This window comes from Enhydra lutris, unplaced genomic scaffold (assembly GCF_002288905.1).
Source record: "Enhydra lutris kenyoni isolate GAN:26980312 unplaced genomic scaffold, ASM228890v2 scaffoldscaffold53, whole genome shotgun sequence".
Lineage (NCBI taxonomy): Eukaryota > Metazoa > Chordata > Mammalia > Carnivora > Mustelidae > Enhydra > Enhydra lutris.
In genome coordinates this window covers 5,693,847-5,765,935 of record NW_019154137.1, presented here as the reverse complement: position 1 = coordinate 5,765,935, position 72,089 = coordinate 5,693,847, and positions in this window count along the sequence as shown.

Below are 72,089 nucleotides of genomic sequence, written 5' to 3'. Positions count from 1 at the left end.
ATTTTTCAAGGCTTCTGTTACTGAGGTTTAAGTCTGGAAATATCTGGCTTCCCCAAACCCTAATATTCCAATCTGGTATGTTTTCGAAGTATACTTCTGAAGCAAGGTCAGTAACTTGCCAGATTATCTGGGTCAAGTCGAAGTGTTAATGAAATACATATGGTACCACCCTCCCCTGCCTCAAATTGCCACCATTCATTTCTTTGCTGAAGCCTTGGATATATAACATAAGCTGTAAAGTTCAGGTCAGTGGGAGAGGAATTATGGTATGAGCTATTACTTATCAACACTTACTATGTGCTAAGTATGTGCTAAGAGATTTAATACATTAGTTCATCTAATCTGCATAACCCCCGTGAGGTGGGTACTACTGTTATTTCAATTTTACAGCCAGTAAAACTAAGACACACACACAGAGATTAAGTGACTTGCCCAAGGTCACACAGCTTTAAGTTGTGGAGGTGAAATGAGATCCAGGAAGCTTCTATGCCATCCTACCTCCACATCACACTGTGTGTGTGTGTGTGTGTGTATTCTGACATCCCAACTACTTGGTGTGCTCTCAAAGGGCAGGGAGCAGATAGCTGCCTCAATGCCATACAAACTCAAGGGCCATTCAACCAGCATTGTAGGCTTGAACAAAGACCTGGGAAAGAGTTTTATTTTGTTTTTATGAAACTCTCTCTGTACTTTCACTAAAGCAGATTGATTTTTTCAGGGATTGGTGGAAGTACTATTTGTCCTAGAAAACAGTTACTTACTGAATGGTAATCACATGTCCTGGAAGGGTTAACTTTATAGTCTGAGAGGGAATGGGTAAATGTGCAGAGTGCCATACTTGTCTTCTTCCATCAGGACCATGGTGGATGGTTTAGAGCGAGGACCACTCACTCTGGGCACTCTGGGTTCAAAATCCCCCATCCACACCTAGTGTTAGGGTGATTTGACTTCCTTGGGTCTCACAGCCTTCTTCAGTACAGTCGGGATGATGAGATTAACCCATACCCCACGAGGCTATTGAGAGGGTGGAATGAGGTAATTAAAGTGCAGAGAATAACACGTGACATGTAATAAATGATTGTTATTGTTATTAGCTCCAGACCTAACAGCGTATTTTTTTTCCTTCTGAGCTTCCTTGGTTCTGGGGGGCTCCAAGAGAGTCCATTTTGGTAAGCTGGATGAAGCAGGAAAGGTTTGTGCATTTCCAGAATCTGTCAGCATTTGGGTTTGTTTAGCCCTGGCAGAAAATGGCTTCCTGCTTTGAAAACAAAGAAAAAATGTATTTTAAAGTGAAGAAAAACCTTTTTAAAAATACTCAGAAGACTTATTAGACAACAGCTTTTACAGAGCAATGTCATGGTGATTGAGGGGAAAACATTGTCAAGTGTCTGAATCAGATTGCCTTTAATGGAGAAGCGGAGCTGAGCATGGCAGAGCCAGCTGGGATGGTGGGGGGAGAGGGGGAGGGCAAGGGGATGCAAAGGTTTTGCCAAAGAGCCATGGAGATTGGATTGTGCCGGTGCAGAAACCACTTGCCAGTGAAAGCTGCAGTCACTCTCACCCACCGCCGCTCTGCGGTAATGAATGCATTTTTTATTAGTTTTGCTGATTACCTGCTCTCTATGCACACAGCACAAGATAGAATAGCCAAGTCTGGGGCTCTTGGTGAAGACTTTAGAGGCAAGGGGGGCGGCAGGAGGGCTTTATCTTTTTTTTTTTTTTTAATTTTTCTCTCCTCACCTGCTCCTCAGTGTACACTGAGATAACACTGGCTTTTCCTGGCAGCAGCTAAGAGGCCAGAACCTTGGGGTTTTTTTTTTCCACACATTGGTGCTGTTGCAGGGTAATAAAACTGGTGCCAGAGGGGTAAGGAGCTACACAGAAGCCCCTATCTGCTCTCTTCTGATTTCCTCGTAGTGTGTAACTCATCCTCTCAACCGCAGGAGCCGAATGTCTTTGCATATATTGAAATAGAAATTATGTCTTTGATTTCCTAGATACAAGTATTTACTCAGAGATGAGAATTAGGTGGGGAAATAGGTTTTAGGCTCAGAAGGCAATGTCTCTGAAGATTTAGTGTGATTTGGAAGGGAACACAAACTTTGGGAGGGAAAAATACAAGTTATCAATTTTGGAACAATTTCCTCTCTAGAGCTGTAAGATAAGAACTGAAATCCTATGTTTATAATCAAATGATTCTTTTTTCTTCACATCAGATATTCAGATATAGTGGATTATTTTCACGTATTTTCTCTGTGTACAGGCTATTAATTTTTTTTTTTTTGGTCATTGTCATTGCTGTTCTGGATTTGGCATTGCACGAGGACCAAAGTGTTTCTTACAATTTGAGGGCTAAGTAAATGTCCAGATGCACCTATGAATATTAGCCCAGTCCAGGACTGAGTGATCCTGTCTAGAGCAAGCACTATTTGCTTTATGGGTGAAAATGGGGAGTATGGCAACTGTTTGTGTACCGGAATCAGGTCCAGCCCTATGTTTAGGAGGAGTGAGTTCTTCCTTTGACTGTGATTTGAGGAGCTTCTAGGGTTTCCATGTCACCTTCTTTGTATCCTCCCCACTAGCCTTGTTCTACTTTTTGAAATTCCTGTGTTCACCCTGTCCTTTGGGATGCCCGCTGTTAAAATGGCAGTACTTCCCACATTTGGTGCATGGCTTCCCAACATTTATGCATCATAGCAAATAGGCAGCAACTCCAAACTAGAGTCAGGAAGTTGGGGGACTCGGGCCACTCCCAGGCCTTGAGACCTGAAGGCACTTAGTAACTCAGCAAGGCTCTATCTATCCTCATGACACTGTTACCAGTCCCTAATAAGGGTCACTGCATTGTTTATTGCCCAAGCTGGGACACTTTTGAGAGTGGAAGAGGATACTTAATAATTAAACCAGGACATCACACAAACTGTATAACCTAGAAAATGTGTTCACCGTAGTCAATAACACCTTAACCTGGGTTAGTTTTCCAGACTAGCCCTGCTGATACCAGACCTTTGAAATGTATGCTTTTCTAGTTTCCTCCATTAGCCTATTTCTTTATCTGCCTTTCTGTTTACACAGCTGCTATCACTGCTATTATGTTTTCTTTTTCAGCCTCCGTTTTACAGACAAAGAGATAGATAAGAGGATAAATATTGATTTCCCTCCTTATGTTTCCATCAGAAGTAAGTGATTGGATAGCATAAAGAACACTGGGGGCTCTGGGGTGAGTCTATGCTCTTTGAGTCTTTACTAGCTTTCTCTTTTGGTATTTTCCTAGTCTCCTTTATCTCTTCTCTTCCTCTAACTTTCCAGTGCCTATGGTCCCTCCCATGTTCAGAACTTTCTTTCTTTTCTCACATTCATTAGAGCTTAACTATTCTCTACAGTATTCCATTCTCTCGGGACTTTGCTGTCTGTTAAAAAATGAATGGCAAACAATTCACTTCTTAGCCTCTCTGGACAGTACATTCACATTTTAATAGGAGACTTCTGGAGACATAACTGTATTAGTCCAGTGAAGCAGCAATAATGGTGGGAATTCAGAAACCCTGGCAAACTAGGGGCGTTGTTTTGGTTAGAAGATATAGTCTCAATGTAACCTTAAATATACCACACAGGGCATCTTGGTCAGGACTTTCAAAGTTGGATTAACTCTAATGTCTCTGGACAAGACTCCTGCAGTCATCTGAATGACATGCTCTATGGGATTGTGCCATCATTTTAGATTTACTTTTATTTGTGAAAATGCAACAACAATACTTTTCATAACAGTAGAAGCTGATGAAAGAGTAAAGAAGCAAAATAATCCAGGTTATGTGCCTGATCTGCTCCAGACAGAAATATGAGCTCACTTTGGTGTGGTAGAGATTTGGAAATGATTACCTTTTGTTTTATCTTCTTGGGATGATGAGATATAGATTGTCTAGAGGATGGACAAGAATTCTTAGAGCCCTCCATTTTAGTATCTTCCCCATCTGCATTCCTTTGAAACTAAAGTTTAAAACATCAGGTATCAGAATTCTTTGGGAAATCATTTTCAAAGGACAATTATAATTTATTTCTTAGTGTTTATACATATCCTCTGCCCACCAATTGCCATCTAAACCAGCCAGTTGGTTCTCCCTGTGGATGTGACATTTGGTCATTCATTTACAAATATTTCTTGAGCACCTACTATGTATTGGATACCATGGTAGACACTGGTGAACAGGATAGACATAGATTCTGCTCTCATGTTAGTTAAACAAAAAGCAAACAAGTAACAATCCATTTGGATTTGCTTTTAATCCATTTGGATTTCCTTCTGATGGAAACATAAGGAGGGAGATCAACATTTAGCCTCTTATCAATGTCTTTGTAAAATGGAGCCTGAAAAAAACATAATAGCAGTGATAGCAACTGTATAAACAGAAAGGCAGATGAAGAAATGGGCTAATGGAGGAAACCAGAAAAACACACATTTCAGTAGAAACAAAGAAAGAAAAAAGGAAAGAAAGAAAGAAAGCCAATAGGATGCTGCAATATGAATAGAAGATGAGGACCAACTTCCAACAGCCAGTAATGGAAAACCAAACTAAAATTAGGTCAAGTTGGGGCACCTAGGTGGCTTAGTAGGTTAAGCATTTGACTTTTGATATCAGCTCAGGTCATGATCTCAGGACTGTGAGATTGAGCCCCACACCTGGCTCCCTGCTTAAGATTCTCTCTCTCTTTCCCTCTGTGCCTCTGTTCTTCCTGCTATAAAATACATTTTAAAAAATTAGGTGAGGCAATATGAAATTTATTATCTCACTGAATAAGAAGTCTGGAAGCAAGGCATCCAGGGTCAATTCAGATACGTAATGTAATTATTATGAGGGACCCAGGCACATTCCATTTTTCTAGTCTACCATCCTTAGCATATGGGTAATGCTTAGCTTATGATTTCAAGATGTTTTACACACTTGCAAGCATCACATGTAGACACTAGACAGCTAGTTAAAGAAAATTGTTATTCTTTCTCTCTCTTTCTTCAGCAAGGACCTTTCGAAAGCAGACTTCACTTTGTGTTGCTTTGGTGAGATCCATGTCACTTACTCATCTTTAAACCAATCACTGACAGGAGGGCAAGATATGATCATGATTGTCTAACACCAATTGTTACCTACTATTTGTGACTGGGAAAGGACCAGGCTCCTCTGACCATGGGACAGCCATAACTTTGAACAAAATCATTACTGTGCTAGCCAAGAAGAAGGTAGGGAGGGGTTGTTGCTGTGGGGGCAGTCCATATTTTCTGCCTCAGGTAGAGTCGTGAGGAAAGACCCATTTACTGGAATGATATATTAACTGAGACATTAAGGATGAGATAGAGTCAAATGAAGTGGGGGAGATAGGGCTTGTGGTCAGGAGGGAAGAGCCTGTGCAAAGTACTGGAGACTGAAAGAGTTTGGCATCTTTGAGGACCTCAGAGAAGACAGGTGTGACTAAAATGTGGCAAGTGAGGGGAGAGGTCCATAAAGTGAGGATTGGGAGGAAGGCAGGGGCTGGTAGGGCATGGTATAGATTTAAGATTTATTCTAAGTGCAGTAGGAAGCCACTGAAGGGTTTTTTAGTGGGTGTGGGACATGACCTCTATTTTAGGCCACTGTTGTTGCTATATAGAGAAGGAGTTGAAGGGTGTGCAGGAGTAGAATTTTCAGACCAATTAGGAGATTTTTGCTATGGTCTAGGCAACAAATGGTGGGAACTTGAATAGGGGAGGTAACAACATAGGTGGAGAGAATAGGCTTTGGCAGAAGTGAAAGTGTTGATCTGAGGGTCTGCTTAACAACTTAAGTTTCAGGTGTTTGTAAGATATCCAAGTGGAATGGTAACAAAGGTAATTGTGTAGGAGACTGTAGCTCAGAGGAAAGGTCGGACTAGAGATGAGTATTTGGAAGTCAGCATTTGAAGCCAGAGGGCTAGATAAACTCACTTAGGGAAAAGGAGTAGAAAAGACAGAAATAGAGAAAAGACAAGGGTTTAGGACCAAGTCCTGAAGTCCATGAACATTGAAACATTGGGGAGATGAAGAGGGGTCTGCAAAGCAAACTGTGAAATTGAGGCCATTGAGGTAGGGGGAAACCCAAGAGAGACTACATGCCTTACCTAGGGTCCCACAGTTCACATGTAGAGGTCTTTGAAGGGACAAAGTAGATGAGGATAGGAAGAAAAGTTTTTTCTTAATATAAAAATTATATTCATTGCTGAAAATTTAGAAGACATAAAAATATGAAAATGAAAATCACCCCATTTGTTATTATTTTCATGTAGAACTATCTAGTCCCCTCTTTCACCTCCCCTCCATTCTCTCTCTCTCTGTCCATAACACACATGCACATGCATGCACACACACACAGTATAAGTAAGGATGGGCTGGGCTATGTTGCGATAACAGCCACTCCCAAATCTCAATGGCTTCATACAATAAAAGCTTTTTACATATCCAACATATGTGGGCAGGGAGCCTCTGCACATCATGGTCACTTAGAGACCCAGGCTGATAGAAGACTCTGTACAACACATGCTTCCATAATTGTCAAGATGGGAAAAGAACATGTGGCACATTGGTCACTGGCCCTTAAATGTTCCACTCATATTTCACATTCCAGTTGTGTTACGTGACCATATGTAACATCAAAGGAATTGGGAAGCACAATCATACTACATGTCTTTAAGGAGAATGTGAAAATGTTTATGAATAATCCTAAGGATTACTATAAACGTGTGTATATATAATGTCATACTTCACATACTATTTTGCAACCAGATTTTTAAAATAATTTTTTAATTTTTTATAAACATATAATGTATTATTAGCCTCAGGGGTACAGATCTGTGAATTGCCAGGTTTACACACTTCACAGCACTCACCATAGCACATACCCTCCCCAATGTCCATAACCCCACCACCCTCTCCCAACCCCCCTCCCCCCAGCAACCCTCAGTTTGTTTTGTGAGATTAAGAGTCTCTTATGTGCAACCAGCTTTTTTTTTTTTTTTAATATTTTATTTATTTATTTGACAGAGAGAGATCACAAGTAGACAGAGAGGCAGGCAGAGAGACAGAGAGAGGGGAGCAGGCTCCCTGCTGAGCAGAGAGCCCGAAGCGGGACTCGATCCCAGGACCCTGAGATCATGACCTGAGCCGAAGGCAGAGGCTTAACCCACTAAGCCACCCAGGCGCCCTGCAACCAGCTTTTTAACTCTGTATGTTTGAAAAATATATCTTTAAACATTTTCCATGCCATTAAATCTTCTATAATTTGCTTTGTAATAGCCATATATATAGATATACAATAATTTATTTAATCAGTCCCTTAATATTGGCTATTTCAACCGTTTCTAATATTTCACTATGGCAAATTATGCTGTAGTGAAGTCCAATTAACATATATCTTTGTTCTCATTTATGATTCTTTCTATAGAATAAACTCCTATATGATGTTGCAGAGTCAAAAGATATTCAAAGTGTTAAGGTTTTTACTACTTATTGCTGAATTTTCCTCCAGAGAAGTTTTATCAATTTATGCTCTTACTAACAATATGCAAGAGTCTACATTTCCCTGAATGTCACTAATTCTGTTATCCTTTTCTTTTTTTAACATTTGCTTGTTTTCTTAATAAAAAAATCACATTGTTTTCACTTATGTTTTTCATGGATTAATGGTGAGAATGAGCCTTTTTATATGCTTTCTGGCCATTCTTATTTTGTGAATTGCCGATTCGTGTCCTCTGCACTTGTTTTTGGAGTGACCCTTACACCAATATCTATACTTCACTTTTATACAGCCCCCCACTCCTGAGCATACTTTTCTCTCTTTCCCTCGTGAGCTTAAGACGCTTAATAGTAACTAAGGCAACAAAACGTGCTAGGTGGTTGAACTCCAAAATAGTAGCGGTAATCATACTGAAACACTCAACAGTAACTTTTTATTAACTATTTCTGGTGTAAACAAAATTGTCCTGTACATTCTGAGTGTCTCTCAGGGATACAGAGACATTCTTCATGAGTGCTTTTCTAGATGTATAGGGTCCCTATCCTGAGGGCAGGTTTGTCATGTTTTACGTGAATGGTACCACCAAACTTGTATAATGTTCTCGCCTTGCCAAGGGCCTGAAGGTTCGAGAACTGAGGTCTTATTCATAACTATTAGATCCACCTGATCCTGTCATTTTCTACTTCATCTCCTCTCCCTCACTTCAATTCGAACCATCAAGTGAATATTTTTCATCATAAAGGACATTATAGGTTAGCATGGGTAAGTGGGTGTTTGCTCTTAAGAAAAAAATAGCACAATAATTGATTCAAGTAAAATCCGACACAAACCCTCAAAATCTAAAATAGATGAATGTGAAGATGCTCTGATTGGAACAGTTGTGTGTTCTCTACTTGGCCTTGCCCTCATACTCCCTGGACAACTCAGGATTCCCACAGAGCACAGTTGGAAAATGATTGGGCTAATGGATGGGCACTGGGCCTGAAATGAGGAATGGAACTAACTGTCTGTGGGGCCTTAGATGTGTTTTAACATTTCTGAGTCTCACTTTCTGAATCTATGAAATGGAGAGAATATTAAGTTGGCACTTACATATTGAGCGCTTACTTTGTATAGAATCACCGTACTGAATACTAGGGAGGGTTCAAATAGAGTTAGTCCTCCCTTAAGAGGCTTACAATTCGCTTAATACCTACTTGATTGATACTCTAAGATGCCTATGAGATCCAATAAAATAGCAGGTACAAATAAGGATAACAATGTGAAAATGCTTGGAAAAGTGAAAAATCACACAAATGTAAAATGGTATAATACATATTGAACTATCATTAATATTTTATTGAGTGCATCAGAAAGTGGGAACTTACTTAAAGGTAAATGAGGCTGCTTTATAGAGATTGATTAAGTCAATTGAGAAGTGGTAATTGCCATCTTGCCCACATCTCCAGAGCTCCCCAGTATTTCAGAGTCATGAGAAATGCTTCCCTTCTGGAACTACAATCCAGAGACCTGGCTTGAAACGCATGCATGGGGAAAGGGAAGTCACTGAGGAAACTTTCCAGGATTCAGAGGCTGGACTGGGCTTGGAGGTACAGCCTTCTTGGTAGGATCCATGCAACAGTCAACACCAGAGTGTACATTGTTATGTTAGTGTGTTAGAAAGTTAGATGCAACACATGGCAGTAGGTCTTCAGGCCTTAGTAGGCAGGTAGGCAGACAGGTCCATTTGGGAGATCCATCTATTGGTAGCAGAATCCTTACCAATGGATGGAGATCCAGGAGAGGGAACTGAGCCTAGCAGGAGTATTGGAGCCCTAATCAGAGGAACTTGGAAATAGGAACCAGGTCAGAAACGCAGGCTAATTAGAGGTGACCTTTGTGTTCTTAGTATCTTCCAGGCTATAAATTTACATGAACTAAGTAGTATGCAATAAGAATCTTTTGGGGGTAGCCTGGGTGGCTCAGTCAGTTGAACACCTGCCTTCGTCTGCCAGAACAGGGTCCTGGGATCCAGCCAGGCATTGGACTCCCTGCTCATATTTCTCTCGCAAATTCAACAGCACTGTATGTTAATCAATTTTTTAAGAAGTTGCCATGATTTCCATTTCTGACCATGAGAGAGTACCTGATATCAGGCTCACCTTCTTGCCATGAACAACTATAAAAACTTGACAAAATAGGGGTGCCGGCGTGGCTCAGTCCGTTAAGCATCTGACTCTTGATTTCTGCTCAGGTCATTATCTCTAGGAGGTGAGATTGAGCCCCACATTGGGCATGGAACCTACTTAAGATTCTCTCCCTCCCTCTCTCACTGCCCTTCTTTCCTTCTCTAAAACAAAACAAAACCTTCGCAAAATATGTAAAACAACTACAGGTATTTGACAGTGATCAAAATGGGACTGTAGTCCTTGAGAGAGACAGCAAGTATATGATTCAAGCCCAACATTTACCCAGGTTGAATGATCTCTTCAGGTATATTTCCCAGGATGGCAGAACCCAAGTAGAGAATGGTAGGCAGAAGAGGGAGAGGTCACAGTTTTGGGACTACTCAAGTGGTTGGAATTTGTGAACAGGTTGCCAGAGAGATTAGAGACATGGAGAAGTAACCCCAGAAGGCTAAATGTTGTCATAGAAATTCCTAGCCTGTGCCAAGAAGTGGCCTAAGTGCTTTTAGCTTTAATTTAATTCATTTTTTAAAAGATTTATTTATTTTAGAGAGAGAGAGTGCAAGGCAGAGGGGCAGAGGGAGAAAGAGTTTTAAGCAAACTCTGTGATGAGCGTGGGGCCCGATGGGGGGCTCTATCTCACAACCTTGAGATCACAACCTGAGCCAAAACCAAGAGCCATATAATAATTTAATTATATTTAATTCTCAAAGTAATTCACAAAATCTATAATTTATTATTATCCCCATTTAACAGATCTAGCTTTATTATTATTCCTTTTCATAGACAAAGGAAAAATGGAAGTACAGAGAGGTTAAATAATTTTCTCAAAGTCACACAGCTCACAGTGGTGAGCTTGTCTTCAGTACTTTTTGGATGTATACTCAAAGTGGATTTTCTGGATCATATGATAATTTTATTTTTAATTTTTTTGTGTAATAGCCACACTGTTGTCCACAATGGCTGTCCCACACCCACCACGGTACATAAGAGCTCCAATTTCTCCACATCCTCACCAAAACCTGTTCTCTTTTTTCTTTTCTTTCTATTTTTTGATAGTAGCTATGCTAATGAATATGAGTTAGTATCTCACTGTGGTTATGATTTGTATTTCCCTAATAATTAGTGATGTTGATCATCTTTTTATGTGCTTATTGGACATTCTGGTATCTTCTTGGGGGAAATATTTACTTAAGTCCTTTGCCTATTTTATTTTATTTTTTTAAAGATTTTATTTATTTGACAGATAGAGATCACAAGTAGGCAGATAGGCAGGCAGAGAGAGGGAGAGGAGGAAGCAGGCTCCCCATTGAGCAGAGATCCTGATGTGGGGCTGGATCCCAGGACCCTGGGATCATGACTGGAGCCGAAGGCAGAGGCTTTAACCCACTGAGCCACCCAGGCACCCCTGCCTATTTTATTTTATTTTATTATTTTATTTTACTTTTTCAGTGTTCCAAGACTCATTGTTTATCCACCACATCCAGTGCTCCAATTTGAATTGGGTTTTCTTTTTATCGTTGAGTTTTAAGAGTTCTCCATATATTCTGAATATTAATTTCCCATTAGATATATAGTTTACAAAGATTTTCTTCCATTTTGTAGGTTGCTTTTTAACTTTGTTGATAGTTCCTTTGATGCACAAAAGTTTTCATTTTTATGAAATCCAATTTGTCTACTTTTGCTTCTGTTGCCTGTGCCTTTGGTGTCATATCCAAGAAGTCATTGCCAAATCCAATGTCATGAAGTTTTGCTCTATGTTTTCTTCTAAGAGTTTCATAGTTTTAGTTTTTACTTTTAAGTCTTTGACCCATTTGAGGTAATTTTTTTATATGCTGTTAGGTAAGGGTCCAACTTCATTCTGCATGTGGATCTCCAGTTTTCCCAGTACCATTTGTTGAAAAGGCAGTCCTTTCCCCATTGAATGATCTTTGAACTCTTACCAAAAAATCACTTGACCATTATGTGAAGGTTTATGTCTAGCTTCTCTATTCTATTTCACTGATTTATAAATCTGTCTTTATGCCAATACCACTGTTTAAATTACCGTAGCTTTGTAGTAAGTTTTGAAATCAGGAAGTGTGAATCCTCCAACTTTGTTCTTCAAGATTGCTTTGGTTATAGATATACGACATTCATATCAATTTATTTTATTTTTTGTTTTTATTTGAGTATAGTTGACACACAATGTTACACTAGTCATATATCTACAACCTTCAAAGGAGACTGTGTCCCCTTTTTCCATTTTGGATAAGAAGATTATTGTAACCCCTAGAGGCTGCTGATTCATGAGAGGTTAGGGAGTTGTTGACTTTGGGGACAGTGTTGATCTAAGCAACTTTGGGTCAGCTAAATGACTGGAGTCTTGGGGTGGGGATTGGAGAAGATCCGTTAGAGTCAGGGAGCAAAGCAGGACAACGGAAATTCCACCATTTGGTGCATATGTTATGAGAGATATATGTAAATCAATTTTGGAATGACTTTATCTCATAGATTATTTTTGGTATTTCGTTCCTGTTTTTAACATAGTTTTAAAATTACTTTTAAATTTTAAAATATCTTTTTTTTAAAAAAAGAGATCTGTTCACTGGAGAATATTACAATATATAGATAAGCAAAATTAAAACATGCAAAGTACTTCTGCGAAAGAGCAGATCAGTGATTATCTGGGGCTGGAGGTTGGGAGAGGTAGAATTGATTAAAAGGGACAAGACAAAACTTTTTGGGAGAGATGCAAATGTTTTGTCTTGATTGTGGTGGTGATTACCAATGTGTATACACTGTTAAAATTTGAATTATATACTTAAAATGGTTGTATTTTATTGTGTGTAAATTAAATCTCTATAAAGCCAGTTAATATTTTTCAAACTACTTCTGTCATCACCCATATAGAACTATTCTTAATACTCTGATATACATTTTTTCAAGTGATTTTCTGTGTGTCTCTCTATACACATATTTATTTACACAAAAAATGGTACCACTTTTGATCAACCATTAAAAAAAGATTGCTTTGGTTATTCCAGGTACCTTGAGATTCCATATAAATTTTAGGATGAATTTTTCTATTTCTGCAAAAAATGTCGTTGGAATTTTGACAGAGATTGTATGTAATCTGTAGATTTCTTTGGGTAGTATCGGAATCTTAATAATATTAAGTCTTCTGATACATGAACATGAAACATCCTTCCATTGATGTATGTCTTCTTTACTTTCCTTCAGTAATGTTCTATAATTTTCATTATATTAGTCTTTCACTTTCTTGGTTAAATTAATTTCTAAAGTATTTTATTTTCTGGTGCTATTGTAAATGGAATTGTTTTCTTTATTTCCTTTTCAGAATGTTCATTGTTACTATGTAGAAATGCAACTGATGGGAACCTGGGTGGCTCAGTTGGTTAAGCAACTGCATTCGGCTCAGGTCATGATCCTGGAGTCCCAGGATCAAGTCCCACATCGGGCCCTCTGCTCATCAGGGAGCTGGCTTCTCCCTCTGCCCCTCACCCCTTTCATGCTCTCTCTCTCTCAAATAAATTAAAAAAAAAAAAAAAAGAAATGCAACTGATTTTTGTGTGTTGACTTTGTGTTCTGCTACTTTGCTGAATTCATTTATTGTTCAAATAGTTTTTTTAATTCAATTTTTTATTTAAATTCTAGTTTAAAAATTTTTTTCTCTGTGGAACCTTTAGGGTTTTTTATATATAGAATCATGTCATTTCCAAAGAGAGAAAAATAAGTCTTTAAAAAAATATTTTAGAGATGGGCACCTGGGTGGCTCAGTTGGTTAAATATCTGACTTTGGTTCAGGTCATGATCTCAAGGTCCTGGGATCGAGTCCTACATCAGGCTCCCTGCTCAGCGGGGAGTCTGATTCTCCCTCTCCCTCTGCTTCTCCCCCCAATTTGTTCTCTCTCTCTTTCTTAAATAAATAAATAAAACCTTTAAAAAATTATTTTAAAGAGAGAGAGAGAAAGCAGTGGGGAGGGGCAAGGGACAGAGAAAATCTGAGGCAGATTTCACATTCAGTGTGGAATGTGAAGACCCTGACCCAATCCCAAGACCCTGAGATCGTAACCTGAGCTGAAATCAAGAGTTGGCCTGAGTCACCCAGGTGCCCTGCAGAGATAATTTTACTTCTTTCTTTAAGTTTCTTTTTAAAAATTTTTAAAATTTTCTTTCTTTCCAATCTGAATGCTTTTAATTTCTTTTTCTAATAAGAAATAATAGCCTAATTAGCCTAATAACCCAATAACTTCTAATAACCTAACTGCTGTGGCTAAGACATCCAGTATCATGTTCAATGGAAATGGTGAAAAGTGGGCCTCTTTGCCTGTTTCCTGATCTTGGAGGAGAAGCTTTCAGCCTTTCACCACAGAGTATGATGTTCATCACCAGTTTGTTATAGAAGGTTTTTATTACGTTGAGACAGTTTCCTTCTGTTCCTGGCTTACCCATAACTTTTTTTAATTAATTATTTTTATTAACATATAATGTATTATTTGCCCCAGGGGTACAGGTCTGTGAATTGTCAGGCTTACACATTTCACAGCACTCACCATAGCACATACCCTCCCCAATGTCCATAAGCCCACAGCTTTTAATACAAAGTGAAAAGTATATTTTGGGGATAAATTTTAGATAAGTCATGATTTCTACTTTAATTTCTTCTTTTATCCAAGCACTCCTCAATTTCCAGATGGCTAAGATATTATTATATTTTTGCTGTTGTTTTTAATTTTCTGTACCACTGTTAGGTAATATGGCTTTTTAAAACTTTATGAATTCCTTGAGGTTCCTTTGTGTCAAGTAAATGATTTTTATAAATGTTCCATACCAGAGAGGAAAATGTATATTCTTTCTTCGAAGGGGACAGAAATTTTTGACTGAATGACTCTCATCCTCCATATCTTTACTTTCTCTGAAAGACATCTATTAACATTCCTCACTCTATGTAGTTATATTATATTGCTTTCTCTTTTTAATTCTGGAAACTTTGCTCTTATATTGTTTGGTGCATAAGTACTTGTGACTTATATATCTTCATAGTATCTTAGTATCTTTTACCATTACACCTGTTTTAAGTCCTTGGTCAAATGTTACCTTCTCAGATAGGCTTCTCCCACCCTACCTAAGGCCTTCTCCACTATTCCATCTTGCTTTTTTTTTTTCTCTCAACATTTATCAGATACTAATATGCCAAGTAATTCAGCTTTTTGTTAATATCTATCCTTTGCTACTATAATGCAAGGTCCACAAAAACAGTTCTTTTATTCTCTTTGGTCATTGTTTTTCTCTTGTATCTAAAAACAATGCTTGACACATAGTAGCTACTTAATGAAGAAATCAATTACCAATGTTTCTCTTTGTGCCATCATTTAATACTTTTCACTTTGATTTTTATTTCCTGATACCAATATCACAATTCTTGCTTTCTTTTTGTTAATATTTATCTGATACATTTTTGCTTATTCCTTTGTTTTCATCAGTTATTTCTTAATTTAATTTGGACTTTCTTTTCTCTTTTCTTTCTTTCTTTTTTCTTTTTAAAGGGAGTTCAATCCATTCACATTTGTTGGGATAGTTGATATATTTACATTTTTTCCTCTTTTCTTATTTTATGCTTATTACTTATTTTACCTATTATTTGCTCATTTACTCTTTATTATATCTAGATTTCTCAGAGTGAGAAAATTTCTCTTTTATCCTCTGTTAATTCATAAACTCTATTTTTCTAGAGATATATTTCTACATTTTTGTGGTATTTAAAGCTGTATTCATCTATCAAAGTATCAAAATTAAATAAATTATGCTTTCCAATCCCCAAAATGTTTTACTACTATGTTCAAACAAATTTCTTACAAAGCTTTAAATGCCTCACTTCTTTCTCCACCAAATCCTGAACTTTTTGTTTTTTAAAGATTTTATTTATTTGACAGAGAGAGATCACAAGTAGAGAGAGAGAGAGAGAGAGAGGAGGAAGCAGGCTCCCTGCCTAGCAGAGAGCCCTATGTGGGACTCGATCCCAGGACCCTGAGATCATGACCTGAGCTGAAGGCAGAGGCTTAACCCACTGAGCCACCCAGGCAGCCCAGTCCTGAACTTTTTTAAAATAACAATTTATTTTCAGTTTATGATTATATATTTTACTTTATAGAATGGGAATTAAAGTTCAACATACATTTCTTAATGCTTATGTTACAGTTTGTGCTTATGTTATTATTCATTTAGATCTTAACAATTCATTTTGTAAGAAACACTGCTCACCACTCCTTTGTATACATTTTTATCTTCCCTTATCTTGAGTTCTTTCATCTTCTATAATTTTCACTTGGAAACAGTTTTTGAGTAATTTGCTTATAAAGAGTATATGAGTAATATACTATCTTTTTTCCCCACTTTTATGATTTTTATTATTTTTGTACCACTTCTGCTATTACTGACTTAATTTTTTTGAGTATAGTTAACACATAATGTTACTTTAGTTTCAGCTGTACAACACAGTAATTAGACAACTCTATACATTATGCCATGCTCACAAGTGTAGCTCCCATCTATCCCAGTACAACTCTATTCCAGTATCATTGACTATATCCTTTAGGCTGTTACTTTATTCTTGTGACTTTGTTCATTGTATAACTGGAAGTCTGTATTTCTCACTCCCCTTCACTCAATTTGCCCGTCCCACCTCCCTTCTGGCAATCATCGGTTTGTTCTCCATATTTGTAGGTCTGATTTTGCTTTTTGTTTATTCTTCTTTTTTGTTCCTCTTGTGAGTGAAATCATATGGTATTTGTCTTTCTCAGTCTGAGTTATTTTACTTAAAATAATAACCTCTAGTCCATTCATATTGTCTCAGGTGGCATGATCTCATCTTTTTTGTTAAAGATTTTATTTATTTATTTGACAGAGAGAGAGAGAGAGCGAGCACAAGCAGAGGGAGCAGCAGGCAGAGGGAGAGGGAGAGGGAGAAGCAGACTCCCCACTGAGCAGGGAGCCTGATGCAGGACTTGATATCAGGATGCTGGGATCATGACCTGAGCTGAAGGAAGGTGCTTAACTGACTGAGCCACCCAGATGTCCCTGATCTCATTCTTTTTTTTAAAAAATTACTGTGTTTTATATATATCACACACACATACATACCACATTTTCTTTATCCATTCATTTAGTTTTTTATTTTTATTTATTTATTTTTTTATCTCTTAAAAATCAAAAACCTCTGTGGCTTTTTATTTCTGGCCCCCTCTCTTGGACCACTTGACATTTATATTCTCCTTTCTTCCTCTCTACCTTTCTGGAATTCTCTCATCCTAGGAAATCTTTTCCTTGTCCAGTGGGGGATAGCTAGGGTAATTTTTACTTTTTACTTTCTCACCAGTCTTATTTGTCTATGTTGTGAGCCCTTTGCTAGGCTTTTGAAATCCAAATGCCAAAATGAGATGCATTTTGCTCCCCCACTGCTTTATGCCATTTCTACTGTCTGCTGTCTGCCAAAGCAAATGAGCACAGAACTGTTCAGCTGTTTAATAAGGGAAGGGCGAGAAAAAGGAACTTTCAGGAAGAAATGGTTGATAATTTAAAAATATCCTGCCAAAAAGTTTCATTACTATCACTTAATGACCACTAATTAGCATAAATTTGCCTTGTCATTGTTTTCTCCTTCCCAGTATGTTCCTTTGTCTTTCCCAGTTAAGTCCCTAAAGAACCTAAAGAACTCTCTTTCAAGGGTTATTTTTTAAGCACCTATTCCAGGTTTAGCCATGCTTCCTTGAAGTAACTCAGGCAGTGAATAAATGTGAAATCCCATTTATTTGCTTTTGTGGCTTCTTCAGATACTTCTTTTTCTTGGAATGGTCAATGATCATAAAAGGTTGAGTCCCTGGTGGCTGAAAATGTAAATCTGGGCAAGGAGCAGAAGACAAATCAACTATCCAAAAATAAATAGAAATGTTAGGAACAGTCACAACTCTTCCTTTAGGTCCCCAGTTTAAGTATTCCATAGAGATAATAGGTGAAGCTTCTATCTCACTTTTGGAACTTAAGATGCTGTATTTCGTATTATATTAGCTTATTATGTTTATACGCAAAATATAGTGAGTTAAGAACTGGATAGAAAAATCTTGCCTCTAGAATTCATGTTTGTTTTTTCTTCTTCCTGAGCCAGAGCTTTTTGCATTGGTTTGATGTACTGTAGTTACTTGGGGTTTAATCTTGTATAATAATTAACTTTAATTGATCCACTGCAGTGTGTTAGCAAAGTGCCCGAGCCTATTAAATCCGACTAAGAATCCTCCATTGCTTTCCTAATTTCCAGCATCATTATGCTGCCGGGAAAGCTGATTAATGTAAAGGCATTCCAAACTGGGGTTTTTTCCTGGTGACATTTTGGAGAAGGTGCATACTATTCCAGTTTGCAATATTGCATTTAATAAATGCTAACATAGAGGATCTCCATTCTTAGGAGAGTCCTGGATCTACAAAAGAGGTTTCTTGTTCTTCTTTATAAAAGAACTCTTAAAGAGGGAAGCCAGAATCATCAGAGCTTCACTTCTTAATGGAGGCACATATGGTTGATTTAAAAACAAGTAGAAAATGGAACATTACTGGAAGTGTGCCATGCTCAATAGGCCTCTAGAAAAGAAAACAAAGCCTACCAATGAGAGAGAGGACAAGAGGAAGAAATTATTTAAAAAAAAAGTTAAAAGATCAGTGTAAATGAAGCTGTTAAATCAAATATTCACAGTGGATATTTCCGGCTTTTGAGGAAATTTTAAATAAACATTCAAATTAATCTGTTGAAAGCTCTATGTAGGGGGATTTCTAGTGAAATGTTCCATTCAGAAAATTTTCCTGAGATTCAACTGTATGTCAGAGAGACAAAGAAGATTAAGACTTGGTCCTTGCCTTTGAGGACTTCACACTTTTTAGAAAATAGTCTGTTTTGGTTGCCTTGGCGAAGTACAATCCTATCTTGTTTTTCCTCAATTTCTTGAAAATTTTTTAGTCTGAGTCTACTTCCTTAGCAAGTAAAACCTAAGGAACATCTTTACTTTTGCCAGTTCACAGGCTCATCATCTCAAGAATCAGTGATCAGCCTCCAAGAATGGATGGAACAGATGTTGGATGGAACAGATGTTGGGCATGGACTGAGTATTTACCAAGACCAAGACACCCCCTGAAAGGTAATTAAAAATTAAATTAACTTACTTTTTTTGTTTTGCCTCATTATTTTAAAAGTTTTATGTGAAAGAATTCTACTTAATTAAGGGTTTTAGTTGTTTGGTTTCAAATAGTTTTTTTTCCACTGTAAATGATCATATTTCAATTTTATCATTGGAAGGAGATGGAGATTATCTTGATGATTTAATTGAAGTTATCAGGAATGTTAGAGGTAGTGAAAATAGTGAAGCTGGGATTTTTAAGAAAGATAGCATTTTCTAACCTGTGAATTTCAATCCCATTAATGTTTTTTCTGATAATTCCCTATCATGGTGCAGTCTCAGTCCAAAGACAGGCCACTGAGGACCATATGTGTGGGAGGAAAGCTCTGTGGATGAGGTAGGATTTGTTTTAGGTAGATATCCCATTGTAGTGGGGAAGAAGAAAGATATTTCCAGTTAAGGGAACAGCATGATCAAAACTGTTTGGGTGGTTGTGAGCATGAGGTATAAAGAAGGTGATAATGAGACTTGTTGAGGGTTGAGGGCAGGGTTCACACAGGCAAATAAGTTTTGGCTGAGAGTAAGGTGAAGATGAAAGTATTTGATGAAAATTTTGAAAACTAAACTTGAGGAATCTAAGTTTGAACCAAATAGGGTAGAAAAGCAGGTGTTACAAACACTGAGAAAAAAGAATGATTAAAAACTGAAATATTATAGAGGAATTGATAAAAATTATTAGTTGGACATTATAAAAATTATCAACACTTATGTTTTCGTCCCTTCGTCTGTTGCCACATATAGACTAAACTGATTCTTTCAGAACACAATTAACTAAATGAGTTTGGTGATAGGTTGGGAAGCCAGACAATACTACATTACAGACAAGCTACAAAAATTCTTTTAAAGCTTTTGGAGAACTTGGAAGCTGCCAAAAATAATTTGGGAAAATGTCCTCATAATAAATTTATACAAATTATTTCATGGTAGAGAAGCAGTACAGGACCTCCCCGCTTCCGCTATCCACTATCTCAAAGTAGAGCATTCCTACGAAGCCTTTTCTAAGCTGAAATGGTATGCAACAAAGAAGCAATTACCATTTATTTATATGGAAAAAATTTGAGCATACCCACATCCAAAAAATGACCTCTCTTAGGCTTTTCTAATACCTTAGGACACATCTTGCTAGCAGATGCACAAAATAAATCTAGATAAAGCACAGATGCTCACGGACAGAGCTAAAAGCTCTGGTGGCTTGATGTGGAGATGCTTAGTATTGTTCATGGGGAAGGAATTGTGTGGGGCTGTTCTCCCTGCTCTGGGTGCCTCTACAAAACAAATGCTAAGCGCTATTTTAGCTTTTCACTTTTGTTGTTGTTGTTGTTGTTGTTGTAGAAGTGACAGTCTTCTTTTGATTGCTTTCAGTTAGGGAGGAAATGTACTACTGAGGGTCTCAGTACAAAGTTGTGACTGGGGAGACAGCAGTAAGCTAGGACTTGGAAGCTGGATGAGACCTAGTGGGCACTGAACCTACTGGACCTGGCCCCAGAAAATGGTTGCCAGTAGGCTAAGTAGAATATTCTAGGACAAGGTGATGAAATCCTGTGTAGTCTCAGTAGCTACCCATGGAGATGGTTGTACAACCATGTGAATACACGATAAACCATTGATTTGTACACTTTAAAAGGGGGGGTATTATGGTACCTGAATTATATCTTAATTTAAAAAATAAATGACAGGGGTGCCTGGGTGGCTCAGTCGGTTAAGTGTCTGCTTTTGGCTCAGGTCATGATCCCAAGGTCCTGGGATCCAGTCCTGCATCAGGTTCCCTGCTCAGCAGGGAGCCTGCTTCTCCTCTGCCTGCTTTCCTCTCTCTCTCTGATAAATAAATAAAATCTTTAAAAAATAAAAACAAAAAAAATGACAGTTAAGATCAATATGAAGCTTAACCAAAACCAAATGTCACCAAAATAGAATGAACTCATGAGACCCAAGGATAAATGTAAAATTTCTTCTCCCAAATTAATTTTTATAATTTTATTTTATACATTTTGTAGTCAAATACAAAAATTTGAGATTGTAGTGTATATATCATAATTGCTTGGTACTGGATGATGCCAGAGTATTCCTGGTGTTATTCTACTGCATATTGGTGATCCTAAGTAGATACTCATCTTAAACTGAGGTTTTTTACAAGAGTAAGATAGTTACAGGGTAACCCATTTTTTTCTAGCACTTCCTTATTAATTCTTCCTCTGTATTATTTATTCTGCCTGGATTGAAGACAATTTATCATGAACGTTTTTTATGTGATTTTGGAGGTGTTTTCCTCATGAAATTTTGAGATGGCCAAATTGATAATTCTGTTTTTAATTCTTTATCTTAAAATATGCATAATGTTTAATTTTGATTTTTTCTTTGAATTAATGGAATTAAATAACATTAAATCAAATAGAGGTTTTAAATATCATTTTATTTAACTAATAGATCAAATAATTTTATAAAGACGGAAATTATAAAATCTAATATCCATTATTCAGTGTTTATAATGATTATAATATTTATAATCATTTTATAATAACTTATATAAGTATTTGCCTTTGTAATTATAAATATTTATAAACATTTGAAGGCTCTATATCATATTCTTCCTAAATTTATCTGACTCTGGCACTCTTTTAATGTTTGCATTAATTGTCAATCTGTTTCCCAATTTATTTAAACACCTGGAAGTCTTTAATAATTGCTTTTGCATGTAAGAATAGTTTTCACAATCTTCACAATTATTTAAAGATTTTATTATTGCAATAATATGTATATATTTACACTTCAATGGTTAATGAGAATTTCAATATATAAAGCACAAAAGAAGATTTTTACCCCAGAGTTCAACAAGAATACTCAGATATTTTACAAGTGAATATTCAGATATTGACAATAAGTCTATATGGTATGCTTTGTTTCTATTACTGATATTAGTGTTCAAATGTAGATGTGATAGTTAACTTCATGGACTCATGGATAATAATTTTACACAGACTCAAGAATGCTAAATATATTGTTGAAGTGTATAGTTGGCCATTTAGTCTTGTGAAGGCTGGGGTTGAGGCTCAAGCCAGATAGAATTTTCCTGAATATGGAGACTGATATATGCTACATGGTATAATATGAAGCTGGATTCTGTTGCAATTCTAGTATGTAGGTTTGGTTTTTGAGGCTCATCCCAAGGATATTACATGATAGCTTTTAGATGGTAGGTTTATTTCATACCTCTGCCATTTGTATGGTAGGAACTCTTCACCTGTTTATAGAACTGGTTCTCAGTAGAGGTGGGGTAGTTACCCTCCTTGCTTTGATCTCTCCTATTTCCTTTAGACAACCCTAGTTCTTTACATGTCATGCCATCCTAATCTACCACCTGCTACCTCTCCTCGTTATCTTTTAAACCAGTCACTTCCTTTTATTTAGTAAACACTTCAGGATCTAAAAATACTGATTTGAAGGGATACATGCACCCCAATGTTTATAGCAACATTATCAACAATAGCCAAATTATGAAAAGAGCCCAAAGGCCCAGTGACTGATGAATGGATCAAGAAGATGTGATATCTATCTATCTATCTATCTATCTATCGGAATATTAGTCAGCCATCAAAAAGAATGAAATCTTGACATTTGCAACGATGTGGATGAAACTAGAGGGTATTATGCTAAGCAAAATAAGTCAGTCAGAGAAAGATAAATACCATATGATTTCAGTTGTGTATGGAATTTAAGAAACAAATAAAGAGAAAAAAGAGAGAGAGAGAGACAAACCAAGAACAGGCTCTCAACTGTAGAGAATGAACTAATGGTTACCAGAAGGGAGGTGGGGATGTTAAATAGGTGATGGGGATTAAGAAGTGCACTTGTGATGAGCACTGGGTGTTGTGTGAAAGTGATTAATCATTAAATTCTATACCTGAAACTAATGTTGCACTGTATGTTAACTAACCAGAATTTAAATAAAAACTTGAAAAAAATGAATACTTCAAAACTTGACCCACTTTCTTCCTCTCCCCCCTAATGTTGATAATATTCTTGGTGACTTCAACATTCACATGGAAGAGTTATCCAAACCTCTGGCTCTTCGGTTCTTTGACCTTTTAATTTCCAATGGCTTTTTCTTTATATAGCCTGACAAACCTATCTCAGGGTCATATCCTTGAACTATCCTCACCAAAACCTGAACCACCTCTAAAATCTTGATTTTAATTATCATAGAGTCCTTTCCTTGCATACCTCTTCAACTGTTGCCCATCTATTCCTCTCTTTCAGCTATTCTTTCCTTGCACAATCCAAACCCTGTTAATACCCTGCTTTCTGCCTATTTCAGGTCTGTACCTGAGCAGCCAGACACTACAGGGAAAAATATACAATCATTCTGTGCTCATCAGAAAAATGGTCCCGCAAAGATATCCATGTCCTAATCCCGGTAACATGTGAATGTTACCTTATATGGCAAAAGAGCTTTGCAGATGTGATTAAGGCCTTGAGATGGTGGAGATTAACTTGGATTATACAGGTGGGTCCAATCCAAATCCATGAGACCTTAAAAATGGAGAAGTATTCTCAGCTGTGGTTAGACAAAGACGTGGTGTAAGGAGTCCTGCTGTTGCTGTTTTTTTTTTTTTTAAAGATTTTATTTATTTATTTGACAGAGATCACAAGTAGGCAGAGAGGCAGGCAGAGAGAGAGTGTGAAGCAGGATCCCCACTGAGCAGAGAGCCCGAAGCGGGGCTCCATCCCAGGACCCTGGGATCATGACCCGAGCGGAAGGCAGAGGCTTTAACCCACTGAGCCACCCAGGTGACCCTGTTGCTGGTTTTGAAGATGGAGAAAGAGGGTCATGAATGTGGGTATCCCATGGCATGCTGGAAAGGGTAAGGAAATACATTCTTTCCTAGAACCTCCAGGAAAGCAAGCCAGCCCTGCAGATATCTTGACTTTATCCTGGTGCGACCCACAATGGATTTCTGACTTACAGAGATGTGAGATAAATTTGTGTTGATTTAAACCATTAAATTTGTGGCCTTTTGTCACGACATCAATAGAAAACTAGTCCATGTGCTACCTGGTTTCCCTTTAAATTTGCATCCTCAAGTTTCAAACTTAACTGCCTGGAAATTCTGTTATACTGTCTTTGCATATTTGCCTTGATTTTCTTTGCAACAGTCACTTCATTCATTTTCCTCTCTGCCAAAACTTCTAAAACACTCTACTCCCCTCAAAAACCACATTATCATATGGGGGTTCCCTCACCTTTCTATTAAATCTGTCTAACCTACTTCTGTATATTCTTTGTTTCTATCAAAGCAATCCCTCCATTTGTGCTCTGGATTCCATCTGCTCTTGACTTCTCAAGGACTTTTCACCTGCTATTGTCTTCTCTTTGTTCTGCATCGTCAATTCAGGCACAGTTAATAAACCTCTTGTAAACATCTGACACAATTGACCACTACCTTATTCTTGAACCATTTCTTTTTTTGGTTTCTAGGACACCATATTTCCTTCATAACTAGTGGCTGTTCATTCTTAATCTGCTTTGCTGGCTCCTTTCCTCTGCCCTATTTCTAAATGTAGAAATGCCCCAGGACTCAGTGCTGGCGCACCTTTTCTTCTCTATCTATACACTCTCTCCAAATGATTTTATTTAGTCCCCTGACTTTCAGTACTGCCTATATGCCGATGACCCCAAATTTACATCTCCAACCCTGACTTCTCCTCTAACCTCAAGATTTATAACTTAACTTGAAATCTCTATTTTCATATCTAATAAGCAGCTCAGACTTCATATATTCAAAAGAGTTATTTATTAAGAAAGGGGTGGATTTCCTTCAAGTAATCCATAACTTCCCACCCACTAAAACATATTTATAAGATTCTTGGCTTGGAGAAGAGCTGTAGTCTGTGACTGAAGAGCCAATTTCACAAAGAGTCTTTGATTTTTTCTAGTCTCATTAATACTGTGGGTTAAAGTTATTTTTGGTTGCAAGGAATAGAGGCCCATTCAGGCTAATTCAAGTAAATGGAGGGTGATTTGACAAAGGAGAGTGGCATTCAAATCCAAATAAAGAAAATGAAATGTACCTAGGTCTCATTGGAACTGGTAACTAAACTAAAATACAATCCAGAAAGGAGATTCTTTCTCAGGGATGGAGTCTCTCTCATTATCTCTTTGCTTCTCTCTGTGAATCTGCTCTATTTTCTCCTCTCTTCTGGAATCTTCTGCTTATTCATTTTACACACAGTTCCTAATGACTGTCCCACCAACCGAATCAACATAGTGGCTATAGGTTCTTTCCTATCAAGAAGCAAATGCAGTGATGTAAGTCTTTAATAACTGGCTCTTGGAGTACAGGAGAGGGAAATGTCCAGATATGTCACATTTTCCGACTTCTGTGGCTTGAATATTTCCACCATGGCTGATTTCAAGCTACCAACATGACATCAATGAGCTTGCTAAATTCTGAAAATTTAACATGTATCCTTCATAAATGGGTATGTGTTGGCTCTAGTATGCTACTACTTAAAGAACACAAGCTTCATGGCTCCTCACTTGCATGAATCCCTTCCCAGGCCTTGTGTCTGGTTTCCAATTTTGTGTTCTTTTTCTACAAATTCTTCTGTCTTGTCCCAACAGTATAAGGTCTGTGTTGCACCTGGATTTGTCTTGTTAATGACCTTTCAGTTCAGTTCCTACAGCTTACTTGCAATTACCCTGTAACTTTTCTGTGGCTTTTTGTTTAAACTACTAAGAAAGGAAATTATTGACTTAGCTCACCTCTTTCAGGGCTGATCTTTTTATGCCAGGCCATGCCATAGGTCAGTTATAATAAGTCTGTGGCTGAACTTCTTTGGTTTAGTTGTCCATCTATAGTCTAAAGGACTGTAGCTAGGAAAGTGGAATCATGTGTTTCACTGTCAACAAGGGCTGTGTGTGGGCCAATTTCCCGTAGAAGAATCTGTCAGTGGAACATGTTTTACCTAGAGATGTCAAACTTCCTGTGTGTCCTAGCCATCAATATAAATAAGACTTCTAGTACAATAAAGCACAGCCTGTCTTTGATATAATAGTTGAAAGTCAAAATGACCAGTCTGCCTTCTAAGTCAAACCATGAAGAGTATCTTCTGATCTAGAGACTTACTACTTTTTGATCTAGACTATTTCAAGAGTTATTGAAATAAATAAGCAGACAATGATATAAAATTTATGGTTTTGACCAAAAGTAACAAATGACCACATGGGAATTCCAAATGGAAATGAGAAGCTGTAGACATGTTAGCATTTATATAAACTGAGTCTCATTGTATTTGTATGACCCAATACATAGGATGGTTCAGCAGAAATGAAGACAGATATTAAGTGATTAACCTTCAGGATTCTTTTATGCCGTTGCCATTGTGACGATTTTCTCTCTGTAAGTAAGCCCTTTTCACAAGAACATTCCCACTTAAAACTGTCAATAATTTATAATATAATAATTCCTGTGTTGCTCCAAGCCGTCTGAGAAAGACTCTCTAAGAGAGGGGATCAGGAACCTTTTTAGAACAGCTCTTAAAGCTATATATTTTTTTAAAGATTTTATTTATTTATTTGTCAGAGAGAGAGAGGGAGAGAGAGCAAGCACAGGCAGACAAAATGGCAGGCAGAGGCAGAGGGAGAAGCAGGCTCCCTGATGAGCAAGGAGCCCGATGTGGGACTCGATCCCAGGACGCTGGGATCATGACCTGAGCCGAAGGCAGCTGCTTAACCAACTGAGCCACCCAGGCGTCCCTTAAAGCTATATTTTATTAAACAATCCTATATACACTGAAGTTTGAGAACCCTGTGGCAGACTATTCTGTCCTATTTACCACTGCATCTCCAGCACCTAGAATAACTCCCAACACTGATCAGACCCTGAAGATGGTTGAATGAATGAATATGTCCCTTGGGGTCTGGAAATTAGTCACCTGTATCTTCTTTAGAAATTACAAGGAATTGGACATGAAGATATGTACTAAATGCTTTTTAATTGCTGGAAAACTAGCCTGTTTTGGTTGTTATCCAAGACATATGCATAGAAAACAAAATCATTTTTATTTACCTCCTTTATCCACCTAATTCTCCAAATCTATGCCTTATTCAGCCCATTTAGCTCTGTAGGCTGCCTTGCTCTAGGGATTCACTCTAATTACTCACACCGTTAGGGTGTCACTTCTCAACTTGTCATTGTCACCGGGGGTGAGAGTCAAAGTATTTAACAACTGATACAGTGCAAGCACCAACTAATCAGTACAGATTCTGACTGTGAGCAACCGGGAGGGCCATATCAATCCATAATGGCTGAAGATCAGCTTTGAACATTAGCCTTGTGTAGAAGACTGTGCTCCTAAGCATTTGGCTTTATGGGTTCTTACCAAAAATGATCTATAAAAGGGTGAAGCTTCCTGGATCTCAGATCATAGCTCAGATTATCCTGTGTGATAGGTGAGAATAATAGCCCTTTAAAGATATCCATACCCTAATCCCTGAAACCTGTGAATATTAGTTTAGATGGCAAATGGGACTTTGCAGATGGGATTAAGTTAAGCATCTTGAGTTGGGGAGATTATCCTGGATTATGTGGGACCCAGTATAATCACAAGGGTCCTTATAAGAGAAAAGAGAGTCTGAGTCAAAGCAAGAGATATGAGGGGAGAGGAAGGGAAGTGGGGAAATATGCTTTGCTGCTGGAAGATGGAAGTAAGACGCTATGAGCCAAGGACCAAGATTTGTCTTTAAAAGCCAGAAAAGCTAAGGAAAAAGCTACAGATTCTCCTCTAGAGCCTCCAGAGGGAGTACAGCTTTGTTGACATCTTGATTTTAGAACTTCTGATCTCCAGAACTATCAGATAATAAATTTGTGTTGTTTTAAGCCACCAGATTTGTGGTGACTTACCACAGCAGCAATAGAAAACCTGTCATAGGTATGATCTTCATAGTCAAATTTAAGTATGTACAGGTGTGATTCTCCTTCACCAGTATAATTTGTAGCGCATATTTTGTTTGGTCTCGGAAATCTTAATGTTGACAAAGAAAGGTACTACTGGTCAAACGCATGATTAAACATTTTTTTCAAATAAAAACCTAGTAAAAATCAAGGTTTTGTTCTTCATTTTTTTCTTATGTGGTAGCAACTAAGTACCAAAGTGGAAGACAGGGTGTTTTGTCTGCTTTCCTTTGGTGTCTGAGGAGGGGAATTTAGCTCTTATTATATATGAATTGTTGGTCTTTATCCCTATTGCAGTGTCTCCTAATATCTGTAGTCCAACCAGATGTACATTGGACAGTTAGTATGGAGTTCACTGTGTTTTCTTATTAAAATTACAAGACCCCTACCCATCTCTCAGTCATCTGTACCCTTCTTGAGGGTGCAGATAACTTTGATGTATCTTCCCATCACTCTCTGGGGTCTTAGGAGATTTGGAAGACTTTTTGGTCCTCTCTATCTAGGCATGTCCGGCCACCATTTTTGCAAAACTTGTGGCTTTCTTGAGCTTCATCAGGGAAGTTAAGCAGAGGTCTCTGCTCTTAGTATTCCTGAAATATTTCAGGGGTTTCCACCATCCCTCTTCCCAGAAATGACTTTCAACTTTCCTCCCTTCCTCAGCCAATTGAATTTAATTTCATTTTGGATGTGGAAAATCAGCTCTTCTTTCACCATAAATTCTTCCTAGCTCCCTTGTTTATGAGATAACTTTTGTGCTCTAAGACTTTGCACCAAGTCTTTAAACTTTTGAAACTCGAAACCTTTTTCTCTCTCAAAAATCTTGTGTTTTATAATCCACAGCTTTATCTATTGAGACAGTGGCTCTGCCAAGGGTTTTAGAGGTCTAATTCCAAAGTAAACTCCAAGAATGTGACTCCTTGTTTTATGCATTGGGCTTTTGCCTGAGGTAATAAGTTTCAGGCTCAAGGTCTAATTTTAATGGGAAATGTTGAGGGTTAATGAGGGGTAAAAAGAGAATAAAAACCCATCCGCTAATACTTGAAGATACTATGCCTCTACAATTTTCTCCCTAGTAAATCATGGCATTTGGATTTTTCAACACAGATCTCCCCTCCATGCTGCTCCCCACCAAGTTATGCAAGGCCATTGCAAGACTTATCTGACCTCTGTAGAGGCTCTGCCTTCAGTCATGGCAGAATTCAGAGGAGAACTAAGTGTCCAGAATCTGTGCATCCAGAATAACAGCTTCCAGAATTCATAGGGGGTGTTATTAGGATAAGATCCAAAAATACAGGTGACAAATTTTTAGCTCCTGAGTTCAAAAAGAAAAAAAGCCACTTGTTTCAATGTAATTGAGGAAAAAAGTTAGAAAGAATATAAGATCAACGTGAATACTTTCTCCTGCCTTTTCATATTCTCCCCATGTCTGTCACATGTACAACATGTGTGTGCTTGTGCATGCATGCACACATGAAAAAAGACTTCAAGCAGGGAGTGATAAGAGCAAAGAGTTTTGGAGGGGTAGAAAGAGAGTTAGACATGTATTTGGAAGTTTTTGTATTCTATCCCCCCATCCTGTTGGGCCAAATATGAAGGGCAGTAAAACATGATGAAAATCCCAGTTAAAGGTTGAAATAAGTCAAAGAAGCAAGGATTTGAGTTTTACATCCTAGGTGAGAACCTGGGAACCTGGTGGAGCAATCCACTTCCTTTTAGTCCAGTGCAGCAGTCTGATTGTAGAGCTGTACTGTGTGACAGGTCTAGGCAAGAAAACATCAAAGATAAGTCTCCACTACTCTTACTACCTGCCAACTCCCATCTCCTAAGTTCTCTGAACCCTCCACAAATGGGGAAGTCCATATGAAAATATCCTGTGGTTCCCTGAATTGACTGGGGGAGGTTATATGAGGGAAAGAGAACCAATGTATTTCTAAGGTGCTTTTATCCAGGACAAGAAGATTCTGTGTGTGATTTCAATAGTCTGCCATGAATTGGGATATATAATACCTATGACTGGCTCATCAGCACAAGAGAGCTAAGTGGGAGCCAAATGACTATAAAAAAAGAAATTTCTGGGGCACCTGGGTAGTTCAGTTGGTTATACATCCAATTCTTAATTTCAGCTCAGATCATTATCTCAGGATTGGGAGATCGATCCCTGTGTCACCTGCTTAAGATTCTCTCTCTTCTTCCCCACCTCCACCCCTGCCGACTGCTCGCACATGGGTGTGCACCCTTTCTCCCTCTAAAAAAAATAAATAAAACAAGTGATTTCCATTTGTGGCAGATTAATGCAGAAATTCTAATTTATTTTTATTTTTTATTTTAAAAAAAATTTCTTTTATTTATTTTAGAGAGAGTGAGCATGTGAGTGTGGGGGGAGGGGCAGAGGGAGCTGGTGAGAGCAGATTCTGGGTTCAGCATGGAGCCTGATGTGGGGATCCATCTCAGGACCCCGAGATCGTGACCCTGAGATCACTACCTGAGCTGAAACCAATAGTCAGATGCTCAACTGACTGCACCACCCAGGCACACCTAATTCTCATTTATTTGTGCCTTCTGTTTCTATACTCTTTGATACCATCCTTTACATTGACTGTAAGCTTGGCCATGTCGCTTGATTTGGCCAACAAGGCAACAAAACATGACTAGTAGAAACTTAAAGGAGTGCTTACATATTAGGGATTGCCTTCTCTTGCTTCCATTGGGATTCCAAGATCACTCTGTGATCAGCCTGTTGGATGATGAAAGACATGTGGCCCAACTATGTTCTCATCCCAGCTGACAGCCAGCCAATCTCCAGACATGTGAATGAGGTCCTTGACTGCCAGCTGACTGTAGGCATAAATGAGTCCAGCTGAGTCCAGCCCAGATTGCTTACCCACAGAGTTGTGAGCTAAATAAATGGTTGTTATTTTAATCTACTAAGTTTTGAGGTAGCTTGTTAAACAGCAAACATCAACTGATAGAGGATTCAAAGGAGTGTCGTGCAAAATTTGGCCCTAGGAACAGATGGGGTGAGTTACATCTGCAGCAGTAAGAAAGCAAGGCCAATATAGTGGCATTCCTTTTAACTGCTGCCTCTTTCCCAAACAACTCCAGAGCTGATCATTGATCCTGAGGAAGGGAGTGAACCAAGGGGGAAAATAGTGATTATGACTGAATATCCAACTTAAACTGACTGGGAAATTGCTGAACTTACCTGGACATAACTGGCTGGAATTCTCTGTATTAGGAAGAATTGTGGTGGCTCAGAGGAAGATACTTTTTTAAAGATGTCTGAGCCTGCAACCAGGGAAATCTATGCTTGCTGTACTTGGTATTTTGGTATTAATGCCCTAGACTGAACCTCATGTATCTGAATGATTAAACCCAGAGCCATGCATCACACTCACGTACAACTATGAAGACCTGCATCAAGGGGCACCCGGATGGTTCAGTTGATTAAGTGTCTGCCTTTAGCTCAAGTCATGATCCCAGAGTCCTGAGATTGAGCCCTGCATCTGGCTCCATGCTCAGTGGGGAGCCCACTTCTCCCTCTGCTCCTCCCCCCTCAAATAAATAAATAAATATAGTCTTAAAAAAAAAGATGTGAGTCAAAATCAGCTTTGAGTTACTTCCCAGGGTGCAGGAAAAGGGCTGCCTTACTGTGAGTGGGAGAAACATGAAAAAATGTGGATTCCTGTAATGGGTTCTCATTATTCCTTTTGCTTTGCTATAATAGAGAGCAAAATAGGAAAGAAAAAGATAAGCACTTTTTATATGTTACATTTATTAATTTTAATATTTTAACACCTAACATTAGATTGAATACTTACTCAGCACTCTGCTACACTCTTTATATGTATTGTCTCATTTAATCCTTGCAGCAACCTATGAGGTAATACATTATTTCCCCCATTACATAGGCAAAGAAACTGAGATTCACAGATAAAATTACTTAAGTTCATGCAATGAATAAAATGGTTGAAATCCAGAACTGTCTGTCTCCAGAGAATGTGATTTCATTTTGGCCAAGCACTGCCTCTTGAATGCATGGTAGCATTTTGAAATTTATTGTTAGCAATGAGTTTTCTTGCAAAAGAAAACAAGTATTGAGAAGGACTGGAGAGGAAAATTAAGGGCTGAAGAACTAGTTACAATTTCATGGGGAACTCAGGACATTGGGCAGAGCAAATTCAAGAGAGGGGCCACTTTGTTGCTTTTGGATGAATGATCTTGCTCAAGGGGCTTCACACAGACTAGAGATGATGGCAATGATTTGTATCGAATTTGGCCTGGGGATGGAAAGGCCGACCAAGTTTTTCTCTTTAAACTAATCGTACTTCACAATATATTGTCCTGATAATAGCTTTCTTGTAAAGAAAATAAAGAAGATATACAATCAGAGAAAGCAGAAGTGGTCTTTAGGCCTCCCCCAATATCCAGGTCAGTACTAATTCCCAGCATTTATAAATTGGTATATTTGATAAAATGTGTCTGGATTGTAATTTTCTACCTATGACCACTGATTTAAAAAATGAAATATTTGCAGGCCAAGAGATTTTCATCTGAAATAACTTGCTATGTATCATGGTCGTCACTCTCTCAATCATCACTTCCAGGTTCCAGCAGAGGCCTTGGAAGACGAAAGGCTCTTTGTTTTCTATCCTTTCTATCGGAGGGTATTATCAGTGTGGCACCAAACTTTGGCAGAGCTCTTTGCCTTGGTGCTGTTCTGACATTCTTGCAGTCTGTGCTGAGATCCACATGGATTTGCCTTGCAGCAATGACCATTTTGGCCGTTAGGTCACTGGAACCCCAACAACCCCGACTGCTGCCAGACCTGCCTCCATCTTTGAATGCCAATCAATACACAGTCACCCAATGGACTGGATACACTTGACCCCTAGTTTTTTCTCTGAATGGCAAGTGTGTTCATTAGGAAAGATCTTTCCTGGAAGCAGGAAACAAAATGATTAGGTTGAATGAATGGTTGAAATGCAATCTTTAGACTAAAAATATATCATGTGTGGGGTGCCTGGGTGGCTCAGTGGGTTAAGCCTCTGCCTTCGGCTCAGGTCATGATCTCAGGGTCCTGGGATCAAGCCCCGCATTGGGCTTTCTGCTCGGCAGGGAGCCTGCTTCCTCCTCTCTCTCTCTCTGCCTACCTCTCTGCCTACTTGTAATCTCTGTCAAATAAATAAATAAAAATCTTTAAAAATATATCATGTGTGTGGAAGCACCAGGGTAGGAGGTACTAAACCTTTGCTTCCTTCCCTTTTCCCCTTCATTTTCAAATGAATGAATATCATGTGGGAAAAAAATAGGGGTACTTTTTTTTTTATGACAAACTGAGTTATTTTGAAGATTGTTAGTCAACAATTAATCTAGTTTCTACCTTTTTCCATGAAATCTCCATAATTTTTTTAAATGTGTGCCCTAGTCTAGAGATTGTCAACATCCATAAAAACTACTTTCAATATCTTTGTTTAAGTACATTCAATTTTCTTTAATACTGGGCAAAATGCATGATTCTTTATGAGATATTGCAATCCTTTTGGAATATAATTTCTGAGATGTTAAAAATTTCATTTTAACTCCAGACAACCAAGTTGTTATTTCCTCGTTGCTAAGGAAACCATTGTTTCTAAATCACTAGTAAATATAATAGATGGTAGGTAGACTTTTGTTTGGTGGGGGCAAGTGCCTCTCCCTTGGGATTAGAAAATTATTACCTTTTGATTGGAAAGAACAAGTCATGTGAGTTTAGGCTACTGCTTTAGAGAAACACACCTGCAAGATTCTGTTCTGTTTTTCCTTCTGTTTTAGTCATGGATGAATAGGCAGGGAACCTAGGGATAGGTTTTAAAGAGACCTGGCAGACAAGCAACTCTATCTTCCTCCTTCCCTGCAGATGTCCCATTCCTAACAGTGAGAGTCAGAGATCTTTCACAAATCCTGTCTCCCAAATCCATTCCTTCCTTTCTTTTATACCATTGTCTCCCTGATCCAGCCCTTCTCATCTTGAAATGAGACTTTATGATAACCTCTAAACTAGTCTATGTCCAGACTCTTTCTCCTGTATTTCATCCTTCATACGTTGTGTCAGGTTAATTCTGAGCAGACTGCTTGTGTTTAAATCTCAGCTCTGCCACTCACAAACTATGTGATCTTTGGACAAATTACTGACCCTTCCTTTCTCAATTTCTTCCTCTGTAAAATGGAGATAATAATATCTATTTCATAAGGTTGTGATGAGTAAATAAGTTAATTCATGTAAAGCTCTTATTACAGTGTCTGATGCAAACACTCAATATAAGTCAGCTCTTATTAGATTCCCTAACACATCACTTCCTTTCTTTTCTTTTCTTTTTTCAGTGTTCCAAAATTCATTGTTTATGTACCACACCCAGTGTTCCATGCAATATGTGCCCTCCATAATACCCACCACCAGGCTCACCCAACCCCTCTCCCCCATCCCCTCCAAAATCCTCAGTTTGTTTCTCAGAGTCCACAGTCTCTCATGGTTTGTCTCACCCTCTGATTTCTCCCAAAACATCACTTTCTGTACCACTATTTTCTCTTCTCAATTCAAATACTTCAATGATTCTCCATCATACTTTTTGCCTTGACATTTAGGGTCTTCTCTAAATGTCAATGTGTAGCAATATGCCATGCAATAAATGGCAATATAGAGTCAATTCTTATGTTTCTGAATGGACCCCTCTAAGTAGCCCTGGGAAGTGGCAGTATGTAGTGGCAAGGATACTGGTTTGGGAGTCATTCACAGCTGAGGTTGAATTTCAACTCAGTTACTGTATAATCTTAAGCTGTTTGGTCTTCAGTTTCTTTTTCTATAAAATTCAAATGACAAGTACCATTCTCATGGGAGTTCTTTGGAGAATCAAACAAAAAAGACCTTATAGAAGCACATAGCATACTACTTCCCATTGCAGGTGCTTAACAAAAGTTATTTCCTTCTCTCATTCCTTCACTTCCTCTTCAGTCATGATGATTGTTATGGGCTGAATTATGTTCCCCCACAAATTCATATGGTAAAGCCCAGACCTCCAATATCTCAGAATATGACTATATTTGGAGATAGTGCCTTCGAAGAGGGAATTAAGTTAAAATGAGGCCAGAAGGGCGGGTCCTAATCCAATCCAATTCTCTTCTTTTAAAAAGAGGAAATTTAGACACAGGGAGAAAAACCAGGGTTGTGGACATACAGAGGAAAGACCATGTGAGGACACAGTGAGAGGGCAGCCATCTGCAAACCAAGGAGAGATGTTCAGAAGAAACCAAATCTGCTGGCACCTTCATCTTGGACCTCTAGCCCCCAGAACTGTGAGAAAGTTACTATTTGTTCTTTAAGCCACCCAGTTGTTGTATTTTGCTATGGTAGCCCTAGAATACCAATATATTGATCTGCTCATTATTTCCCAAATGTGTGTAAATTATCACCTTTTTATCTCCAGCTTGTGGGACAAACCATGAAAACTAAAACCAGATATACTACCCCTTGTGAGAAGTCATTTGCCTGGCTCCTTCTGAGAACTTCCCAACAGGTAACCACCATGCTTTATGCCAAATGACTGTACCATCCCTGCCACGACTGATTGGGCCTTACTCAAACTCAGTCAATTAGATAGGTCTGTGATCTATGGGTGACCTGGCATAAGAGTTCTCCTAAAAGGGGTACTCTGAACTCAACAGTGACAGTCTAGCCCATTTAGATTCTCTGTGTTGTGGCTCATGTATGAAAGACACATATATGAGTATCCGTAGATGGAAGTCAGGAGGTATCAGTCTGAGTGTCAGTAGATGGAAGAGTGGGCAAGAACCTAGAGACACAGGATATTATAATAATTGGAAGCTACAAATAAGCAGATAGTTGAGAGAGAGAGAGAGAGAGAGAGACTATCAAGTCATTTGTAGGAGAGTGGGGACATAGATGTAACTAGAAAGAGGAAAACAGAAAATGTGAAAAGTTGAAAATGTAAAGTAATGATTAGAGTTGAAACTAATAGATGTCTACTTGTCTGGTTACTTGTTGGAACTTTGGAGTTGCTATTCAATTACTAAAACTGCACATCCTAAAAGATCTTTAGGCTCCACACAGTGCCTGACTGTGAAGTCACTGAGACCATTTCCTGTATTTCCCTACTTCCTCACATAATCTTACACTAGAGGGTTACTTCTCTCCTCACCCAAGTACGCTGATTGTGCCTTTGTTCCTTGAACTTCAAGGGACTAACACAACTGAAAAATCATTGCCTCTCCTCTTTGCTTTTCTAAGTCCTCCCCTTCCTTTGTGACCTAACTCAAATCCTGTTGTTCCAATAAAACCCTCTTCAACTGCTTCAGGATTGGAAAACACCTATAGCACTTACTGTCTTAACTACATATTTGACCCCTAGCAGTTAATTTAAAATATTTATTTCTGCATTAAAGAACCCTGCTTATAGACTTCTGAGTCACTGGATATGTTTGAATGCACTAAATCATAAAAATTCATAAATGTGGAATTTAGACTTACACTAATGAATAGTCTTCTCCATATTATTCAAATTAGTGAGGTAAGTTTGTCAGCCCAACCTCACATCTGATCTTCCTTGTTATCAAGAGAGGTCCTGATAGGGCTTTATTTGGCACCTGACCTTCTTGCATCTTAACAGCTGTGGCCCTCAGATGAGGCCTGATGATTCATGAATTTTATCAAGGCACCAGATTTATTTGTAAAGTCGTGCTCTAAAGACCAAAAGGTCAACATTATGCTGTGGGACAATTCTGTTGTATGTCTTTAATAAGCAGCCATCAAAAATGTTGTCCATTCTCCCCATGTTGCCTATTGAGATGGACCTCCCTTGTAGTGGCATGAAGGCACACTGACAACTGTGAGTGCCTGGCTGTTTAGAGTAATAAAGGTGATGGCCACAGCCAGCTCCTTAGCTCCTGTTGGAAAAATTACAATTTGCTCTTCTGTGAATTAAACCCTGGAGGAATCAGCTAGCTGCCTTAGTAATGACCCGATAAAGGTGTTTCTAAGCTAATGTTTGGCCATCTCTACCCCCTGCACTTTAGATGTATTAGTGTCCAAGGGTTTGGGTGAGTTTATTTGAAAATGTCTGGAGTAGCTATTTTGAAAAGGCGAAAGCCCTTGTGCAATATTTGAAAAAAAAAAGTAGGAGAGCTGTACTATTTTCACTCTGAGGAAGACCGCCTAGATATTTCCTGAGCACTAGCAAGACTGGCTTTGTCCTGGAACGACTTGACTCTAAACTCTAGACACTTCCTTTACTGTCTCTTGTTGCAGTCCCTTAGATGTTGATTAACTTCACTAAAAGCTTTGGAAAAGTGTTCCATGGACCAGGAAATGTTAAATTGCCATCTACTCTGGATAAACTGAAGGCATCAAAAGCCAGCAGAATCTGGAATAGGAAATGGAACCATGTTGCAGTTTTGGCTAATAGCCTTCCAGGGCATATTTGGTGCCAACAGATTGAGCTTTTGGTTCCTTTATCACGATCACTGGTTAATTGCACAGGTGGAATCAAAACAGAATGCCATGGAAAGCTAGAAAAAATAAATTGTTCAGGCAAAAAATAAAAGGAGATTAGGAAGGAAGGAACAGGGCAAGATACTGAATACCTTCTTTCTGCCAGGTTTTCTATTTGATGCTTTATCGAACGTAACAAAAAACTCTGTGAGGTGAGATCTACTCAATTGCTCAGGATGGGGAAACTGAGGCACAGGGGGGTTAAATGATTTATTCAAGGTTACACAGCTTATAAAAGTGGCAGAGCTGGGATCAGAGACCATATTTGTTTTACCCCAAGGCTGATATTTTAAATCACAAGAGCAATATATCTTATTATATTTTGTATTTTTAAATGCTCACTAACCCATTTGATTGATTTGTCAGATTAACTAGAATTCATCGTGCATGGGACTGAGTTTATGATACACAGGGAAGGGGAGGTTTTAATGGGTGATTTTAAGAAGGGAAACATAGTCCAAAGCAAGAGATCTAAACCATATTTATCTTACTGGTATATTGGGAAATAAGAACAATTGCAACAAGGGCCTTCTTCATGGGTAGCAGGAATAACCTCAACAAAGAGCATACCATCTACTAGTAGATCTTGAAACCTTATCTGGTAGGTCACCGATTGTCACTGTCACTACACATTCTTCCATCAAAGTGTACCCTCCTGACAGGATCAGTCCTATCTTAGTGTTTAGTGCCAACAAGTTTCTAATACGGCAAGGATACTAAAGAGTTGTAACCTTTAGATTAATTGTTTTGTGTTAGCAATTTTATTATTTTATTTTATTTTACCATCTTCATAAAAATAATTATTAAGCAAGGCAGGACTAAGTGGTTGGAAATTGGGTATTCCATGTGAACAATGACTATATTTAATAGAGTCAACTTTTAGCTAACCCCAAGGACAAATCTTTATAAATCCTTACAGACATTGTCTACCTAGTCTGCTGATTTAAGCCTTTTGTTGACAGAAAGAAGATCATTATTTATTCTGGCTCAGCAGGAATACAAACAGTGCTCTCCCCTTCCCTTTTCCACTGCTCCCTTTGCCTTCAGGCTGACCTCCTCATTACATATTAGAATCCTAAAATAAAGCTTCTGCCTATTGGCCCACACATCTTGCCATTATTAGAAACTTTAAGAAATCATTGGCTAACACCATCATTTACACATAGATTGAAAACAGAAATCAAGAGAAATGATGCGACCTGCACAGAACCTTCCAGTTAGTTATTTAGTTAATGGTAAAATGAAAAAAAAAACCCTGATCTTCCATTCAATGCTGATATTCTATGAGGGTCTTCTTTCTCTTCTTTTCCTTTTGAATCCAGGAGTCATAGCAGAAACTCTATTTCTCCCATTTTTGTTATTATTAATAACATTATTTACAAAATACCTTCAGCTTTTGAAAAAATGGCTTCCATTGTTTTTTGATCTTTGTTTCCTGGTGTAATTTTCCTGACTTTGGAAATTCATGCCTCAGCTGGAGGGTTGGGGAGTAGAGGGAGAGCCACGGATAGTTTTAAAAGGTGCTCTGTTGCTGCAAATTGCATTTCCTTCACAAACAACTTGTGTGGTCACCATTCCTCTATGTCTAGCTTCAATGTCAATGGCAGCTCCAAGTCCCACAATTTTCCAGTCCCTTATGGATGGGATTTTTTAAGTGACAGCATAGGCAATTGAAACACAAATTTCTTTTCATGATCAATATCTCAAATGATGAATAATGCACGAGGCTTAAACATTCACTTTGTTTCAGTTTTTGCATTTTTATTTTCTGAAAAGGCTAGCAAAGGTTTTCCAAAATTTATTTGCTGAAATAATCGTGGCTGGTCTATGAGGCTGAAGGACACATTGATAAGACAGAGGTCTCTCAAACATAAACAGGAGGCTTTGGGCTCAGCTGGTGTTTGACAGTGGGGATGTTTATCTTCAGTTAGCTTTTTGTTGAGGGACTTTCCTCCATCACAAAAGCCCCCTTTTAGTATTCACTAGTAGACTTCGTTAACTCCTTTGGATCTGGACCATTGCTACTGCAAACTGATATTGTGAGAGAAATCAATTTATAGGACCCTATCAGACATCGAAATCAGGCAAGAATACAGCTTATGTGGTAAACTAGGGCACATATCTGGTATGAAAGTAAAAAAATCTGAAATGACCATTTGGGAAGAAATCATTTTATTCCTTTCAAAGGAAATGTTAGAAATTACCACAGCTGAAAATGTGAGCAAAATTTTTCTATGTTACCTAATTTTGTCTTAGAAATAAAGGGCTCTGAATATGTAAACAGTATTTAGTTCCTGATGGATCAAGGCATTTTGAAACAGGAGGAATTTCTTGAGCTCTTGGAACTAAGAAAGGAAATTAACATGTATTGAGCACTGCTTTGTAACAGGCAGTATGTTAGGCACTTTACATAAACTCCCTAATTAAATTGTCTCAGTAGTCGGGGAGGTAGGTACTATTGTCCTACTTTACAGAAAGGAAAACGAGTGTGCCAATTCTGGACCTGTTTGCTCACAGGTTCATTTCTTGCCTTTCCCCTATCCTGCTTAGTAGCACCCAAATGCTAACTTCTGCAGACTACACAGCTCAGGCTTCAGTGAAAACTAGCTTCTGGCTGTGTTCAGCCAAAGAGAGATGCAGGTAGGAGACTGGAGATCAGGAGGAGGGAAGAAGCCATGATATTTCTTACCATTCTCCCCAACCCTCCAGCCCGAGACTGCACCTTTAGAAGTGGCTGCTTTTCCTCTGTGGCACCAGCTCCCAGACAGGCTTGATGCCGTTCTAGCTTCTTCTGGGTATCTCTGGCTCCTGGGCTCCAGAAAGAAAGAAAGAAAGAAAGAAACAAACAAACAAACAAACAAACAAACGAAAAACCAGAACATTTCCCTTCTTTTCTTCTCCAGTTGTAGGATGGTAGTGATCTCTTGCTGTTGCTAATCTCTGGGTTGCCTCCCTTCCCTTTATTTGGCTTCTCAGCAATTCCATCAACTGTATAATGCATTTCTTTTCTTAAATACTCTCTACTTCAAAAAGACTATATAAAAAATAGTTTCTGGTATCCTGGTTGGGCTAGGAGTTGATTATGTCTCAAAAGTGTCTACTCTTCCCTCTTGGTTTGAAAACATCACAGATTTATGATTCTCTCTCAAAACTTGGAAGATCCTTGGCAGAAAAAAAACAGCTTTAAAATATTTACTCAACAAAATCATATTTCCATTTCCCCAGTAGTTTCCTTCTGTACCTTATTAGACTGCAAATCAACAAGAGTTTGTCCTATTACCTTCTAGCTAGCCATTTGTGTTATACATTGAGGTGTTCATTACAGAGCTAGTCCTTTGCTAGCCCAATGGAAACGTCTTTTGGGTCTCTTAATGTTTCAGTGTCATCCCACTCTACCTTTAGAACAGTATTCTATTTTTCCAGTTTCATTTCTTCTAGTTATGTCAACTCTAGTGCAGTAGACTTTTTTGAGGCCTGGACCTTTGCAGAGAGAAAAGTGCTTAAAGTCATGATGTCAATCTAGATCTGAGCTTCCTTCAAGTCACTGAGAGAAATGGGAAGGACGAGTGCAGGGAAGAAGAGAAGAAAAGGCACGGGGCAGGAAAGAGGGAGAGAGAGAAAACTAAGAGGAGGAAGAACACAAGAGGAAATGCAGTGAGAAGCAAAAGGGTGGGAAGACATAAGGAAGGAGGTAGAGAAAAATGGTTTTAATGGATTAAGGCAAATGTCATGTTGAGTTTTTCAGGACACATTTAAGAATATGGGGATTTGCTATGACAGAATATAAAGATAATAATTGTCGATTTTCCTTCATTACCGAATATTGTCATTTTTTTCCTTATAGAATTGAGACAATTTTCTAAACAAAGACATCACTTTGTATAAATGATAGATCTTACTTTAAAAGAACTTGCCATTACTTAAAAACAAATCAGCAGGAAGCCGACTAATCTGTCATCCTGGGAATATAGTTGAGATTGGCTTGATTTGTTCAGAATCTTTTTGTCTGAGCTTATAAAAATTATGTATCACATCCCTCACTCCCTATGCATAATTCAAACCGTTTTATTTGGGGGCTGATAGTTGAGCTAGGTACAGTGATTTGTAGAAGTCTTATAAGATACCTGACTAAGCTGGATTTTGCTAGTCTCATGTTGGAGGCTGTCATTCTTTCCAGGTCACACATGATGTGGCAGAAGCTTGTTTTAAAATATAGCACAAACTCCTTTTCAGTTGGTTTGGAGCTTTTTGCTGAATTCCTAAACAGGCAGCACGTTATTGAAATAGAATTTTAAGGTGTAGTCTAGTAGAAGGAGCCCTCAAGCCTAACGAGTGGGCTTTAGGAAGTTTCTCAACATCTCTTTCCTCCACTGGCACCTAGACTAGACCCAGGAAGACTGGGAAGTCAATGACCTTTTTTATTTTGTTTTGTTTACAATGAACTTTATTATTATTATTATTATTTTATTATGTTATGTTAGTCACCAGACAGTAAGTACATCATTAGTTTTTGACGTAGTGTTCCAAGATTTACTGATTTCATATAATACCCTGGGGTTGAATGCAATACATGCCCTCCTTGATACCCATCACCGGGCCAACCCATCTCTCCACCTACCCTCCCCTCTAAAACTCTCAGTTTCTTTCTCAGAGCCCACAGTCTCTCATGGTTTGTCTCCCCTTCTGATTCCTTCATTTTCCCCTTCCTTCTCCTAATGTCCTCCATGCTATTCCTTATGTTCCACAAGTAAGTGAAACCATATGTTAATTGACTTTCTCTGCTTGGCTTATTTCACTCAGCATAATCTCCAGTCCCATTCATGTTGATGCAAAAGTTGGATATTCATCATTTCTGATGGCTGAGTAATATTCCATTGTATATATGGACCACATCTTCTTTATCCATTTGTCTGTTGAAAGGAATCTCAGCTCTTTCCACAGTTTGGCGATTGCGGACATTGCTGCTATGAATACTGGGGTACATATGGCCCTTCTTTTCACTACATCTGTATCTTTGGGGTAAATACCCAGTAGTGCAATTGCTGGGTCATAGGGTAGCTCTATTTTTAATTTTTTGAGGACCCTCCACACTGTTTTCCAAAGTGGCTGCACCAACTTGCATTCCCACCAACAGTGTAAGAGGGTTCTCCTTTCTCCACATTCTCTCCAACATTTGTTTTTTCTTGCCTTGTTGATCTTTGCAATTCTAACTGGTATAAGGTGGTATCTCAATGTGGTCTTGATTTGAATTTCCCTGATGGCTAATGATAATATTTTTTTCATGTGTCTCTTAGCTATTTGTATGTCTTCTTTGGAGAAGTGTCTGTTCATGTCTTCTGCCCGTTTTTTTTGTTTGTTTGTTTTGCTTTTAAGATTTTATTTCTTTATTTGACAGAGAGAGAGAGAGCACAAGCAGGCAGAGAGGCAGGCAGAGAGTGAGGGGGAAGCAGGCTCCCTGCTGAGCAGAGAGCCAGATGCGGGGCTCGATCCCAGGACCCTGAGATCATAACCTGAGCCGAAGGCAGAAACTTAACCCACTGAGCCACCCAGGTGCCCCTTCTGCCTGTTTTTTGACATGATTATCTGTTTTTTGGGTGTTGAGTTTGAAAAGTTCTTTATAGATCTTGGATATCAGCCCTTTGTCTGTAGTATCATTTGTATACATCTTCCCCCATTCCATGGGTTGCTCTTTCTTTTGTTGACTGTTTCATTTGCTGTACAGAACATTTTGATCTTGATGAAGTCCCCAAAGTTCATTTTTGCTTTTGTTTCCCTTGCCTTTGGAGATGTGTCTTGAAAGAAGTTGCTGTGGCCAATGTCAGAGGTTAGGCCTATGTTCTCCTCTAGGATTTTGATGGATTCCTGTCTCATGTTGTGGTCTTTCAATCATTTTGAGTTTATCTTTGTGTATGGTGTAAAAGAATGGTCGGGTTTCATTCTTCTGTATATAGCTGAATGACCTTTTTCTGAATGCATCTCCACTTTTAGGAACTCTTGCTTTCTCTCAACTTTCTTTATCCACCCTTCTCATAAAATGCAAGGACATACACCCACACTCCTTGTCCAGAACCCCAAGGACCTGAGCACACTCATCCCAGTAAGTAAACAAAAGCCTTTTTCCTTGCCCATCATGATGTTCAGGTGCTGGGCCTTTTCCCTTGGGGATGACTCTCTAGTACAGTCTGAGATTTAAAACTCTGCTTTAGAAATGCCTGGAAGTGTCTTAGTGCCTTCTTTTTCTCAAGCATTTTGTGTGTGGTAGTTGTCTTCAGTTCATAAAGTCAAAGGGATGGAGAACAATGATCTGGAGGGCCTGGGGAGAGTTTTGTTTTGTTTTCTATTTCTTTTTTTCTTTCTAAATTCTTCTTAAATCCGGTCTGCCTCAGCGCTTTGGGGATGGTGCAGTATTGCTTTCCCACTAGTACAATGTCTGATCTTACAAGAGGAATTGAAAGCTGTGCCAAAACAAAGCCAGTGTTAGAAAAGACTCATCACTTTTATCAGCAAAAGTGCTTGCTTTGCTCTTTTCTTTGGTGAAGCATTGGAAGTCCCTCTAGTCAATAGCCTAACATTAAAATGTGGGAGGGATTTTCAATTAGCTAGTTAGTGGCTGTCACTAAACTTAGAAACTCAACTCTGAGACAGTCAATCTCATTGTCTGACATGTCTCCATTAGCGACAGTCCTTTGGGCAAAAGCAGAAGAATTTACTAGATAAGATATATGATACTGGATACTGATGACTCAAACATTGCCATTGGAACCTGTGTTGGGGCAAGGAGATTGGCTCCCTGAGGCAGTTTCAATCCTGTTGAACACTGAAGCTCTGGGCTTAGTGGGGCAAGCGGGAACCCTTGGTTGGGGGGAAGGAGTGATAAAAGAAGGCTGTTGAAAGTTTCAAAGGTGTGGCTAGGGCTGACCATATCCTGGGGAGAAGCCACAAAGAGAACCTCCATTGTATCCTCTTCTTGGCTGCTGACTGGGGCCATTCTGCATTCTACTCCAGGAATCAGCTTGATTTCTTAATCACTGCTTAACTTGTTCTCACTTATTCAGACTAAGGTTCATTCGTTTGTTTTCTTTCTTTCTTTCTTTCTTTCTTTCTTTCTTTCTTTCTTTCTTTCTTCTTTTCACGTGGGGTGAAGACTTCAGAGAGAAAACTGCTTTGACCATTTCTGTTTCTTGAATTTGACTGCTTTTTCTCCTTCAAATTGTTTGAAATTACTTATTTCTTCATACTAAGCATGTCAGTCCTAATTCCTTTCTTTTCTAGGCAAACCATGCATTTGTCCTGCAGCATTTGGGGTTATTTTCCTGAAAGCTAAAACAGCCTGGTCGATTTCTATAAAGGGAATGGGAATGGGTGGAAAGGAATCTTCTTGGTATAATAGCATTTCTACTGCTCAACCTGGAACAATTTTTGAAAGTTGCCCAGACTGGCCTGCTGGCCCATGGAGAATGCAGTCTCTCCTCTTAATCCTCATTACTGTCCCACCTGTGGGATGATGTCAGCCATTTTTCCCATTTGGAGAAAAGAATGAAGAAGCCATTCAAAAAATAAGTACCAGAGAGCTACAAATATCAATAGGATGTTTAATTTCTCAGAGTAATTTGGTCTTGACTTTCAGTCCATACCCTGCAAATATATTTGTAAGCATTAATAGAGTTATGAGTATAAGGCAATGAATAGCAATTTTCCAGGAGTATTCTTTTCTAGTCCTTTCTACCTTCAGTATACCTATAATTAAGCTGTGTATCTATCAGAAGTGTTTCTTTATGGGTGGGGTCTTCAGTGATGAGAATTCACTCCTACGCATAAGGTAGTCTAATAAATTTTGTGTTTATTTCATTCTGCTTGCCCAGACCCCATCCTTCTCAGTAACATTGGTGGAAACTGAGACAGCTTAATAGTTTTTTTTTTTTAATTTATTTGACAGAGAGAGATCACAAGCAGTCAGAGAGGCAGGCAGAGAGAGAGGAGGAAGCAGGCTCCCTGCTGAGCAGAGAGCCCGATGCGGGGCTCGATCCCAGGACCCTGAGACCACGACCCGAGCCGAAGGCAGCAGCTTAACCCACTGAGCCACCCAGGCGCCCCAGCTTAATAGTTTTAAAAGTAGGCAGAGTGATTAAAGACTTGCTCTGTACAGACATAGGACTTTGAGGAAGAAGACTTGGGTTTAACTTCCGGCTTTGTCACTTATTAGCCATGTGATATTGGGGTGAGCTAGTCAACATTTCACCACCTATTCTTCATCTTCCAACTAGAAATAATAACACTTGCCTTATAGAATTTCCAGGAGGATTGACTGAACAAACATGTAGAAGCTTAATCCAGTGCCTAGGACACAGTGGGACTTCAACAAATGTTTGTCAGATTAATTAATTCCTTTCTGGAACACAAACAATGAAAACGAACTAAATTTTTGATGCCAACAGACCTCAGTTCCCTTGGCTATGTTCCCAATTTATACAGATTCAGCCTCAACACAACTGGGTTGTCATTCACTTCCCATGCCTATACCCCATATCCCTGTTTATCTCCTTTGAACCATTTATTCACTTACCTTCTTTTCATATTAGGGAATACTTGACTTTGTGGAGTTGCTATGTGCACATACTATTTATTGGCTTCTCAAAATACAAGGTAACTGATTTGTTAGCAAGAATTTGGTGACCATACTGAATTTTTCAAATTTTCTATACTTTTCTATAGCTTAGGCTAAATAATACTATTAGCCTTCCAAAAATGAGGAATGAACAAATTAAGTGCTAACTCCATGCTCCCTTTGACTGGGCCCATTAGAATAGGAGGCATGTATTCCTGCCATCTGTTCCCTTCGCCTATTTGTTGTGTGTCCTCTGTGCTTAAGCATTAGCTACTTAACCATTAGCAAATGTGTCTCCTCTGTCAACATTTTTCTGGGTGGGAGGTTTAGGGAGTTCCATTCCGGATCTTCTAAGGACTTTTTCTTCTCTTTCCTTTTTTAAAGAAAGATTTATTTATTTGAGGTAGAGAGAGAGAGAAAGAGAGTGTGTGCAAACACATAACCATGCACGAGTGGAGGAGGGACAGAAGGAGAGGGAAAAGCAGACTCCCTGCTGAACAGGGAGTCCAACACAGGGCTCAATCACAGGACCCTGAGTTCATGACCTGAGCTAAAGGCAGTTGCTTAACTGACTAAGCCACCCAGGCCACCCCTCTTTTTTTTTTTAATTTAATTCAATTTTTTTTCAGTGATCCAAAATTCATTGTTTGTGCATCACACCCAGTGTTCCATGCAATACATGCCCTCCTTAATACCCACTACTACTGGGCTCACCCAACCCCCCACTACCCTCCCCTCCAAAACCCCCAGTTTGTTTCTCAGAGTCCACAGTCTCTCACGGTTTGTCTCCCCCTCCGATTTCCCCCAACTCACTTCTCCTCTCTATCTCCCAATGTCCTCTGTGTTATTCCTTATGCTCCACAAGTAAGTGAAACCATATAATTGACTCTCTCTGCTTGACTTATTCCACTTGGCATAATCTCTTCCAGTCCTGTCCATGTTGACATAAAAGTTGGATATTCATCCTTTCTGATGGAGGCATAATACTCCATTGTATATGTAGACCATATCTTCTTTATCCATTCATCTGTTGAAGGGCATCTTGGCTATTTCTACAGTTTGGTTACTGTGGCCATTGCTGCTATGAACACTGGGGTACAGATGGCCCTTCTTTTCACTACATCTGTATCTTTGGGGTAAATACCCAGTAGTGCAATTGCAGGGTCATAGGGTAGCTTTATTTTTAAATTTTTGAGGACCCTCCACACTGTTTTCCAAAGTGGCTGCACCAACTTGCATTCCCACCAACAGTGTAAGAGGGTTCCCCTTTCTCCACATCCTCTCCAACACTTGTTGTTTACTATCTTATTGATTTTGGCCATTCTAACTGGTGTAAGGTGGTATCTCAATGTGGTTTTGATTTGAATTTCCCTGATGGCTAACAATGATGAATATTTTTTCATGTGTCTGTTAGCCATTTATATGTCTTCTTTGGAGAAGTGTCTGTTCATGTCTTCTGACCATATTTTGACTTGATTATTAGTTTTTTGGGTATTGAGTTTAGAAGATCTTTATAGATCTTTAATATCAGCCCTTTGTCTGTAGGGTCATTTGCAAATACCTTCTCCCATTCCATGGGTTGCCTCTTTGTTTTGCTGTTTCCTTTGCTGTGCAGAAGCTTTTGATCTTGATGAAGTCCCAAAAGTTCATTTTCGCTTTTGTTTCCTTTGCCTTTGGAGACACTTCTTGAAAGAAGTTGCTGTGGCCGATGTCAAAGAGGTTACAGCTTATGTTCTCCTCTAGGATTTTGATAGATTCCTGCCTCACGTTGAGGTCTTTTATCCATTTTAAGTTTATCTTTGTGTATGGTTTAAGAGAATGGTCGAGTTTCATTCTTCTACGCATAGGTGTCCAATTTTCCCAGCACCATTTATTGAAGAGACTGTCTTTTTTCCACATATATTTTTTTCCTGCTTTGTTGAAGATTAGTTGACCATAGAGTTGAGGGTCCATATCTCTGCTCTGTTCCATTGGTCTATGTGTCTGTTTTTATGCCAATATCATGCTGTCTTGGTGATCACAGCTTTGTAGTAAAGCTTGAAATCAGGCAATGTGATGCCCCCAGTTTTGTTTTTCTTTTTCAACATTTCCTTAACAATTTGGAGTCTCTTCCAGTTTCATACAAATTTTAGGATTGTTTGTTACAGCTCTTTGAAAAACCGGGCTGCCCCTCTCTTCACTTTCTTCTTCTGAGCTCTGAATCTATACTTTGGAGCTAGGTGACCTTGACCAACTGCTTGACTTTTAAGCCTCAGTTTTCCCATCTGCAAGATATGGATAATTTATTAAGTACACGGCAGGACTGTTGTGAAGATTGTTAAAAAGTAATTAAAATATTCAACATACTAGAAAGCACTGTACAAACATGATATTAGGAGAGAACTGAAAAACTTGGAGGTAGGACATGATGGGCATATTGAGAGTGGTGAGTGTAGTTAGATCTTAGGGTGTAACTAGTTTCTAGATCTATTCCCCTTCTGGTCATTCTCCCACTTACCTTCTCTTCTTGCTTTCTCCTGTTTGTTGCCCCCATGCTTAAGAGTTGTCAGTGTTGGAGAAATATGAGTAAGGTTGGGTAGAACTGAAGGAGAACTGAGCCATGCGAATTCAACACTCACTGCAATTCTGTATCTCTGCATGCTTGCCAACCCCAGCCCCGAACTGGTCCTTTGCCCCCTCCACAAGTATGTCCATGCCCTAATCTCCAGAACTTGTGAATGTTACCTTAGATAACAAAAGGGGGGCACCTGGGTGGCTCAGTGGGTTAAGCCTCTGCCTTCAGCTCAGGTCATAGTCTCAGGGTCCTGGGATTGAGCCTTGCATTGGGCTCTCTGCTCAGCAGGGAGCCTGCTTCCCCCTCTCTCTCTGCCTGCCTCTCTGCCTACTTGTGACCTCTCTCTCTGTCAAATAAAGAAATAAAATCTTTTAAAAAAAGGATAACAAATGATGCTTTGCTAATGTGATCAAGGTAAAGGTCTCAAACTGGAGAGATTATCCTGGACCATCTGTGTAGGCCAGCATATCCACAAAGATTTTATAAGAGATGTAAGAGGAGCCAGGGATAGAAGGCAATAGATAAGAAGATGGAGGTAGAGATTGAAGATGTTACACTGCTGACTTTGAAGCTGGAAAAAGGGACCCCAAGTCAAGGAATGTAAAGATTGCAGCTTTAGAAGTTGGAAAAAGCAAGGGAAACAGATTCTCCCCAGAACCTCTGCAGGGAGTACAGCCTTGCTTCCACCTTGGTTTCAGTCCAGTGATATCCATTTCTGATATCTGTCCTCCAGAATTGTAATACATTTGTGTTGTTTTAATCCACTAAATTGTACTATTTTGTTATAACAGCAGTAGGAAATGAATGCACTAGGTTGGACCAGTGATCACATAATATTTGTAGATTCTAGGGGCAACTATATTAAGTGCTCTATACATCTTTAACTCCACCTGGTTTGTTAATTATTGCCTGGGACCAGATGCACTTGGAGTGACCAGCCATCCCAGTTTATCCCATTGAACACTGAGAGCCCTGCCTTCCATGAAAGCCCTTAGTCCTATGTAAACAGAGACCAACTTGTTACTCCACATGTTCTCAATTTTCCAGATTTTATTAGTCTTGGTTATAGGACCTCTGTCTCTAAGACCTCATCTGTTGTTTGTGTTCCTAATCTGTTACCCATTTTCCACTTTAAAATCTGGCACCAACTCAGCTTGACTTGGGTGGCTTCTCTTAGTACTTCCAACACTGTTCCTGGCCCCATCCTGAGTCGCTTCACTTTGCTTTGAATGGGGGCTGCTGAGGCTTCTCTGATGATACCTCCTCCTAATCCCAACCCTCCCTGGTCTCAGTCTTTCTGTTGCCCAGTGTTGCTCTGGGTTGAAACAACCTTGTTTTGCTTCGGAATACCTATGAATGTATCTGCAAATTTGTGTCACTCTTGCTTGGACTGTGAGGCCATGGAAATTACCTTGAATCTCTGCCCTTTAAGTGTCACATCCTGAGCCTGGCAGTGTGAGGCCAGGATGGTGCCTCAGGCAGTGTGAATCTCATGGATGGTGCCTCATCCTAAAATTGGACAGCCACATGCAGAAAAATGAAATTGGACCATTTCTTTACACCACACACGAAAATAGACTCAAAATGGATGAAGGACCTCAATGTGAGAAAGGAATCCATCAAAATCCTTCAGGAGAACACAGGCAACAACCTCTTTGACCTCAGCCGCAGCAACTTCTTCCTAGGAACATTGCCAAAGGCAAGGGAAGCAAGGGCAAAAATGAACTATTGGGACTTCATCAAGATCAAAAGCTTTGCACAGCAAAGGAAACAGTTAACAAAACCAAAAGACAACTGACAGAATGGGAGAAGATATTTGCAAACGACATATCAGATAAAGGGCTAGTATCCAAAATCTATAAAGAGCTTAGCAAACTCAACACCCAAAGAACAAATAATCCAATCAAGAAATGGGCAGAGGACATGAACAGACATTTCTGCAAAGAAGACATCCAGATGGCCAACAGACACATGAAAAAGTGCTCCACATCACTTGGCATCAGGGAAATACAAATCAAAACCATAATGAGATACCACCTCACACCAGTCAGAAAATGACAGATGCTGGCGAGGATGTGGAGAAAGGGGAACCCTCCTACACTGTTGGTGGGAATGCAAGCGGGTGCAACCACTCTGGAAAACAGCATGGAGGTTCCTCAAAAAACTGAAAATAGAGCTACCTTATGACCCAGCAATTGCACTACTGGGTATTTACCCTAACGATACAAACGTAGTGATCTGAAGGGGCATGTGCACCCGAATGTTTATAGCAACAATATCCACAATAGCCAAACTGTGGAAAGAACCTAGATGTCTATCAACAGATGAATGGATAAAGAAGATGTGGTATATATATACAATGGAATACTATGCAGCCATCAAAAGAAATGAAATCTTGCCATTTGCGACAACATGGATGGAACTAGAGGGTATTATGCTTAGTGAAATAAGTCAATCAGAGAAAGACAACTATCATATGATCTCCCTGATATGAGGAAGTGGAGCTGCAACATGGGGGGTTTGGTGGGTAGGAAAAGAATAAATGAAGCAAGATGGGATCGGGAGGGAGACAAACCATAAGAGTCTCTTAATGTCACAAAACAAACTGAGGGGGGCTGGGGGGAAGGGGGGTCGGAAGAGGGTGGTGGGCTTATGGACATTGGGCAGGGTATGTGCTATGGTGAGTGCTGTGAAGTGTGTAAACCTGGTGATTCACAGACTTGTACCCCTGGGGCTAATAATACATTATATGTTTATTAAAAAATTAAAAAAATAAAAAAAAATCACCCCTCATTCTAAAAGGTTCCCGCTTGAAGGGGACCTAATACACAAACATACAAACATAATCAGAGGAAAAATTATTCACAGAACACAAGAGATTCTTAACTTTACAAAAGTTTTAACTTCGTGGTTTACTTAAATAGCAAGTCCCCATAGTGGATTTAAAAGGATTGATTTTTGAAAGAGAAATTTATAGTTTTCAAGGACATTTATGGTGATAAGTGCTATGATTAATTGAATGTATGACATTTCAATTCTTTCTGTTGAATTGATGCATCTCTGATCTTACAAAGTACTGGGTCCCCAGGAAAGAAGGCATTTTGTGGCTGTTTCATCTATTCTTATCTTCTACTGAGAGGTAGGTTACCAGCCAGTCATCCACATGGATGGGATGCTGATTGGTAAGGTTTTGCCTCCCTCTTTCCTTCTCTGTGACAGGTCCCTTCCTTCCCTCCACCATTGCAGCAGCAGCAGCAGCAGCAGCAGCAGCAGCGCACAGTCCATTTTGACTCCAGGATGTATCTTTGCCAGAGGCTTTCAGCAGTTCCAGACCGATAGTCTCATACTCATCCTCAATTCTCTATATTGCCAGGTTAGCCCTGACCTTTCCCTTCCATTCTGATAATTGGCCAACTGTCTTATTCTGAGAGCCAGTCCTTACTTTATATCTTGGCTCTGATTAATGTCTTGTTTCCTGTGCTTGAGACCTTATCTTGGTAGACTGCCCAACATCCTCATTCCCCTAGGACTGATCCCTATCTTGATTTTGTCATCACTACTGCCCCTCCTACCGAGAAGGATTTCATGAATTTTAGGTCCATGTCTGGGTCAGCTGCTAACATGTCTATAGAAAGTCAGCTGTGAAGATTATCAAAATATCTGTCTTTCTTGAACTTTCTTTTGCCATTCTCCTTCTAAAAAATCTGAGGACAAGAACTGTCTCACTTGTATCAATTTTCCAACTATTCACCTCAAGGTTTTTCATGTGCTCAGTGAAATTTGTTCAATGAGTGAGAAATTGGATAAATGATGAATGAAAAAGTGAATTAATAAATGAAATACTCTCTAAAAGCTAGTGATTGGTGGACCACTCTTTCTGGTGTTGCTTGACCTCTGGGACATGACTCTGGCCGGTATGGACTCCCAATACAAATATGCTCATTGATTAGTGTTTTTGGGAGATCTGATTCATTCATTCCCCTTTTCTGCTTACTATGGGTTGAGATATAGGGAAGCAATGAGCAATGAAAGTGAACAGCAATATAGCATTGGAACCCATTGAGATGAAATCACTACGGTTTTGTTAGAGGGTCTATGATTGCCCTGCTATAGGACTGAGACTGCTACTGAGCCTGTACTGAGAGTAAACTAGCAACAAGGTAACCAGCATCAGGCCTTCGTGAAATAAATACTGACTGGACTAATACACAATGTGATGTTAGTTGTTGGCTGATTCTACAATAGGAATTTGTGGCAACTGTTCAAATTAGAGGTCAGCCATCCATCTACAGATATTCATATACACAATTTAGAATAGTACTGTGCAAGACAAACAAAACATGTCTGAGGGCAACATCTGGCCTTCAGGTCTACATTTTATGACTTCTGAATTCTACCTGGATGATAACTGTGAGGGTGATTAGTGGCTAAGTTTAGGAATGTGGGAAATGGGATAAGATAGCTATACTGCAGAGAGCTGAAAGGTGGGGAGAGGTTCTTACTGTTCTATTATTGTTTGAAGAAAGACTTGGGAAAATATTCTGAGATGATTGGAGTGTTGTCAGAGGATTCTGATGCTATCCTGGGGCCAGTCTGTAGTACCTTGTTTACTGCTGGGCTTCTGGGAACAGTTTATTAATGAATGATATACTCTTCTCTCACAGGCTCTCACATGGGAAAAATTTAGGGAACGCTGGGCCTAAACAAGTAGGAAATAGCTCAAGTTATTTTTATGACTATTATTTTTAAGATCCATATAAATTCTTAGAGAATATAATTTGTGAGTTAGGTATTAGTATTACTTTAAAATTTAGTGCAATATTTATTCTTCTAAGCTGCCTTTATATTAGCAAATCATGATAAGATTAACATTAATCTGACAGTAATATATTGAGTTATCCAATTCTCTGTTAATTTTGTTAGACCAATTTTTTCCACCTTACTTTTTAATATGCTCTCTTTGACCGAATGTATGGCTACCCACCTACCCCCACCCTCACAATAAACGTGTTAAATCATTTCTATTCTGAAAAATCCCTGGAAGCGTTTTGTAGTTATAGTAGTTTAAGGAGTATGAACATAGAAGAAACCAGGACAGGATAGTTAGAATTTGGAAATGAAGCTGGTCAGGAAAGACTTAGATGTTGGGCATAGCCAAATAGTGGAGTCTGGCAGATACCATAAATTAATGCACAAATGGGATCAACCACAAAGGCCAACTTAAGCCTGGGGTGACAGGCAAGGTGATGGTCTTAGGAAGTCTGACAATATGAATGCTTGGGTATGTCAATCCTGAGACTGATAGTAGTCTGCCATCTTGAAGCATTTGTAAATCCACAGAGCTATTCTGCTTGTGATCAGATAGTCAAAGACCTATAGGATCATTAGATAGTTTTTATATCTGGTTTCCTACTGTATATATCTTAGGTAATACCGTGGACAACCCAGAATGAAAACCTAGCTCTCAAATGGTCTATCTGTTCTATAAGACAGTTATTCCAAAATGGACCTGGGACAGCTTTATATGCAGATGTAAATTGGCTAATGCTGATGTCTTCCCAGAAATGAAGGAAGTTTACCAGATTTAGGCAGTGACGTTGAGTGAGCTTATTATAGGCATTCCAGAACATAACTCCTGGAAATTATCCAGTTGTCATGGCATCTTGCCATTGATTGTGAAGGAATGGAAGGCATTGAAAACTCCTGTATATTTTAATAGTTTTCCAGGGGAAGGGAAAGAAAGAAACTTAAATATTACAAAATCCAAATGACATACTTAGGTTTTATTTTTCCACTGAATTTAATTGTTTTAATTTGTTCAATATTAAATGTTTTTAATTTGTTCAATAACACTGGTTTGATTTGTTATCTTTATACAAGTATGGAAGGGAAAAAGAAGAACCCTAACATTTATTGAGGATTTGCAAATTACTAAGCATTATCCAGTTTACTGACATCATTGTAGGTAACCTGGTCAGGCAGAAATTGTTATCTTCATTTTAGAAACAAGGCAACTGAGTCTCAGAGAGTTTAAGTGGCTTGTCTAAAGTCACACAGCTAGTAAAGGGCAGAGCCAAAATTGGAACTCCTCTGTATTTTTCTGTCTCCAAGGTCCACATTCTTTTTGCCATATCCTGTGTCCCTTAGCAGATTTTGTTATAGTCAGACAATATGAATCCCATTCAATGAAAATAGAAGTGCAACTCATTCTGTAAGAGAGCGCTATGCACTATCAATAGACATGATAAATTTTGTCACATTAGTAAAAAGCTGAATACTTCAAAATACAGTGGTTTAACAGGAATGCTCACATTTGACTTCTTTTGTACAAAACCATGAGTAAAATAAAACCTCTCTGAATTTTAGTGTGAGATTTCACCTCCTGGATTTTAATTACTGTATTTTTCATTACCCGATGGTGCTTCTGTATTTTAATAATCATCAGCTTTCAGTAACTAATACCAGTGTGTATCAGTAATAAGCTTTGCTTTATGAATGAATTAATGAATGTATCGGCCACCTTTTCCCCACAGGAGATGTTAATGATATTTCCTGAAATCCAATGAGTCTACTGAGTCTCCGAAATATAAAATTTTTAAATATGCAATTTTAATCTGGAGATTGAGCATTTTATTTTACTCTGAGGGAAACCCCAATGTTGCTTTATAGTTATTTTTCTTAGTTGTTTCTTTTGAATCTCAAGAGTCAAATAATGCTTTGGAAAATATGAGAAGCTAAATGCCACATTTACAATTGTTTTTGAAAGGTCTAACCTTTATTAAAGTAACTGGGTAAATACAATTCAAAAGGGTTTACTTCTCTTGTAAATTAAATGGTATGTTTGTAGACTGAAAGGTCAATTTTTCAGCAGTCTGGTTTTTAAAAACTATCATTTTTTTGTCTACAATAAATCAAGAAAGCTAATTTGTTTTACATGTATGATACATAAGTAATAATGCTATTCGTCTGATTTCAAGCTCAGTTGTGGCACAAAAGCACTTTTTATGATGAAGTGTAAATTTTAGCTTCTGAAGACGGATGTAAGAGAACTTTGGGCTGAAGTATTTGGCTTCCTGCACTCAAGAATTGAATTTGTCTTCAGAGATATGTAACCCAATCATGTTCTACATGTCAGTTTGTGTCTATTGAGTCATTTCATACCTTGCTACAGAAAATATTATTTTTCCTTTTTTCATTAGAGAGAAAAATCACCTTTTCCTTTTCATTATCCAAAAAATTCATTAAAAATTATAACCCACTTTAAAATCTCTCTCACTCTCTCTCTGTCACACCCACACACACCCACATACACACACACGTACAAACATTCATACATGCACACACAGAGGGACAGTCTTCCTTTAGGCGTTGTTTTCAGATATTTGTTTTAGGTCTGGAGTCAGTTTTGAAATCCTGTTAACTTAAAGCAGAAATGCATGAGGGAAACCATGCTTTGAGACTGCTGGCTTTGAAAAGAGCCTGCCTAGAGAAAATTTAATTGATAGATGCAGTCTTAGGCCTGATTCATTCCTTGGGTTTTAAGGATTTTGCTTGGTTTTCCACAAATGAACAGGTAGCCATCTATAAAATAGTGGATCTACATGAATAATAACAGCAGATACTAAATGTTAAGTAAATGCTAAATACAAAGAATAATAAACCCTTGTTCTAACAAGAGTATTTGAAGAATTGCTTCTCTTAATATGCTTTTTTTGTCAGTGTAGGGAGTGCACCTTAATTCAACACATTAATTAAGTACTTATGTGATAAGCTTTGTGCTCAAAACTGGAAATTCAGAGAATATGAATATGGCACCAACTGTTTCTTCCTTTTTTCTTCTTAATTCTGTTTTGTTGGTCACAGGAACTTGCTTTTCCTTCTTTCCTTCCTTCCTTCTTTCCTTCTGAAGTTAGCAAAATGTGTGAAAACTTCTGGTCTAGAATCGTAGGTTGGAAAATTGTTGACTTTTTTTTTGTTTTTGTTTTTGATACTCACTAACTTGTCTTGAGGACAAAGTATGTGGCAAGTTCTTATCCTAGCTTCATGGATAACTAAAAGTCAGGGGTGTGACAAATCATTTTACTTCTCGGAACTTGTGTTAGATTAGCTTCTTATTTTTACAATTCTTACCTTGCCTTATTGGCTCAAGATATTTGGTTTAGGTTCCTTGTAATTTAACCTAATAATGTTTGTTGCAACAGCAATGGATTTAATTTAATTCAACCAACATTGCCATTTTACAAAAGCACTCTGCTTGGTCCTGTGGCAATACAACAAATAAGATCCAGTCCTATCTTTCAGGCTCTCCCAGTTTTGGCTGGGGAGAAGATAATTATGCAAGTAATTATAATAAAACAGGATATGAGAAATGCTATTACAGAGGAATGAACAAAATGCTATAGTGATTTGAAAGAGGGAGAAAGTACATGCAACTGGAAACATATGAAAAGGTTTCCTGGATGTTGTGGTGTTTAAGATGGCCTTTGGAGAATAGGGATGATTTCATAAGCAGGGATGCACAGAAGGTCCAAGCAAAAAGAGTATGAGTAAAAATGTGGGATGTGAACACACAGGGAATGTTTGTATGCAATGCAGAGTTCCTATTGGGGGTGGTGGGATATAAGACCGGGAAAAGAATCTGGAATCATATTGAGGAGGGACTGAGTATTTTGAGCTGAGGCATTTCTAGTTCATTCTGTGGGCAGTGTTGGCATGGCAATAAAGATTTAAAAACATATATATGTGGGCTTATTTGTTTATCATTTGTTTTGTTTATTTGTTTATTTATTATTTATTTATAACAGGGAGTGACAAGCTTTTGCAGAGGGAATAATCTAATAGTAGGCTGGACTGAAAGGGGAAAGCCAATTTCAAATAACTAGTAAAATCTTTTTCCTCTGATTACAACAGTAATGCAAGCACATTATAGAAACTCTAGAACATAAAGAGCAGCACAAAGAAAAAAAAATTACCTGTCATTTCGTCATCTAGTGTTACCCATTATTTACATTGCAATGTATCTATTGCCCTCAGTTTTTAATAATATTGTCAATCATCTGTTTCTTCATATGTCAGGAACAATTATCAGGCCATCCAGTTGAATTGAAAACTCTGTTTTAAAAAGGGAAATTGTGTTACTTTTAAGAAGAAACAGTAAGTTTACAATGTCACCAAGTAGAGGTCCTGTTAAGCATACTTTAAGAATTATACAAATTTTTAGCTAGAATGCCAATTATTTAATTAGTTAGTGCTGCTTTGGTGTATACTTTTTGTAAGTCAGTTCAATATGCTGCTCTGTCATATTTCTTCCATAGTGCACTAATATTTAAAACATATTAGTATAATATTAATTTCTAATTTTATTTCTATCCAGCTTTTCAAAAATTTCAAGTTAGTGTGTTCCAGATCAAAGACAATTTTCAGTATTAACAAGTTTATTTTGGAAGAGAATTTTTCATCACTCACTGTGTTTTTTTTTCTTTTTAATGATCATTGAATTGATCTTTTTCTGGTCATTATTGTTGATTATTAATGTTTCTGTTATTTAGAGGGATTATTTCGATATTCCAACCAGATTTTAAAACACCTGGCGTATTTTATTTAATTGCATGTATTTATCAGAAAAATGTAGCTGTTAGTGGGTCCCAGAACATTCAATAATTAGGAATATCCTGTTTATTTTTTATTTTTTTAAAAGATTTTATTTATTTATTTGACAGAGAGAGAGATCACAAGTAGACAGAGAGGCAGGCAGAGGAAAAGGGGGAAGCAGGCTCCCTGCTGAGCAGAGAGCCTGATGTGGGCCTCGATCCCAGGACCCTGAGATCATGACCTGAGCCAAAGGCAGAGGCTTAACCCACTAAGGCACCCAAGCACCTATCTTGTTTTCTTAAAATGAGATTTGTTTCCCAATGTTTTATTATGCAATCAAAAGATTTAAAAAACCACTTTGCCATCTCTTATTTGGTCATTAATCCCTTAAATCAGCTTTAGTGCCCTCCCCCTTACAGGTCATGGGGATGCCTCAGTTTATAAACCTATGTCCTATTTGTCATCTACTTTCCACTAATGCAATACTTCACTGCTGCTCACTCAGTTCAGCTTGTCGGCAACATTCCCTGGATTCCCATCTGCTTTACAGCCCCGTATTTCATAACCGGGATGTGGCTCCACCAAGCTCTTGTGGATGATACTATAAACTGTGTTGTAATGGCTCATAGGATTAGATAGAGGCTATTATGCATCTAGCCTGGAGTGCTAATGTCTAAAATTAGGCATGGGTTTTGTAAACTGTAATGAAATGGAAAGAAATGACTTTCAGATGTATTTTGGCCCCGTGCTATGCAATCACAACCCTAATGTATCAGGGAACCTTGTCCTCCCCCAACTCATGATTAAATGCTGCACTCTTCCTTAACTAGACTGTTGAATTGTGTGTGTAAATCTCAGTATCCCTTAAGTATTATTAATGCCATAAAACTGGGATGCTCTAATTACCAATATTTCTCTCTTCTTGAATTATTTGCTCTTTCTGAGCTGTCTCTGTGACTTCAGTACATTAGTGGCTGACCCAATCTCAGACCTATGGCCTCTTCCCCCTCATATAATGTGTTTTTGTTTAAAGAGGTGGTAAGAATGCATTTAGAACACTTCCCTTAAACGACAGGGTTGAGAAAATGGCGTCATTTCTGTTCAAAAGGTCTCTGGAAGAGAAGGGTCTATAAATTATTATGCAGGATAACCCTTCACCCAGGATTTAAAGAAAGCACAACTTGCCTGAACATGGAGATGTATGAACATAGAAAACATATCAACTAGTGATTGATTTACTATATCACAAGAGGGATTTTCATTTTGCAAAGAGACTTACCATGAGGTTCCTAAGTTGGAGAGCACTTCTTAGGGCATTTGACAAATTATTGCTTATTTGGCATTCACTGTGGACATAAGCAAAGAGAAAATGGAAGTAAAGGAATTACTGCCTGTGGAAGATTTGCCTGCATAAGTCACCTTGTTTCTAAAATTAGTGTATAAGCCAATAGGAAAAACAAGGGTTCATTAAATTTCTGTCTTTTGAATGTCCCAGGCACTTTATACATACTATATCTTCTAACTATCTCATCAACTCTATGAATTGTAAACCAGATTTACAGATGGACAGACCAAAGCTTATTTAGTGTTATACAGCAAGTAAGTGGTGAAACTGAGTCAAATTCATTTCTGTCTTCAAGGATTGTACTCTTTATACATTATAAGTTAATGGAATTGAGTTAGGAAAAGTATACTTTTTCCATACTCAAAATTAATATATATAGTAAAGGACACATGTGTGGATAAATCTGGTTTTAAATCTTTGGAAATTATTCAGTAAATAGCCTGAGATTCTTTCTCTTGTTCATTCATTATGGTCTCCAAGAAATTTCTTTGCTAGGAAGGTAAATCTGCTATGACAGTGATCTTAAAAGACATTTCAAAGTCAGACAGAGAAGGTTTCTGAATTTGTCTCTCACTGGAACAATCTGTGTTGCATCTCCCTTCCATTAGAGTGATTGTATCATGTACAATGTCAGGTTTTGAGGTTTTTTGACAAGTTCAATTAAGATGCATTTCTAGGGACGCGTGGATGGCCCAGTCTGTTGAGTGCCTGACTCCTGGTTTTTGGCTCGGGTCATGATCTCAGGGTTGTAAGATTGAGACCTGGTCAGGCTCTGTGCTCCGTGGGAGTCTGGTTGAGATTCTTGCTCCCTCTCCTCCTCCTCTCTCTCTCTTTCTAAAATAAATAAATCTTTAAAAAAGATGCATTTCTTAAGACAGTGTGGTGTGTTAAAAGGAACATGGACTTTAGGTTCTAATTCCTCTTTTCCAGTCATTGCCAGTGAAACCTTGGTGAAATCACTTAAGCTTTCTGGGCCTCAGTTTTCTCATCTCCTAGCCATTTTCTTAAAAAAAAAATCAAATTTCCTTGCTCTCTGCTTTCACTCCCAGTCATAGGAGAGTTGTAGTCAATCACAATCCTAATCATAGGGATGAGTTCTTTTTTTTTTTTTAACATACAGTGGTTTATTAGTTTCAGGTGTATAATACAGTGATTCAAAAATTCCATATGTCACCTGCTGCTCATCACAAGTGTGCTCCTTAAACCCTCATCACCTATTTCCCCCATCCCCCATCTATCTCCCCTCTGGTAATTATCAATTTCTTCTCTATAATTAAGAGTCTGTTTCTTGGCTTGTCTCTTTTTCCCCCTTTGATTGATTGTTTTGTTTTTTAAATTCCACATATGAGTGACATCATATGTTATTTGTCTTCCTCTGACTGACTTACTTCACTTAGCATTATATCTAGCTCCATCCATGTTGCTGCAGATGGCAAGATTTCATTCTTTTTATGGCTCAGTAATATTCCACATTGGAATGGATATCTTTTTTTTTTTTAAAGATTTTATTTATTTACTTTACAGAGAGAGAGAGATCACAAGTAGGCAGAGAGGCAGGCAGAGAAAGAGGAAGGGAAGCAGGCTCCCTGCTGAGCAGAGAGCCAGATGCGGGGCTCGATCCCAAGACCCTGAGACCATGACCTGAGCCAAAGGCAGCGGCTTAACCCACTGAGCCACCCAGGCGCCCCTGGAATGGATATCTTTGTTATCCATTCATCAATTGATGGACACTTGTGGTCCTTCCATATGTTGGCTATTTTAAATAATGCCGCTATAAACATGGGGGTTCATGTATCCCTTTTAATTAGTGTTTTTATATTCTTTGGGTAAATACCCAGTAGTCCAATTGCTGGATCATAGGGTAGTTCTATTTTTAACTTTTTGAGGAAACTCCATTCTGTTTTCCACAATGGCTGCAACAGTTTGCATTCCCACCAACAGTGTAAGAGGATTCTCCTTTCCCCACATGCTCACCAACACTTGTTTCTTGTATTGTTGATTTTAGCCATTCTAAGAGGTATAATGTGATATCTCATTATAGTTTTGATTTGCATTTCCCTGATGGTAGGTGATGATGAACATCTTTTCATGTGTCTATTGATCACCTGTATGTCTTCTTGGAGAAATTACTGTTCATGTCTTCTGCCCATTTTAAAATTAGATTATTTGGTTTTTGGGTACTGAATTTTATAAGTTCTTTATATATTTTGGATCAGATATGTCATTTGCAAATATCTTCTCCAATTCCATAGGTTGCTTATAAGTTTTGTTTGTTGTTTCGTTTGCTGTGTAGAATCTTTTTACTTTGATGTAGTCCCAATAGTTTATTTTTGCTTTTGTTTCCATTATCTCAGGAGACATATCTAGAAAAAATTTGCTACAGCCAATGTCAAAGAGGTTACTGCCTGTGTTCTCCTCTAGGATTTTTATGGTTTCAGGTCTCACATTTAGGTCTTTCAGCCATTTTGAGTTTATTTTTGTGTATGGTATAATGTGTGGTCCAGTTTCTTTCTTTGGCATGTTGCTGTCTAGTTTTCCCAATGCCATTTGTTGAAGAGACTTTTTTTCCTATTGAATATTCTTTCTTGCTTTGTCAAAGCTTAATTGACCATACAGTTGTGGTTATATTTCTGGGTTCTCTGTGCTGTCCTATTGACCTATGTGTCTATTTTGTGCCAATACCATACTGTGTTGATGACTATAGTTTTGTAATATCACTCAAAGTCTGGAATTGTGATACCTCCCACTTTGCTTTTCTTTTTCAAGAGTACTTTGGCTATTTGAGGTCTTCTTTTTATTTGGAGTTTTTTGTGGTTCCATACAAATTTTGAGGTTGTTTTGACTAGTTCTGTGAAAAATACTGTTTGTAGTTTGATAGGGATTGCATTAAATGTGTAGATTGCTTTGAATAGTGCAAACATTTTAACAATATTTGTTCTTCCAATCCATGAGCATGGAATGTGTTTCCATTTTTTGTGTCATCCCCAGTTTCTTTGATCACTGTTTTATAGTTTTCAGAGTACAGGTCTTTCACCTCTATGGTTATGTTTATTCTTAGGCATCTTATTATTTTTGGTGAAATTATAAATGGCATCATTTTCTTATTTTCTCTTTCTGCTGGTTCATTATTGGTGTATAGAAATGCAACAGATTTCTGTACATTGATTTTGTATCCTGTGACTTTACTCAATTAATTTATCAGTTCTAGTAGTTTTTGGTGGAGTCTTTTGGGTTTTCTATATATAGTATCATGTCATCCACAAACAGTGACAGTTTGACTTCTTCTTTACTGATTTGGATGCCTTTTATTTCTTTTTTGTTGTCTGATTGCTGGAGCTAGGACTTCCAGTGCTATGTTGAATAGAAGTGCTGAGACTAGACATACCCGTCTTGTTCCTGACCGTAGGGGAGAAGCTCTCAGTTTTTCCCCATTAAGAATGATGTTAAGTGTGGGTGTTTCATAAATGGCCTTTATTATGCTGAGATATATTCCCTCTAGACTTACTTTGTTGAAGATTTTTATCATGAATGGATATTGTACTTCATCAAATGTTCTTCTGCATCTATTGCAATGATCATATGGTTCTTATCCTTTCTTTTATCAATGTGATGTATCACATTGATTGAATTGTGAATATTGAACCACCCTTGAAACCCAGGAATAAATCCCACTTGATTGTGGTGAATGTATTTTTTTAAATGTATTGTTGGATTCTGTTTGCTGATATTTTGTTGAGGATTTTGTATCTATGTTCATCAGGAATATTGGCCTGTAGGTTTCTTTTTAGTGGTGTCTTTATCTGGTTTTGATATCAAGCTAATGCTGACCTCATATGATGAATTTAAAAGTTTTTCTTCCTTTTCTTTCTTTTTATGGAATAGTTTTAGAAGAATAGGTAATAACTCTCCTTTAAATGTTTGGTAGAATTCACCTGTGAAACCATCTGGTCTTGGACTTTTGTTTGTGGGGAGTTTTTTGATTACTAATTCAATTTCTTGGTTGATTATCAGTGTGTTCAAATTTTCTATTTCTTCCTGCTTCAGTTTTGGTAGTTTATATGTTTCTAAAAATTTATCCATTTCCTCTAGGTTGTCCAATTTATTGACATTTGGTTTATCATAATATTCCCTTATAATTATTTATATTTCTGTGTTGTTGGTTGTTATTTCTCCTCTCTCATTTATGATTTTATTTGAGTCCTTTCTCTTTTTTCTTGATAAGTCTGGTTAGAGGTTTATCAGTTTTACTGATTTTTTTCAAGGAACCAGCTCCTGGTTTCTTTGATCTGTTTTATTTATTTATTTAGTTAGTTAGTTTTATATTCTTTATTTCTGCTCTAATATTTATTATTTCCTTCCTTCTGCTAGCTTTAGGCTTCACTTTTTATTCTTTTTTTAGGTCCTTTAGGTGAAAGATTAGGTTGTTTAAAATTTTTCTTGCTTCTTGAGGTAGGCCCATATAAATTTCTCTCATAGAACCACTTTTGCTGCATCCCAAATGTTCTGGAGGGTTGTGTTTTCATTTTCATTTGTTTCCACGTAGTTTTTAATTTCTTCTTTTATTTCCTGGTTGACTCATTCATTATTTAGTAATAGTAACATGTTATTTAACCCCCATGTATTTGTGGTCTTTCCAGATTATTTTCTTATGGTTGACTTATATTTTCATAGCAAAGATGCATGGTGTGACTTTGGTCTTGAATTTGCTGAGGATTGTTTTGTGGGTTAATATATGATGTATCCTGGAGGATGTTTTGTGTGCACATGAAAAGAATGTGTATTCTCCTATTTTAGGATGGAATATTATTAATATATCTATTAAATCCATCTGTCCAAGTGTATCATTCAAAGCCTTATTGATGTTCTGTTTAGATGATGTGTCCATTGATATAAGTGGGGTGTTAAAATCCCCTACTATTTTTGTATTATTATCAATTAGTTGCTTTATGTTTATTATTAACTGTTTTACATATTTGGGTGCTCCCATCTTGGATGCATAAATATTTAGAATTTTTATATCTTCTTGTTGGACTGTTCCCTTTATTATTATATGGTTTCTTCCTTTGTCCCTTGTTACAGTCTTTGTTTTAAAGTCTTTTTGTCTGGTATAAGTACAGCTAGCACAGCTTTCTTTTTTTTTTTTCTTTTAAAAATTTGTTTAATTTAAGAGAGAGAATGAGAGTGCACAAGTGGGAAGGACAAAGGGAGAAGGAAAGAGAATCTCAAGCAGACTTCATGCTGAGCACAGGGCCCAAGACAGTGCTTTAGCTCATGACCTTGAGATCAAAACCTGAGTTGAAACCAAGGGTTGGACACTTTACTGACTGGACCACCCAGGTGACCCTACTCTGGTTTTCTTTTGACCCATTTGCATGATAGATGTTTCTCCATCTCCTCCCTTTCAATCCGAATGTGTCTTTAGGTCTAAAATGAGTCTCTTGTAGGCAGGCTGTAGATAGGTCTTGTTTTTTTTTAATCTATTTGTTAACACATGGATGAGTTCTTGGATGGATATATAATCAGACCAATGAGAGTTGTACCTAAAACTTTTGGAGAAGAGAAAGTAATTTCTCCTGAATGTGAAGCTGAAGTTATATAAGTCTGGCATTGCTGTGGCCATTTTAAAATTGCCAAGAGAGAGACTGTATCAGAATACACCAGATCTAAACCATGAGTCTGAGAGAATCAGGTCCTGGTGACATCATTTGAGTCCCTGCATCAAGCCCTGCCCAAAGTTAGCAAGATTCATCCTTGAGGTTTTCATTTATATGAATCAATGTTTCCCTTACCCTCTTAAAAAATTCTCCTTTTCAAAATACCAGTTTAAGTGGGCTTCTCTATCCACTGAAAGCAAAAGAGTCCCGATTGTTATACAATCAATTAATGCTTTAACTATAAGGATTGAATGAAATGTTTAAAAAATGCCTTGAAATAGAGCCTAACCTCTAAGGATCTGTGAAGGTTAACCTTTATCTCCCTTCAGTAGGATACCTTGAGCCTGGGCCCAATAGGAGCCTACTGTTTAATTCCAGCAATATCATATTTGTCTCTGTGTGACTTAGCAGAGCTTTACATAGGAAGAGGTGAGGATCATTCAGCAGTGCCAAGCAGCTGAGCTCTACCACTTTCTTTCCCTGGTCTTTACACATAAGCCATAGACCATGTCAGTGAATCCTCATCAGTGCCCAAATGCTGAAGTGGATCTTTATTTCTCTTCATACAGAAGCTATATATAAACAAAGGTCCACTTCAAGTCCTGGGCATTGATGAAATGATTGAAGGCGTATATATACCAGGATCAGGGAGAAGTATAGCTCTGCTTCTGATCACTGCTGGTGAGCTTCTATGGTCACACACTTGCATAAATATATTACTTATTCATTTTTAATTTTTCATACTTCTGTGTAAAACTATTATTTTTTTAGAGTGAGAGAGAGAGAGGGAGGGATGGGGAGAGGCATAGGGAGAGGGAGATGGAGAATCCCAAGCAAGCGCCATACCTAATGCATGAGCCCAATATGGGGCTTGATCTCACAACCCTGAGATCCATGACCTGAGCTGAAATAAAGAGTCAGATGCTTAACTGACTAAGCTACTCGGGTACCCCAAAACCATTATTTTTGGAACTTTCCCATCAGTTAATTAGAGGAGTATGGCTAGTGGAAACTGATCATGCCATTTCTCTTCTTAAAGCCCTTTAGCTTCTCATTACTTTCAGAACAAAATCCAAGCATTTTACTATTACATATAAAGCCCATCATGAAATGGCTTCTGTCTACTTCATAAGCATCATACCTTGCTATGTTCCAATACATACTCCATGTTTCAGGCAGGTCAAACCTCTGGCAATTCCTTGAACATCTCTGGCTTTCACACAAGCTATTTCTGCTGCCTGCAATGACTTTTCTCACCTTTTTCATCCTGTGAATTCCCATATGTCATTTAAAACTCAACTCAAGCTACAGCATCTCTGTGGAAGACTTCATTATGCGTCCTCTCCCCATCTGATTTAGATGCTCCCTAATCTTACCCCTATCAGCCTACAGCACCATCATGTCTGAGTTGCTTCTCTATCCCCTTCTTTAGAACATAAACTCTTTTGAGGGCAGGGATCTATCTTATTCATTTGTGTTTCTGTCACCTACCATACTACCTGGAACAGAGTAGGTGTTCAAAATATGTTTCATGCTGCAACTTCATTTTATTTGTAGTAAACAGCAGAATTCTAGTTATCATGCCACAAGTCCTGATGAAAAGAAGTGTTATTTTGTGTTAACATAAATGTGAATGACTATAGTAAGAAAAAATAGGATATTTCAGATGAGGTTGAAAAAAGTCTGGGTTGAAGTCTTGTTTAAAGAAGATACAGTAATTTTAAGACAGACTGGTATCAGTACAGAGATAGATTAATCAGACATAATAATAAAAAGCTAAGATAGCAGTTCAGGATTATGTAAGAATTTAGTATTTCTTCAAGCAGGCATTAGTGATACTTATTCAGCAAATTATATTGGGACAATTGACTAGCCATTCAGAAAAAAAAGAAAAATTTTCATAGTATGCACTGAGGAGTTACAGGTAGATTAAAGATCTAAATGTAAAAATTAAATAGTAATATTTGCAAGACAGTATAGATTGAAGTTAAGCATGCCTGGATTCAAACTCCAACTCCATCAGATACTAGTTCTGTGACCTTGGCCAAGTCACCCAATCCATTCATGCCTTATGTTCCTCATCTATAAAATGCAGGTAATAAAAGTACTTACTTGGTAAGGTTATTGTGAGGATTAAGTGAGTTAATTCATGTAAGGCAATTAGAAGACTATCTGACATGTAGTACATACTTTTAAAATGTATTTTGTTATTGCTAGGAAAAATACAGGCAAATCTTTATAGCATCGTGAGGTGAGGAAAGGCTGTCAAGGGGTAATAAATAGTAAAGGCACACTTGGAAGGGGATGGATGAATATATTTGATTACATAGAAAAGAACTTTCTCTCATTCAGTGCCTGTTTCAACTTCTGTCATTCTTCAACTTAGCTTATATATTCTTGCCTCAGAGGAGCCTTCCTGGGTGTTCTAATTTAAATCATGTATCCTCCCCCATTTTTTTTCTCACAGAATCCTATTTTTTGTCTTCAAAGTAGTCATCACAATAAATAACTATATATATACTTTTTATAAAAAATGTTTTATATGTTTGTTTATGTGCTTGGTGCATCCCTAGACAATTTCCTTCAGTAGACTCTAAGTTCCATGAGTGAAGGACCTATTTTTTTTTTACCATCTTTTTTTTTTAATTTTTAACTTTTTAAAATTCTGTTATGTTAGTTACCATACAGTACATCATTAGCTTTGATGTAGTGTTCCATGATTCATTGTTTGCATATACTACCCAGTGCTCCATGCAATACATGCCCTCCTCAATACCCATCATCAAGCTCACCCATCCCCTTATCCCCCTCCCTTCTAAAACCCTCAGTTTGTTTCCTGGAGTCCACAGTCTCTCATGGTTCATCTCCCACTCCGGTTTCTCCTCTTTCATTTTTCCCTTCTCCTAATGTCCTGCATGCTATTCCTTATGGTACACAAATAAGTGAATCCATATGATAATTGACTTTCTCTGTTTGACTTATTTCACTTAGCATAGTCTCCTTCAGTTCCATCCATGTTGATGCAAAAGTTGGGTATTCATCCTTTTTTTTAAAAGATTTTATTTATTTATTTGACAGAGAGAGACAGAGAGAGGGGGAACACAAGCAGGGCGAGTGGGAGAGGGAGAAGGAGGCTCTCCACTGAGCAGGAAGCCCGATGTGGGGCTAGATCCCAAGACCCTAGGATCATGACCTGAGTCAAAGGCAGCCACTTAAAGACTGAGCCACCCAGGCAACCTAAGGTATTCATCCTTTCTGATGGTTGCGTAGTTTTCCATTGTGTAAATGGACCACATCTTCTTTATCCATTCGTCTGTTGAAGGGCATCTCGGCTCTTTCCACATTTTGGCTATTGTGGACAGTGCTGTTATGAACATTGGGGTGCATACGGCCCTTCTTTTCACTACATCTGTATCTTTGAGGTAAATATCCAGTAGTGCAATTTTTGGGTCATAGGGTAGCTCTATTTTTAGTTTTTTGAGGAACATCCACACTGTTTTCCAAAGTGGCTGCACCAGTTTGCATTCCCACCATCTTTTTAAGCCAATAGTGGTCATAGTGGTCTGGTACCTAATAAACACTTGGTTCATTTTGCTGAATTATTTAATTTAATATAGTGAAATCCTGATTCATGAGTATACTCAAGGTTGTGTGCCAGAGGAGTCTGACTGATCCTATATTTTTTCTAGAAAGCTTTTTCTGAGAGACAGTATAGTGTAGTGGTGAAAAGTGTAGACATTACACAACACTTTACTGGTTATATATCCTGTAGGCAAATTATTTCACCTCATTCCCTATTAGTTTTCTCATCTATAAACATCTATAATGTTAATGATATGTTAATGATTTATATCCAGGTCTAGGGAAGGACATGGAAGTAGAGCAGGGAAACTATATAAGGGGTAGAGCTAATATCTCTTCAACTCAGAAAATATGCTGCAGCTTATTTTCTTTTAAAACTAAGTCCTAGATTTCTGCTTGTTATGTTCTATGTGGTATTGCATTAATAATTAAAGCACGAAATGAATGAATGAATGGTTTTTTTATAAAAGATTTCATTTATTTCTTTGAGAGAGAAAGCGTGCACAGCTGCAGGAGGGGCAAAGGGAGAGTCTTAGCAGACCCCGCAGTGATCACAAGGCCCCACACAGGGGTCAGTCTCCAGACCTTGAGATCATGACCTGAGGGGAAACCAAGAGTCAGATGCTTAACAGACTGTGCCACCCAGGCGCCCCTAAAAATTCTTTTAAAACATTCATCCTGCATCTTTTACAATGTTTATTGCTATTGTTAATTGAATCTTTTGAATAGTTTCTGATGATTTTGTATTTTTATATAAGGAATATATAGATTTTTAAGGAATTATTTTATAGCTAGTCATATTTATAATAAATTCCAATAAATTTTCAATTGATTTTCCAGGTAATCAGTAATATCTATGATAAATAAAACTTTTGTTTCTTTTCCAATATTTCTTTCTATCTCATTGCAATATCTAGAATTTCTAGAAGGAATATTAAATGATAGTGGTGATACTGTCTGTATTGCTCTCCTTTCTATGATGGTATGCTTTAGACATTTATGATCAGGTGTTTATTTTTTATCATGTTAAGATAACATATGCAAAGTCCTTATTTACTTTTATTTAGGAATGAATGTTCAATTCATATCAAATGACTTTTTCCTTTTTGGCCTATTGATAAGATAAATACATTTATCACACATCAGTAAAATAGCACATTATTGGTATGAGATGTATAGATTTTTTTTTGAGAGTAGAATTTAACTCCCCATTATTCAGATAATAATTAAGAAGGAAGGCCTGTCTCTCAAATAAACATGTTGGGCCTTTCAATTGGTGTAAAAGTAAATAATCATAATGCATTTTTCATGTTAATATTGGATAGAAGGATATGGTTACATTCTTCTCATCAAGTCTACATCTTGGCCATCCTTCTTTCCTTCTTCTTTTTTTTACTAACATAAAATGTATTATTTGTTTCAGGGGTACAGGTCTGTAGTTCATCAGTCTTACATAATTCACAGCACTCACCATAGCACATACCCTCCCCAGTGTCCATCAGTAAACTCTAAGTTCTATGACTGAAGGAACTATATTTGTTTTTTTTTTACTAATATATAATGTAGTATATGTTAGCCACCCCATCCCTCCCACACACCTCCACTCTAGCAACCTTCAGTGTGTTCACTGAGGTTAAGAGTTTCTTATGGTTGTGTAAACCTGGCGATTCACAGACATGTACCCCTGGGGATAAAAATGTATTATATGTTTATAAAAAAATAAAATTAAATTAAATTTTAAAAAAAGAGTTTCTTATGGTTTTTCTCCCTCTCTGGTTTTGTCTTGTTTCATTTTTCCTCTTGCAGTGTATAAGTTTTAAACCATCAATGAATTATTAGGAAAAGACAAATTTGGTAATAACTTTTTTTTTAATTTGAGAGACAGAGAGAGAGAGAGAGATCATGTGTGTTGGGGGAGGGACAGAGGAAGAGGGAAAGGGCATCCCAAGCAGATTCTGAGCTGAGCCTGGAGCCTGCCATGGGGCTCAATCTCACCACCTTGAATCCATTGCTCAACTAACTGGGCCACCCAAGTGCCCTTGGTAATAACTTTTGTAACAACTTCTAAATTCAATTCGTACTTTATTTAGTACTTTTGCTTTTATAATGATAAATGAGTTTGGCCTCTCTGTTTTCTTTACTTGTGCTTTCGTTTAACAATCAGGCAATATGCTAGGCATGGGGTGCTCTGTTTTTCACTTTTTAAGCCACAGACCTTTCCTGTGTGTTGGGGAAATATAAAAACATTACATAGCACTAGGGTTATTATAAGTTTATAAAATGGGTCAGAATATTTTATACCCTTTTCAATGATTTGTAATGATTTAAGTAGCATAATTACCTATGCTTTGAATGTGTGAAATAACGGGCTTATAAAATCACCAAGTGCCTTTTTTAAAAGTAAATGTTTAATATTCTACCAACTCTCCTTCTTGTTTCTGGCTGTGATTAATTTGGGGGGGTTATTCTTACATAAAATTATGGCAGGGTCACACTTTATTTGAAAATCAGCTATATTTTAACAAGTTTGATAATGCAGATCCATCCATATGGAAGGAAACATTGGGAACGGAGAAAAACACTCCTCTCTCTGATAATATACTTCATATTTTTCTTTCTTTTTAAGTTCTTGTTTACATTTATAATATTTCCTATAACAAAGTTTTAAAGTAAGGAAAATTTTTAAAAAATTATTTGAACATTTAAATAAGGACTCAAAAACAATGTTGAAGAAATCTGATATTTTTATTCATTCAACCAGATGATGAACTTTGAGAGTGCCAGCTAGCAAGATAACTTTATTTTTTAAAAAATATTTATTTATTTGACAGAGAGAGAGAGATCCCAAGTAGGCAGGAGAGGCAGGCAGAGGGGGAGGGGGAAGCAGGCTCCCTTTCTGAGCAGAGAGCCTGATGCGGAGCTCAATCCCAAGACCCTGAGATCATGACCTGAGCCGAAGGCAGAGGCTTATGATCCACCCAGGCGCCCCTAGCAAGATAACTTTAAATATAGCAACAATTAGATTCATCTGAGAGAAAAGAAATGAACACAGAAGAAGATTCTGTGAAGATTATGCCATGCATTCTTATTTGATAAATAGAAACACGAAACATTGACATTTATTATGACTTTTCAAGGGGAAAAAAGGGCCAAATAACATGCCTTAGAGAAAAAGAGTAACTCAGGATAAAACATGTCATTTTTAGTCCAAGCTAGGAAGACTGTCATGGCAAAACCAACATCTTTAAGTCCTCAAAAGGCAACAAGACTAAACAATATGTGAGGACTTGAGTGGTGTGCTTTTCTTGCCTGGAGTCATTCTAGAGATTCAAGTGTTCAGTATCCATTATTACATACTGATCA